Source organism: Protopterus annectens, chromosome 16.part0 (genome assembly GCF_019279795.1).
Source record: "Protopterus annectens isolate FY-2018-M chromosome 16.part0, PAN1.0, whole genome shotgun sequence".
NCBI classification, from domain to species: Eukaryota; Metazoa; Chordata; order Ceratodontiformes; family Protopteridae; genus Protopterus; species Protopterus annectens.
The window spans coordinates 788004176-788076264 of NC_056750.1; positions in this window are offsets into that span (position 1 = coordinate 788004176).

A 72089-nucleotide genomic window follows, 5' to 3' on the forward strand; every position below is an offset into this window, starting at 1 on the left:
CACTGCTGGCACCTTGGCACCTGCCTCAGACTCCTGCCCTGCTGTCACAGCAGGAGGGCCAGATTCTGCACCCACAGCTTCAAACCCTGAACCTTGCAGCCTGGCTAATTACCTAACCTCTCCTTTACCATCCCTCAGCAAGCAAGTGATTTATGTCATTCTGGAGGCAAGGAGGCCTAGTACTATAAAAGCCTATGCTAAAAAATGGAAAAGATTCTGTTCCTGGAGCCAAACTCAGGGGATGGGCACAGCAGTACCCGATTTACCCCATATTCTTCAATACTTAACTGAAATGCTTCACAAGGGCCTTTCCTTTTCTTCCATTAAAATTCATGCCTCAGCCATTTCAGCACATTACAATACAGAGCCAACCCTCTTCTCTCATCCACTGCTGAAGCAATTCCTCAGAGGGGCCAAAAACTTAAGACCACCCAGGAGAGCCTCTGCTCCAGCCTGGGACCTTTATCTTTGTATTGGAATAGCTCACTTTACCCCCCCCCCCTCCTTTGAGCCAGCTGCAAATGCAGAGTTGAAATTCCTTTCTTGAAAAACAGCCTTCCTTCTAGCCATCATTTCGCAAGAAGGGTGTCTGAATTACAGGCCCTCATGGCAGTGGAGCCTTTCATCATCTTTCATTCAGACAGGGTGTCCCTCAGGACCAATCCCTCATTTATGTCCAAGGTGGTATCCAGTGTGGCCCTTAATCAGTCAATTCATTTGCCAACCTTCGTTACTAATCCACAGAACAAAGGGGAACGAATACTGCACTCCTTGGATGTGCACAGACAACTTAGATTTTACTTGGACAAGACTAAGCCTCTCAGGAAATCTGAACAGCTGCTGGTGGCATTTGCTGCAGGGGCAGAAAGGAAGGCCATTTCAAAGCAAACCATTTCTAAGTGGATTGGCCATTGCATTAATTTCTGCTATAAGCACCATGGAAAACCTGTCCCACAGGGGATAAGACCACATTCAACCAGGGCTGCATCTACCTCTACAGCCTTTCTCAGAGATGTCCCTACCAGGGACATCCTAGAAGCTGCTACCTGGAGTTCTGTACATACCTTCACCAAGCATTACCACTTGCCAATTTTTTTTTAATCCAGAGCTGGCTTTGCCACTGCAGTCTTGCAGGGCCTTTTAGCTGGTCCTAATGCTATCTAATTGCCTCCTCTCATCCTTAGCTGTGGGAATCTACCCAAATGTGATGACTGCAACAGTGAAACATGAAGAACATAGTCCAGTTATGTACACTTATCATAAATGTAGATGTTCGAGTGTATTCACTGTTGCAGCCCTGGTTACCCTCCCTCCATCCTCCTTACTTCCATTCACTATACCTTTATTCTTGTTAACTATGCTTAAAGCTTTTTGGTGTATTTGTTTTTTTGTTGGAGGTGTAACCTTGTATATAATTGCTTCCCATTATGGGGGCACCTGACATCTGGGGCAAGAAAAAACTGATGTAATGGCATTGGCTGCATGCTTTATACCCCTGACTACCTGACATCATGGAAGATGAGACAGCAACCGACACAGGACCCAAGACTGATAATCAGGCCGACTGCGGGTAACCTGCAAGCAGATAACCCAAATATGATGATTACAACAGTGAATACACTCGAACATCTACATTTATGGTAAGTGTACACAACTGTACTTTACTTTTGTTCATACACAATTACTTTTGTCAGTGATGTGCCAGACGCAGTAAGCTTTCCTAGTGCTGTGCCCTTCAAGCTGACTGTACACAATTTCTTTTGTCTGTACAGTTACTTTTGTCAGTGGTGTGCCAGATGCAGTCAGCCTTCCCAGACCTATGCACTTCATCCTGACTGTACACGGTTACTTTTGTCAGTGGTGTGCCAGACGCAGCCAACCTTCCCAGTCCTGTGCACTTCAGCCAGACTGTTCATATTTACTTTTGTCAGTGGTGTGCCAGATGCAGTCAGCCTTCCCAGACCTTTGCACTTCAACCTGACTGTACACAGTTAATTTTGTCAGTGGTACCCAATGCAGTCAGCTGTACCAGACCTCCTCACTTAAGCCTGACTGTACACAGTTAGTTTTGTCAGTGGTTTGCCAGACGCACTCAGCGTTTCCCTTTTTTGTGCACTTCAGCCTGACCATACACAATTTCTTTTGTCAGTGGTGTGCCAAATGCATTTAGCCTTCCCAGTGCTATGCAATTCAGCCTGTCTGTAGACAGTTACTTTTGTCAGTGGTGTTCCAGACATAGTCAGCCTTCCCAGGCCCATGTACTTCACCGTGACTGTACACAGTTACTATTGTCAGTGGTGTGCCAGATGCTGTCAGCCTTTCCATTCCTGTGCACTTCATACTGACTGTACACTTTTCCTTTTGTTAGTGGTGTCCCACTCGCAGTCAGCCTTCCCAGTGCTTTGCACTTCAGCCTCTCTGTACACAGTTACTTTTGTCAGTGGTGTGCCAGTCGTAGTCAGCGTTTCCAGGTCTCTACACTTCAGCCTGACTCCACACAGTTACTTTTGTAAGTGGTGTGCCATACCCAGCCAGCCTTTCCAGTCCTGTGCACTTCACCCTGACTGTACACAGTTCCTTTTGTCAGTTGTGTGCCAGATGCAGTTAGCCTTCCCAGTCCTATGCACTTCAGCCTGACCCTACACCATGGTGTTCCAGTCACAATCAGCTCTCCCAGTCCTCCTCACTTCAGGCTGACTGTACACAGTTACTTTTGCCAGTGGTGTGCCAGACGCAGTCAGCCTTCCCAGTCCTTTGCACTTCAACCTGTCTATACACAGTTACTTTTGTCAGTGGTGTGCCAGATGCAGTCAGCCTTCCCAGTCCTTTGCACTTCAACCTGACTGTACACAGTTACATTTGTCAAAGGTGTGCCAGATGCATTTAGCCTTTGCAATCCTGTGCACTTCAGCCTGACTGTACACATTTACTTTTATCACTCATGAGCCAGACGCAGTCTGGCTTCCCAGTGCTGTGCATTTCACCCTGACTGTAGACAGTTACTTTTGTTAGTGGTGTGCCAGACGCTGTCAGCCTTCCCAGGCCTGTGCACTTCAGTGTGACTGTACACAGTTACTTTCATCAGTGGTATGCCAGAGACTGTCAGCCTTCCCAATACTATGCAAGTCATCCTGACTGTACACTGTTCCTTTTTTCAGTGGTGTGCCAGTCAGACACTGCCATCCCAGGTCTGTTCCCTTCACTCTGACTGTACACAGATGTTCTTCGTGTTTCTCTGTTGCAGTCATCACATTTAGGTTATCTGCTTTCAGTAGCCCTCAGTTGGCGTGATTATCAAAGTCTTTGGTTCTGTGTCGGTTGCTGTCTCATCTTCCATCAGGTAGTCAGGGGTAGGAAGCATGCAGCCAACACCATTACATCAGTCTTTCTTGCCGTGCAGTGCCCAAAGCAGAAGCAGTTCGCAGCTGCTGGTCAGCCTACTCCTGAAATTTTTGTTTTCAAGTTTCAGAACCGAAGTCTTCAACTAAAGCTAAGTACCCCGTTGGGGAAACTTTTTCTTGCTCTAAACTGATGTCAGTAAAAGTCAATAATTGTATTTCTTGTGGAAAGCAAATACCTCATAAAGATTTTCATTCGTACTGTATTCCTTGCCTAGGCCTTGACCACGATGTACCTCACTGTCAGTTTTGTGCCTTATTTAAACCACGAACTATTCATCGTCAGTACATTTTCATTAATAAATATTTTGGTACTCAGATATGTCTTCGGTAAGCCACCTGACTATCGACATTCTGAAAAAATGCAAAGATACAGAGACAGGCCGCCTAGGTCCAAAGCTGCCGATGGCACTTCCCCTAAGCTAGTCACCAGTTCGATGGTACTCAGTGAGGCGCTTTTGCAGCCCCTGATACCTGCTACTTCTGATTCGCAGGCCTCTACTGAGACCCATTCAGAGTCCCGTATGCTGCGAGATGCTTCAACTGTGGAACCTGCGGATGTCTCTACCTTGGATGAGTCTGGAGCTGCTGTGCAGGCACCGGCTTCTGAGAGTGTATTCAGGCCATCTATTCTTCTAGGCCTAAAACTCGAACCATGCCTAGGAAACCGATGCCCAGACTGCATGGTCAGGCCTCTATGCCTAAAAAACAAATGATAAGAATGGCTGAAGACCTTATTACTTTAATCAGGGGAAGCCAACCCTTCCCCTCTAAGAGACCTAGGATTGAATTTGCTTGTGATACTTCTGACCAGGATTCTGAAATTTCTGTCTCCTCTGATGACCAGGATTTACCCTTATCTACCTATGAAGATTCTGATGCAGAGGACTGTATTCCCTCTGCTTCTCCCCCAGAGGATTTTTCTTTTGGTGAAACCTTGCATACTCTTAGGGAGTATTTTCACTGGGAAAGCCAGGATTACTCTGATTCTAAAAAGAGGCTTAGAGATTTCTTACTCCTGCCCCAACACAGGCCTTTAGCTATCCCTCCTGTGCTGGACATTGTTGACGATGCCTTTTCGGAATCTAGCTTGGCCCCTGACTCTTTACCTCTTGCTCCCAGTAAACCTGATAGATATTACAGGGTTCTTGATTCTTACAAGTTCCTTTTTAAAAATCCTACTGCGGATCCTGCAACCATTTCACAGGGACCCAAGGGCATTAAGGCTACTACTGCCAAAAATCCTACCCCCTCTGATAGAGATTCCAGGGCCCTGGATAGATGGGGTAAAACGGTATACACCTCTGCAACCTTGGCCATCAGGGCCTTAAATTGCCAGTTTCATATGTTAAAGTATCAGCAGCATATTATTGGATTGCTTAAAACAGAGAATGATCTTGATTCCTGATTGTGCTGAAAATAAGGATTTACAGAATTTAATGCATTCTGCTGAACAGGTTGGAAAACATACTTTGCAATGTGGTTCTGATTCACTAGAGGCATCTTGCAGGGCTGCTGTCATCGGGTCTGTGCTTAGGAGGCATGCTTGGCTTAAGGAGCAGTCTTTGCCAGAACATGTTAAAACTAAATTGCTGGATGTTCCCTTAAATCAGGACCACCTGTTTGGTGACAAAGCAGAAGTTGTTCTTAAAAAGATGGAGGAAAAAGCTAAATCAATACAAACTGTTAAAGATTTCTTACAAGTGCAGCCTCCTAGATTTAGTAGGCATTGGCTCTCAAAAAATTGGTCCTTTCCTGCCTCTTCCAGGCCTTCTCAGTTCAAACCCAGAACCAGCAGAACACCCAGGCTTCAGTACCAGGGTACGCACAGGACTATGCAGTGAGGGGGCTCCCACATCCAAATCAGGGAGTAGTAAGACTCCCCCCTATGGTAAGCTGTCTCAATGACTTAACTTTAAAACTTACAAGCACTTCTCAACTGACTGCTCCTTTAGGGGGGAAAGATTGCTCTGCAAGCAAAAAATTGGGAAGTCATTACCCAGGACAAATGGATTTTAAACATCGTTTCCCAAGGATACAGATTTCACTTCCACACGTTACCAACCCCAAACGGTTGGCCAGATCTACCCCCAAATCAGTGGGCAGAAGCTCAAATGCAAGTACTTTCTCTCTTAAGATTAAAGGCTATTCAGACTGTACCAGAAGAGGAAAAGGGACAAGGTTTCTACTCAAGATTTTTCCTAGTACCCAGAAAAGACAACTCATGGTGTCCTATCCTGGACCTGTCTATCCTAAACACCTTTTTGGTGATTCCAAAATTCAAGATGCTAACTCTACACCAGTTGCTTCTCATGATAGGCAACGATGCCTGGTTGGTAACACTGGCTTTAAAGGAAGCCTACCTGCACATCTCAATTGGAATCTTGCAGAAAATACCTATGCTGCAAAGCAGGCTGTATGTATTATCAGTTCTCTGCACTGCCCTTTGGCTTATCTACTGCACCCAGGGTATTCACAAAGTGCCTAGCTCCAGTCCATGCATTTTGCAGGCAAAGAAATATTCAGATATACCCATACCTGGACGATACCCATGCCTCGATGATAGCCACGGTGGTGCAGCGGTAGCGTTGTCACCTCACAGCAAGAGGTTCTCCCGTTTGATTCCCGGCTGGAGCATCTTCTGTGTGGAGTCTACATGTCTTCCCCACGGTTGAGTGGCGTTCGAAAGGCATGCATGAATGAACATGCATTCATTGAAGGTTGGGCGTCGAGCTGGCCCCTCAGCACCGTAAAAACCTCCTGCAAGTCATTAGTGGACCGGAGTTCCGCTGTGGCGACCCCTAACTGGGAAAAGCCGAAAGAAAAACAACAAAACAAACCCATACCTGGACGATTGTCTAATTCAGGCAGAATGCCATGACATACTTCTGAATCATCTGGCATTTGTACAAAAGGTGTTAACTTGTCTGGGGTACACCATAAATGAAAAAAATTCACATCTGGTACCCTGTTGGCGAATTATATTCCTGGGAGCAAGCTTGAACACAACTTCCCAGATGGCTTTCCTAATGCCAGAGAAACAAATTCATTTGACAACTTACTTCAAACTAGTGGCCACAAAAACCCTGCTATCTGCAAGTCAAATACTGCAAGCCTTGGGGTTCATGGCCTCGTGCATTCTACTAATTCCACATGCAAGACTGCATATGAGGAAACTACAATGGTATCTAAAAAGCCTATGGTGTCAACATTCTCCGGATCTAGAAGCAATGATTCCCATCTTGGGTTGCCTCACCCTAGCATTCAAGCTCCCAAACTAACCACATGGTTTCTCTAATTCCAGTGATGGTTAAAAAGTCCAGGCTTTCTTCCCAAAGCGTGTACATTTGACCTCTTCTCAAAGACTTTCTGACAGACCTTTTATTCAGCCCTGGTTTCAACCATTTTGGGTTTTGTGACAGCATTTTTTCATGACAGAGAAAGCTTCTTCACTACTAAAATGAATCTAGCAGCTATCTCAAGTTTTCTTATTGGGGGAAACACTCTCCCTTTGCCTCCCTTTGACTGTCCACAGCTTTTCTTAGGATTTTTGGCTCTGGACAGTTTGGCTACAACATCTGCCTTGGAACCAGGCCAGGTGGAACCTTGAGATCACTCTTGCTTGTGAGACATGGCTTCATTGGTAGGGGGTCTCTGTCGCTGCTTTTGAGGGTGTGGATATACCTCGGGAGGTGGTCGATTCCAATAGCCCTAACTCTGCTGGACTTGATTGGGGAGGGAGCAATAATTTGATAAAGGGAAGAGACCAGCCCCCCATTTGATGAGGGGAAGAGACCAATCTCCCAGCTCATTCCTTCCTTCACCCTCCACTCAGGGATTCTGTACTCCTTTGGGACATTACCATTCTATTACATGTGATAACTAGTCCCACCTTTGAACCTGTAGCCTCCACTCAGGTGTCCTGTACTCATTTGAGACATTACCATTCTATTACATGTGTTAACTACTCCCACCTTTGAACTTGCAGCCTCCACTCAGGTTTTTTTGTGACAATACCATTCTAATACATGTGTTAACTAGTCCCACCTTTGAGCCTGCAGCCAAGTTTGATTTTAAATTCCTAGTGTGGAAAACCTTATTTCTGGTAGCCATTGTCTCTTCCAGGAGGATTTCAGAGTTAAATGGCCTGTCTACTAAACTTCCTTATTTGGTTTTCCACAAAGACATAGTAACTCTAAGAAATAATCCTTCTTTTCTTCATAAGGTAGCTTCTGAATTATCTGTCAATCAGTCAGTGTTCCTGTTTTTCCCCAAGTTTTTCCAGTAAATTTGAATACATGTAGCCTTTGCTGGATGTACACCTTCATATTCTTTTCTGCTTGCATTGCACTAAGAGGAATTGAAAGACTGATCAGTTATTTATTTTCTTTTCCTCAGCCAAGATGGGTAAAGGGGTATCTAAGGTGATGCTCTTTTGAAGGTTATCTGATTCTCTGTCTGATGTCTACAAAGAAAAATGTTTATCCTTACCTAAATCTCCTAAAGCTCAATCAACAAGATCTGTGGCTACCTCTACAGCTTTTTCAGAGTACTACTTGATGACATTTGTGCTGTCCATACCTTCATTTCTCCCTATACAATGGACCTACGGTCGAGAGCCTCCATTGGTTCAGCTGTGCTCTAGAATATCCTTTTTTAATTTCTCCAAATCTTTTGGGTTTTTAATACTGTGATGGGAATGGACCCCATTCCTAAGTCAAAGTACGATTAAAGTTCATGAAATAAGTATTGTTTCACTCTGTGATGTCAGCCAAAAGTTCCCTTAGCAGCACCCATAATGTGCCCAGTAATGACTCCTTCTGTAATTCATATGGCGTTACATGTATTGGTAGCGTATTTAAATAGGATTGTAGACTGTTCTTTAAAAGATCTCTTGCTCCTACTACTATTGGAACTATCTGGGTATCTTTCTTCCACATTGCTTTCGTTTCTGTCTGTGTATCCTGATATTTTATGACTTTGTGTCTTTCTGTATGCAGGACACTGTAGTCACTGGATGTGGCAGTTTCAGTGCTCAATGCTACTTTTGTCTTCTTTTCCTGGACCACTATAACCGGTTTTCTAACATCTACCTTTTGAACTGTTGGTAATGGGTGATCCCATGTGATGTAGACCTCATTATTTTCTATGATGCTTTGTGGCTCATGTTTCCTTCCATGAGACCTTCTAAGTGTTTCTAGTAACTGTGGACTCTGTCCCATCTGTTGGGGAACTGATGGACGAGACATCGGATATGAAAGTTATATATTCACCTTAATGATAGATCTCTGTTGTCGGCTTCCACCCGTCAACTTCCCTCCCTCCTTCCATCTTCCTTAAGTTCTTTTCCATGACCCATGGAGTGACCTTATGCAGCTACCTTGGCTTGAGGATGATCTCAAGTTCTAGGCCTGTCAGCAGATTTCTTTGTACTATGTGGTTTGTTAATTTTTACAAACCTGGAAGCATTTTCATTATTCTGGTATGAAGCAAGCTCATTCTGGGGTGTCTTTCTCCTTATGGGGGATTATGGGTAAGGGGAGAAGCCTGAGTACTGGATTCAAAGCTTGAGAGTGGCTGAAGTCAGATCTGAATAGGATCCGAGGACCCATCCATTGAGGAAGGATGGAAGTAGACAACACAGATCTATTGTTATGGTGAGTACATAACTTTCGGCTTTTGCACTTGTCTGACTGTGTTTTTATGATCAGTTTTCCTTGACACCAAAATAGTTAATTTGTTATATTGTTTAGTTGAACAGCGCTTTTATTTTATTTATTTATTTATTCATTACAGTTTGTTAACCTGGAAAGTCCATTGGGCCAAAGTAGCCCGTTTTCAGTGGAGGCCCGAGGAGAAATGCCCCAGACAGAAAGACAATATTATAAAAGCATTCAAAAGTAATAACTAAGTACAGCATTTTTAAGATATTTGCAAGAATAACAAATTAATGTTCAATTGGTACATCATAAATGGAGACAAAATAATTATTTATGCAATGTCTGTGTTTTGAATAGGATAGGATAAAGAGAGTTGTCAGGATTCAGGAAGGATGAGTGCAGGAGCATTCCCAGTGAGAGGAGAGATAAGAGTGGAGTAAGGTTTTAAAGGAAGGGAGATTCTGGGTAGTTCTAATGTAAGGGGGAAGAGAGTTCCATAATCTAACAAGGGAGAAGGATAGTAAGAGTTGCCCTGGAGAATGTAAACGTCTGTAGAGTTCCAGGAGGTTTTGATTTGTGGATCTTAGTGTTCTATGTGGCTGGTGGATTTTTAAGGTAGAGGGGAGAGGCGGACAGCTAGAGGGTTTAAAAATGAGCTTGTGTGCTGTTGTTAGTTGAATGAAAGTTAGGTAGTTTGGGAGTTCCAACCAGTTTAGGGCATGGAGGGAGTTGCAATGATGAGTGGAGGATTTGGATCCTGTGGCAAACCTAGAAATGTTATTATAGCATGAGGATAGTTTAGATTTCAGGGTAGATTGGAGATTAGTGAGTAGTGGGGTTCCATATATAAGGGAGGGGGTGAGGTAGGTGGTGGATAGGAGTTATTTGGATGAAAGAGAAAGGTAGCGTCTGTGACGATAAAGCATTCCCAGCTTTTGATTTTTTTTATATTGGTTTGTAGATGGATGTTGAATTTTAACTGGTCATCAATAAGGACGCCCAGAAGTTTTGCATGGGGAACCATTTCAATAGAGGTCTTGTTTTGACTGAGTATAGAGAAGGATGCTTTGTCAATAGCAGTGTATCTAGAAGGGGAAAATATCATTATTTTGGATTTGGAGGCATTAAGGGCTAGATGGTTGTCAAGCATCCAGGACTCGGTGGAGGAGAAGGCCTCTTGATTAAGGTTTACTAATTTGTGGAGAGTTTTGGTGGAGCAGATGATAGTAGAGTCATCTGCATATTGGATGTGTTTAGCATTGCGGATGTTTTGGTGGAAGTCATTTAATAAAAATATTAAATAGTAAGGGACCCAATATAGAGCCTTGAGGACACCTGTTGGGGTGTGACGGAAAGAAGAAGTACAGTTGTTCCATTTTACAGCTTTTCCCTGGCTGAAAGATAGCTGGTGAACCAGCTGATAGAAGAAGAGGAAAGGTTAAGATGAGAGAGTTTAGAAAGGAGGAGCTTATGAGAGACAGTATCAAAGGCCTTGGATAAGTTGAGGAGGAGGGTAGAAACTATGTCACCAGAGTGTCGAGCAGAGTTGATGATTTTGAGGAAGAAAAGGAGGGCAGTGGTGGTGCTATGTCCTGGTTTAAGCCCATGTTGTGTTGGAGTCAATAGTTGGGTGTCAAGTAGGTAGGGTAAAAGTTGCAGGTGGATACATTTTTCGAGAATCCTGGAGATAGGGGTCAGGATAGTTATTGGGCGAAAGTTGGAGATTGAAAAGTTGTTACCTCCTTTGTGGAGGGGGATGATGAAGGCTTTTTTCCAGAGGAGTGGTACATAGGACTCTTGGATGGAGCAATTAATTAGGATGCTGATGGGAAGGGCTATGCCATCAGCAGCTAGTTTGAGAAAGTTGGATGGAATGTTATCTTGGGCATTAGAACAAGGTTTTAATTTTAGCTGGAGTTTTTTTATAGTGTGGGTAGGAATGGACTTGAGAGTGAAAGGGGTGGACTAAGAGTTATTGGAGGTTAAAGCCATTGTTTTGGATATGTTGAATGAGATATTAGGGAAAGATGAGGTAAGTTTGGTTATGGAATCAATGAAAAAGGAGTTGAATTGGGTAGCTAGGAGAAGATCAGGAGAGTCTGGGTCAGGGCAGGGGTTTTCTTTCTTGCCTGGAGAGAGAACTGATGCGATGCTACCCCAGAATTTTTTTTGGGTTGGTTTTATGGTTGCTTTGACATTTAAGACAGTAGGATTTACGGTCGATGACTATCTTTTTTTTACTTGATTTGGTAGTTGCTTGTATTCAGCAAGAGAGTTAGGAGTTTTGAATTTTTGATAGTATTTCCAGGTTTTGGCTCAGAGATGCATAAGGATTTTTATCTCTTTGGTTAGCCGGTGGCTGTTTTGGATTTGAGTCTTCTGGTTCTGTAGGGGGCAAAGCAGTTAAGTAGATCAGAAAAAACTGTATTGAAGTGTGAGACAGCGGCGTCCAAAAGAAGGGACTTTAGTGGGTTCCATTTTATCTGTTTTAAGGCATTGGAGAAGATTTGGGGATTGAGGTTTTTTATGGTGCGGGTTGCAATATATTTATGCAGAAGGAGGTGGGGGTTAGGGGAATGGTGTGCAAAGGCAGGGAGATGGTCACTAAGGGAATCAAGGAGAGTGCCACTATCAGATATTCGGTTTGGATGGGAGACTAGTATCCAGTCGAGAATGCTACCTGTGGTATTATCTTTATTTGGTCTAGTAGGAGGTTTGATTAGCTGTGTGAATTGATATAGGTTAATGCTTTGAGAAGGGACTGATGAGTCAATGGAAGACCAGTTAATATTGACATCACCTGGGATTATTGTCTCATTGTTTATGTTGGTGGTGAACCAGGAGAGAATATCTTCCAGAATAGGGATATTGTTGCCAGGTGGCGTGTACAGGGTGGCAATGCATGCACTTTTCTTGTTGTTTATTTATTTTTTATTTTTATTTTACATTTGTTGACCGGGCTGGTCCAGCTGGATACATGTCCATTTTCAGCAGAGGCCCAGGAAGAAAAGCTCCTTGAAAACACAGTAAAATTTATATATAAAAAAATAACAATATTTAACAGGTACAGGTGCAATACAAAATTAAGCAATTTTATACATGATGGATTTTACAGATGTGGGTACATTAAATATATAAGCAAATATTTTCACTTCAAAACATGTTTGCTTACAGAATCATATGACTTGTAACATTTGTTAGTTATAGGAAGGTAATGTTGAAGACATTTTGGGGGTATTGATGAAGACATTTTAATAAAATATAAGGCCTGTTATCTTTATGGTTTTCAATTGGCAATTAGTATATACAGTTAATAAGATGGGTGTCTTTGTGAAAAAAGAATGTGTAGTTAGTCTGGGTTCACACAGGGACATAACCAATGGGATTTAATGTAGGTTCTCAGCTTGCTTTTAAATTGTGTTAGTGAAGAAAGGGAGGTCAGGTCACTGGGGAGAGAGTTCCAGGTTTTACCCACGGTATTAGAAAACAAAGAGTTACCTGCCATATTGTAGGTTTTATCTATTTGTAATAGTATTTTATTAGATGAGCGTAGGGTCTTAAGGTTGTTGTAGGGGGTGATAAGATTGGTGTGAATTGGAGTGTTAGTAGGCTGATACAGGAGTCAACAGTTAACATACAGTTATAATACAATTAATGAATTACAGTTAAAATACAGGTAACTTTGAGAAGGACCGGGGTTAGCTCAGCAGTGTCAAATATGAGTATGGGCTTAGTATAGGGTGTCACTGTTAAGGAGGCGGAGAAGAATAAGGCTACTCCTCCGAGTTTCTTTGGGTGCTTGGGTTTATGTCATTTATTTTGAAGATGATTTAAGTGAAATGGAAGTTTGATTATGATTTTATGTGTATGGATGTAGTTTTATCAAAGGATTTTAGATGAGTGACATGCAGAATGAATTGTTAGTAAAGAAAGCAGAATTGCAGAACACACTGGCTGTACAGTCCCACTGGGACTTGATTTACAAACTTGCAACTATGGAAAGTACATATGTTTTTATTTTTTAGGTGCAGCTCTTACATTAAGGGTTACCTTGTATAAAGTAGGCTGTGAAGTTCCTTGGTTCTTACTAAACTTATGTCCAAGAAGACCATCCAGCAGTTCTGCCTTGTCACTCAGTCCTGGTGGGAGATAAATAATGTCCCCCATTTAAGCAGAATTCCTCCTCATATCACAAGTGAATATTGCAGATCAGAAGCAATGTTAACTTTTGTCTGAGAAATATTTTAGTGGGTATAGTCCTGGTGGGTGGAAAAATTAAGGGAATGTTCAGAAGCCCCCACTTCCATTAAGACAGTTAATCCAATTCCATTTGTCAGAAGAAGCCACAGGCGTTCTCCCTGCCTGCTTTCACTTTTCATTTTGCATCATATGCTATGCAGGATGGATGAAAGCATATGGGTGCTGTAGCTGTGTTTTATGGGATAGCAATGACGTTGAAAACCACCAGAAAAATAATAGCAAATAGATTTAAAGACATGTATTTTTTTATAAAATGGACTGTAATGCAATTCATCTAGATCAACCTGTCAGTGCTTCTAATTACAACTTTTCCTGATAGTTCGAATAACTCATTCATGTCTGCAGTGTCTTTTTGTATTCTTCCAGATAACACCCATAACACCTTATGGCATTCAGATATTTTTTGGGTCTGTCATTCTTACTTAAGTGAGTCACAAATTTATAATAAGAGTCATAGAAAGTACAAGGTATAATTAATAAAATTATACTAACATTGTTAATGCTGGGTGTTCTGCCTTGGAGAAATGAATGACTGATTTGCCCTTATTATTCATATTTGTGTTTATATTTCCATGACTGACATAGTGTGAAATATCCTGGCTGGAGAAAGAGAGGAAGGTACATTGTCAGTGTGCAGTTACATTGCACTATACTAGATACACTGGTTATTTGCTAGTAATTACTAAAACATAAAATATTCCCATATTTACTTAATATTTCTAAAACTGAATGACTTGCATTCTATTGCATGGCATCATATGAAAGCTTAGATTATGTTGAAGAAAACTGTCCTTGATAATTGCATTCTAACCTGCACATCTTGAGAGATATTCAGGGTTATTAATATTATTAACTATACAAATAAATATTATCATCTTCTTTCGGCTGTTCCTGTTAGGGGTCGCCACAGTGGATCATCTGCTTCCATTTCTTCCTGTCCTCTGCATCTTGCTCTGTCACACCATCTACCTGCTTGCCCTCTCTCACCACATCCATAAACCTTATCTAAGGCCTTTCTCTTTTCGTCTTAGCTGGTAGCTTCATCCTTAGCATCTTTTTCCCAATATATTCAGCATCCCTCCTCAGCACATGTCCAAACCAACATAATCTTGCCTCTCTGGCTTTGTCTCCAAACCTTCCAACCTGGGCTGATGCTCTAATATACTTATTCCTAATCCTGTCCACCCTCATCACACCCAGTGCAAATCTTAACATCTTTAACTCTGCCACATCCAGCTCTAACTCCTGCCCTTTTGTCAATGCCACTGTCTCCAACCCATATAACATAGCTGGTCTCACTACCCTCTTGTAGACCTTCCCTTTCACTCTTACTGGTACTCGTCTGTCACAAATCACTCCTGACACTCTTCTCCACCCACTCCATCCTGCCTGTACTCTCTTCTTCACCTCTCTTCCACACTCACCATTACTCTGAACTATGGATCCCAAGTATTTAAACTCATCCACCTTCACCACCTCTATTCCTTGCATCCTCACCATTCCTCTATCCTCCCTCTCATTCACACACATATATTCTGTCTTCATCCTGCTGACCTTCATTCCTCTTCTCTCTAGAGGATATCTCCATCTCTCCAGGGTCTCATCCACCTGTTCCCTACTCTCACTACAGATCACAATGTCATCTGTAAATATCATAGTCCACGGGGACTCCTGTCTGATCTTGTCTGTCAACCTGTCCATCACCATTGCAAATAAGAAAGGGCTCAGAGCTGATCCTTGATTTAATCCCACCTCCACCTTAAACGCATCCGTCACTCCCACCGCAGACCTCACCGCTGTCATACTACCCTCGTACATATCCTGTAACACTCTTACATACTTCTCTGACACTCCCGTCTTCCTCATACAATACCACAACTCCTCTCTAGGCACCCTGTCATATGCTTTCTCTAAGTCTACAAAAACACATTGCAACTCCTTCTGACCTTCTCTGTACTTCTCCATCAACACTCTCAGAGCAAACATTGCATCTGTAGTGCTCTTTGCCTGCATGAAACCATACTGCTGATCACTAATCATCACACCCCCTTCTTAACCTAGCTTCCACTACTCTTTCCCATAACTTCATGCTGTGACTGATCAATTTAATATATTTAACTATACAAATAAATATAATTCTACATATTTCTGTAAATATCTTAGTAAGCATGCACATAGAAAGGAACTTTTGCTGTCTTGTGAAAGCTTATGTCTGGCTAACAAAATAAAGTTGACAAATTGCATCTAGGTGGAAAAGTTTCCAAATTTGATAATTTGTGAAACAGTAGATAAAATATTCTGGTTTTGTATTCATAATAATATAGCACTGATGTAAAGTCTGTGACTGTACCGACTGTTATCAATGTAACAAAGGCTCTTTACTAATAACATTGCTGTTTGTACTATTTTAGAAACTTTTATTGTTTACAAAATATTTGCATTTCTTTGTGTTAATGTGTTTAAGTTGATTTCCCAGAAAATGCTTTGGAATGTAACCGTGTGCACAGGTTAACAGATGTGTGACATTGCACATCACATAAGTGTTAATGAGTTAACTGTACACGTAGCCCTGCACAGTCGGACCTTTTTCCCTAAGATGTCTTCTAGTATTCCAGTGGGATATGTGGAGCCTTGTGGACTTCTAACATGTATCTGCTACAGTGTCTATAATACAGGAGATGTCTATGTCCCTGTCTCTTTTCAAATTTTTAAATGATGCATTGAGTAGAACAGGACTCTTTTTTTTTAAAGACAAACAGCTGCAGTAATGAAACTTTTTGGAGAGAAAGCAATCTGTCCTATCAGTGATTACTTAATGCCTTTTTTTCAACAGTAAACTAGAGTCAGCTGCGTGAGAAAAGGAAGCTGCAGGTAGAGTTTTGCACACTTGGGTTTCAGCCAGGAAAGTACAGTGCCTCAATACATTCTGTTGATGGAGTTTGCAGCTGAGTGTCAATCATAGCTGTGGGTGGGGCTGCAGGACTGTTGTCACCATGTAAATATGTCATAGAAGGTGTTGTGATGTCAAATATTCTAGACAACTGAGCTAAGAAAATTTGGCATTAGTTTTGGACAAGATGTCAGATCAGAAATACACAGACATCAGGTAACGTTATATTGGATGTTTATATGTTTAATAAATAAAATGTACTGATAGTGCTGAATATGAATGATTTTGTCATTCTGTAAATGTATTGAATCACTGTATATGTATTAAACATGTTTTGAAAGTGGTCCAGACTGCTTATGTGATGCTGTGACTGGTATATAAGGAACCATCTATTTTACACAGACTAGTGAACGTGGAAGTTGGAATTAAGGTTGTTTCACTATATTTTTGTGGAATTGTGATTTTCTACAACATACCAGATGAAGAAAAGCAGGAGAGAAAATGAACGGAATTAAGAGATGAAGATGTTAAGAGAAGGGAGAGAAGAGGCTATGAAGGTTAAAAAAATAAAAAATAAAGTAGTAGAGGATAAGACCAGCTCTGGTAAAAACTTTAGTTGCGTCTGAATCAGATACTGCTTTTAAGTAAGGGATAATTAGTGGGGCACATAACTATAAGAATCAATCACAGTATATTAGAAAAAATTGTGAAGAGAGACTGGAAACCAGTCTACAAAGGAAAAATGAGAGGCAGGGCTTGATTCAGCATTAGGTGACCTAGGTAGCTGCTTAGGGCCCCATGCTGTCAGGGAGACCTGGGAAAGGAACAGTGAGAGGCACGGCCGGATCCACAGTAGGTGACCTAGGTAGCTGCTTAGGGCCCCATGCTGTCAGGGAGGCCTGGGGTAAGAGCCTTAATCCAACTGCCAGACCAGTTTCTTAGGTAAAAACACAAAGTATGTGTTGATGCAAAACCTGTTAATCTGTTCACCTTTTAAGTGACTTAGAGTTGTAGGCTAATGGCAAAGACATAGGGAGGTCAAAAATGAGATGTGGGTGTCTTGTAAGCATGTAATCACCCCAAAACATAAAACAGTATGCTGTATGCAGTGGTATTTCTGATTTGTGTATGACTTGAAAGTTGTTAAACAAAAACTAGTGCTATAACATTATGTTATCTGTAATTGTTTTGCTTTATTCACTGCACTATAGTGAATTAATTAATTAATAGGTGTAGATTGTGTAATATAGTCTAAATATGTTGCATTTTAATAATATATATTTGCAGTACCTTTTTTAGACCCTCCAGCAGACACGGAGAATTTTCCATTTATCAGGTCATGTAGCCTCCATTATTTAGAGTGACGATCAGAGCCAGCTGATCTTCAGCATCCATTATGTAGTCATTATTGTATATTATTGTGGTACTGTCTTCTCTACAGGATCAGATTGTAAAGGATTTCTGCATTTAGTTTATTTGACATTGTTGCATATTATTGTGGTACAGTTTTCTCTACAAGATCCGACTGTAAAGGATTTCTGCATTTAGTTTATGTAGTCATTGTTGCATATTATTATAGTGGTACCGTCTGCTCTACAAGAACCAATTGTAAAGGATTTCTGCATTTAGTTTATGTAGTCATTGTTGCATATTATTGTGGTACAGTTTTCTCTACAAGAACCAATCGTAAAGGGTTTCTGCATTTAGTTTATGTAGTCATTGTTGTATATTATTGTGGTACTGTCTTCTCTACAAGATCCAATTGTAAAGGATTTCTGCATTTAGTTTATGTAGTCATTGTTGCATATTATTGTGGTACAGTTTTTTCTACAAGAACCGATTGTAAAGGATTTCTGCTTTTAGTTTATGTAGTCATCGTTGCATATTATTGTGGTACAGTTTTCTCTACAAGCACCAATTGTAAAGGATTTCTGAATTTAGTTTATGTAGTCATTGTTGCATATTGTTGTGGTACCATCTTCTCTACAAGATCCGGCTGTAAAGGATTTATGCATTTAGTTTATGTAGTCATTGTTGCATATTGTTGTGGTACCATCTTCTCTACAAGATCCGATTGTAAAGGATTTCTGCATTTAGTTTATTTAGACATTGTTGCATATTATTGTGGTACAGTTTTCTCTACAAGATCTGACTGTAAAGGATTTCTGCATTTAGTTTATGCAGTCATTGTTTTATATTATTATAGTGGTACCATCTTCCTTACAAGAACCAATTATAAAGGATTTCTGCATTTAGTTTATGTAGTCATTGTTGCATATTATTGTGGTACAGTTTTTTCTACAAGAACCAATTCTAAAGGATTTCTGCATTTAGTTTATGTAGTCATTGTTGTATATTATTGTGGTACTGTCTTCTCTACAAGATCCAATTGTAAAGGATTTCTGTGTTTAGTTTATGTAGTCATCATTGCATATTATTGTGGTACAGTTTTCTCTACAAGAACCAATTGTAAAGGATTTCTGCGTTTAGTTTATGTAGTGATTGTTGCATATTATTGTAGTGGTACCGTCTTCTTTACAAGAACCAATTGTAAAGGATTTCTGAATTTAGTTTATGTAGTCATTGCTGTATATTATTGTGGTACCGTCTTCTCTACAAGATCCAACTGTAAAGGATTTCTGTGTTTAGTTTATGTAGTCATCATTGCATATTATTGTGGTACAGTTTTCTCTACAAGAACCAATTCTAAAGGATTTCTGAATTTAGTTTATGTAGCCATTGTTGCATATTGTTGTGGTACCATCTTCTCTACAAGATCCGGTTGTAAGGGATTTATGCATTTAGTTTATGTAGTCATTGTTGCATATTGTTGTGGTACCATCTTCTCTACAAGATCCGATTGTAAAGGATTTCTGCATTTAGTTTAAAAGTGTTAGTATGCCAGTTAGTTTTAGTTTACTTTAAAACTGTTAGTCTGGGAGTTAGCACAGTGGACTAAAACTCCAACATATTAATGAGCTGCGTCCTGTGGCAGGGGTGCAGAGTTTGAATCTCTCCACCTTCATTTACCTCCAGTATGACATTTAAGTGAACCTTTTAACCAGACAGTGCTTTGGAGTAATTGGGAATTTGGACTGGGCTCCTTAACAGTCTCCAGGATTGCATGTCTAGTAACTATAAACCTCTTGTTGTTTGCCAGACATTCCCTATTGCATAGCTGATTTAGTTCAGGAAATGTTATGGCATTATCGCCAGAACATTATTTTTTAAGGTAGCACAGGCAATTTATTCTTCAAGGGCAACAGTCACTGCAGTTTTAAATTAAACACTTAAATGCAAAGGTGTTTGTCGGCAACAACCTTTGGATTAGTAATAGTTATGTTTAATGTGGAATTACTGAGATAACTTTTAATTCTGCAGAGATTGTTCATACTGACTTAGCACATGTTATCCCGTGCCAGTAGCAACCTTTGGCTTAGTAATAATTGTATTTAATGTGGAATTACAGAGATAACTTTTAATTCTGCAGAGATTGTTCTTACTGACTTAGCACATGTTATCCCGTGCCAGTAGCAACCTTTGGCTTAGTAATAATTGTATTTAATGTGGAATTACTGAGATTGTACATTCTGACTTTAGCATATGTTATCCCGTGGTTGATATTCCTTATAGGATCATAGGAAGTTACTAGGCTAATGGCCGTGAGGCCCTTTTAAGCCTAACCAAGAGTTTAGCCCATGTTTAGACAACTCAGCCACCAATGCTCCTGTCCAGCAGGGACATGGGTGGAATCCCAGGGATGTATTTTCTCTTTCCCATCCCGTTATCCAGGTTGCACTTAAAAAGGGTTAATGAGATACTCTGCTTGACTTGATACTCTGCTTGACTTGGAGAGGGAGTCTATTCCACAGATGAGGGGGTCTCTGGGAAACAAATTTGTCCCGCCAACAAGTTCTATTGAGGTGGCAGACCAGGTTGAGGCCGCGCATGCAGGTTACTCGAGTAGAGATTGACTTGCGGATATTCTGCAGTTCCACAAAAGTGGGGTCCCAGATCGCATTGTATGCCAGACAGATGTCACTTCGGAGGAGTCTGTAAGAAACTGAGTAGAGGGATATTGCTTTCAGCCTATCTGTGTAGGGTAGATTTTTGAGGCCCTGGATTCTCCTGATGAGGAACATCTGTAGTCTTTCCGGCTGCTGCATGTGCTTTGCGTGGTACATGCCAAATGAGGCTTTGTACTCAATAATGGGCCTTATAAGAGAAGAATACAGGGATGTTATGACCTCCTTGCCCCTGGATGAGATACCCTTACTTATGAGGTGGACCATGTAGAAAGGTTTACATACAGTGGATGCAACATGGTGGTCAAAAGTCAGGTTGCAATCAATCTGGGTGCCCAAATCCCTCTCAACTGATTGCATGCTTAGGACACTGTTTTCAATGTGATAATTTGTGAGGATGTCACTCTCCCCAAAGGGCATGATGATGTATTTTTTTTTTGTATTCAGCTTGAGGCCATGTTTCTGGCACCAGTCATTTGTTTGGGTGAAACCCTCTTGGAGGATGTCCACATCACTAGAGGAATTGATGACAACACCCAGCTTGCAGTCATCTGCAAACTTGGTCAACCATAGCCCATTGGTTTTGGCCTGCACCTCAGAAAAGTATATCCTCTTTGCCCAAGGGGATTAAATCTTGACATAAATTTGAATGTAGGGCAGGGATAGATACATTTAGTAATGTGCATGATTTCTCTGTGGGGGTCTTTGTTCAGTTTAAGTATGTTTAAATATGCACTGTTTAAAATGACACTTTTTGATATTGAAGTTTTCAGATAGTCATCATTTAAGATATGTTTATGATATACAATATTAGAGAGGTAGAGATATAGAAGTATATAATATTTATGTCATTAATAAGATAGAATGTAGTCCAGATATTTTAGAGCAGAGCACTTCAAATTAAATGTTGTAGTGTTTATTTTATTAAATGGGAAAAAGAACAGTAATTTATATGTAATTATATTCAATGTGGAATGATTATATGTAACTGAGTTCAATTATTCAATTATTTAAGTGTATCAGTATATAATGGTGAGCTGCATGTGTGATGGATATTCCTTGAAGGCATAAGCCGAGGTACCGGAAACACCAGTAAAGCTTTTTATTACAGTTTCCTGGTGTGGTGTGGTGTGTTTCTTGGGTTCTATCAGTGAGCCAGTTAGCTACCCATCTGGTAACATACAGATTGATGCCTAGTTGAGAGAGTTTATTTATTATGCCCAAGTGGAGAATAGTGTTGAAAGCTTTAGCCAGGTCAAGGTAGGCAGTGTGCACTGTCTTATCATCCATGGCTTTGGTGACTATCTCAAAAAAGTTGACCAAATTTAACAGACATGACCTCTCCTTGACAATGCCAAACTGTGTTGGAGCGAGTTTTTGGAGGCTGCCAATGTCCTTGTTAATGAGGTCCATGATAATCCATTCCATGTCCTTGCAGATCAGGCTAGTTAGGCTGATGGTTCTATAATTTCTTGGATTGGTGGATGCTACACCTTTGTATAAAGGCATAACAGTGACTGTCCTCCACTCAGGTGGGACAAAGCTGATTGCCAGGCTTTGGTTGAATAGGGCACCTAATGGTGCTGCAAGTTCCTGCCTGAGTTCATGTAGGATGCAGTCTGGGATGTTATCAGGTCCCATGGAAGCTGTATTTTTTGCCTTTGAGAGAGCAGTGATGACCTGATCCCTATATATTAACCCCTGCCTAGCACTGCCCAACATGCCAGTAGACACAAGACGTAGTGGCAAAAGCAGGCATGGGGAACTGACCTATGCCTGGATTCTGGCTGGAGCACTAAGTAAGGGATGCCTCACACTACCTGTCCCAATTCATGGTGTTCCCTCTCCTTATGTGTCACTTTCCTTTTCTAATTGTAGTCTAATCCTTCCCATAACCAGTATGTCAGTATATGTCAGTCCATTTTGTCGCAAAGCTTTGTGACAGCAACTCCCCTGTTGGTTTTTGTGTCATGTGTTTTCCTCTGCTTCCATCCCAATAGCCTCCTTACGTTCAACATTTCCCCCTTGTATACATCCCCATCTACCTTTCATGAAAAAAATAAAAAAGGTCATGTTCCTCCAAAAAAAGTAATACTTTTTCTTCCCCTCCCTATTCTCAGTCCTCTCTCTGTCCTTCCCTGTGTTCCCCTGCTTGGAGTTCCCCCATTGTGTGTTCCCACTATCTCCTTATTTATGTGACTTAAACTGATAGGACTTTGCTGACTGCTGCATATTATGACTCCCATCAGTTCTTGTAATGTCATAAACTTGCGCTTGTGCAGATGCGTACTCGCATGCATGCTATATCTACACTGCTGCTGGTTGAGAATTCTCTAACTGCATCTGTGATACACACCTGTATTTGTTGGCACTATCGTTTACTTGCACTTGTGTAGACACATACTCGCATGCATGCTATATGTACGCTGCTGCTGGTTGGGAATTCTGTAACTGCATCTGTGACACAAACCTGTATTTGTTGGCTCTATCTTTTATTTGTACTTGTCCAGATGTATACTCGCATGCGTGTGATATGTACGCTGCTGCTGGTTGGGAATTTCTAACTGCATCTGTGATACACACTTGTATTTGTTGGCACTATCGTTTACTTGCACTTGTGCAGACATGTACTCACATGCATACTATATGTACACTGCTCCTGGTTGGGAATTGTCTAACTGCATCTGTAATACACACCTGTATTTGTTGGCTCTATCATTTACTTGCACTTGTGCAGATGCATACTTGCATGCATGCGATATGTAACACTGCTGCTGGTTAGGAATTCTGTAACTGTATCTGAGATACATGCCTGTATTTGTTGGCTGTACTGTTTACTTGTGCAGATGCATACTCACATGCATGCTATATGTATGTTACTGCTGGTTGGAAATTTTGTAACTGCATTTGTGACACACACCTGTATTTGTTGGAACTATTGTTTACTTGTGCAGATGCATACTCACATGCATGCGATATGTACGCTGCTCCTGGTTGGGAATTCTGTAACTGCATGTATGATACACACCTGTATTTGTTGGCACTATCATTTACTTTCACTTGTGCAGACACATACTTGCATGCATGCGATATGTGTGCTGCTGCTGGTTGTGAATTTTGTAACTGTATCTGTGATGCACACCTGTATTTCTTGGCACTATCGTTTACTTGTGCAGATGCATACTTGCATGCATGCGATATGTATGCTACTGCTGGTTGGGAATTCTGTAACTGCATCTGTGATACACATCTGTATTTGTTGGCACTATCATTTACTTGCACTTGTGCAGATGCATACTCGCATGCATGCTATATGTATGCTACTGCTGGTTGGGAATTCTGTAACTGCATCTGTGATACACACCTATATTTGTTGGCACTATCGTTTACTTGTGCAGACACATACTCGCATGTATGCGATATGTATGCTGCCGCTGGATGGGAATTCTGTAACTGCATTTGTGACACACACCTGCATTTGTTGGCACTATCGTTTACCTGCACTTGTGCAGACGCATACTTGGATGCATGCTGTATGTATGCTGCTACTGGTTGGAAAGTCTGTAACTGCATCTGTCATACACACCTGTATTTGTTGGCAGTATCATTTACTTCCACTTGTGCAGACACATACTTGCATGCATGCGATATGTACGCTGCTGCTTGTTGTGAATTTTGTAGCTGTATCTGTGATGCTCAGCAATCGTTTACTTGCACTTGTACAGATGCATACTCGCATGCATGCTATATGTACTCTACTGCTGGTTGGGAATTCTCTAACTGCATCTGTGATACACACCTGTATTTGTTGGCACTATCGTTTACTTGCACTTGTGTAGACACATACTCGCATGCATGCTATATGTACGCTGCTGCTGGTTGGGAATTCTGTAACTGCATCTGTGACACAAACCTGTATTTGTTGGCTCTATCTTTTATTTGTACTTGTCCAGATGTATACTCGCATGCGTGTGATATGTACGCTGCTGCTGGTTGGGAATTTCTAACTGCATCTGTGATACACACTTGTATTTGTTGGCACTATCGTTTACTTGCACTTGTGCAGACATGTACTCACATGCATACTATATATACACTGCTCCTGGTTGGGAATTGTCTAACTGCATCTGTAATACACACCTGTATTTGTTGGCACTATCATTTACTTGCACTTGTGCAGATGCATACTTGCATGCATGCGATATGTACACTGCTGCTGGTTGGGAATTCTGTAACTGTATCTGAGATACATGCCTGTATTTGTTGGCTGTACTGTTTACTTGTGCAGATGCATACTCACATGCATGCTATATGTATGTTACTGCTGGTTGGAAATTTTGTAACTGCATTTGTGACACACGCCTGTATTTGTTGGAACTATTGTTTACTTGTGCAGATGCATACTCGCATGCATGCGATATGTACGCTGCTCCTGGTTGGGAATTCTGTAACTACATGTATGATACACACCTGTATTTGTTGGCACTATCATTTACTTTCACTTGTGCAGACACATACTTGCATGCATGCGATATGTGTGCTGCTGCTGGTTGTGAATTTTGTAACTGTATCTGTGATGCACACCTGTATTTCTTGGCACTATCGTTTACTTGTGCAGATGCATACTTGCATGCATGCGATATGTATGCTACTGCTGGTTGGGAATTCTGTAACTGCATCTGTGATACACATCTGTATTTGTTGGCACTATCATTTACTTGCACTTGTGCAGATGCATACTCGCATGCATGCTATATGTATGCTACTGCTGGTTGGGAATTCTGTAACTGCATCTGTGATACACACCTATATTTGTTGGCACTATCGTTTACTTGTGCAGACACATACTCGCATGTATGCGATATGTATGCTGCCGCTGGATGGGAATTCTATAACTGCATTTGTGACACACACCTGCATTTGTTGGCACTATCGTTTACCTGCACTTGTGCAGACGCATACTTGGATGCATGCTGTATGTATGCTGCTACTGGTTGGAAAGTCTGTAACTGCATCTGTCATACACACCTGTATTTGTTGGCAGTATCATTTACTTCCACTTGTGCAGACACATACTTGCATGCATGCGATATGTACGCTGCTGCTTGTTGTGAATTTTGTAGCTGTATCTGTGATGCTCAGCAATCGTTTACTTGCACTTGTACAGATGCATACTCGCATGCATGCTATATGTACTCTACTGCTGGTTGGGAATTCTGTAACTGCATCTGTGATACACACCTGTATTTGTTGGCACTATCATGTACTTGTGCAGACACATACTCGCATACATGCTATATGTACGCTGCTGCTGGTTGGGAATTCTGTAACTGCATCTGTGACACACACCTGTATTTGTTGGCACCGTCGTTTACTTGCACTTGTGCAGACGCATACTTGCATGCATGCAATATGTATGCTGCTGCTGGTTGGGAATTCTGTAACTGCATCTGTGACACTCACCTGTATTTGTTGGTACTGTCGTTTACTTGCGCTTGTGCAGAAACATACTCACATGCATGCGATATGTACACTGCTCCTGGTTGGGGATTCTGTAACTGCATCTGTGATGCACACCTATATTTGTTGGCACTATCATTTACTTGCACTTGTGCAGATGCATACTTGCATGCATGCTATATTTACGCTGTTGCTGGTTGGGAATTCTGTAACTGCATCTGTGACACACACCTGTATTTGTTGACACTATTGTTTACTTGAGCAGATTTCTTAATTTGTTGATTGTTATGACATTAAATGTGTCCTGTTTAATTGATAATTTACAGCTATGTCATGCTAATCGTCATCGTCACATTAGTCATTGTGCACCCACATTAGTCTTGTTTCTGAATTCCCAGGGCAGAGTTTGTCTTGCGTGTTGCACACTGGAAGACCATACTTCCAAGCTTTGACTGTTAAAAGTTTCAAGACCATAGTGATGGTATAAATATCAAAAAGTAGTTCCCCATCAGATTGGTTTACATTTCCTCATTTGTGAGTTTTGAATATATGTTATAAAAGGAATTTGAAGAGAACTGTATTGTGCAAGTCAAATTTGGTCCAATCATAATTTTAATTTTATGGGTATAATTGTTTGTTAAAGGTCTCTTCCATCCATTACTCAACAAAGGGGTTCTCGGATCACACTTAGACATAACTTCAGCCACTTTCAAGCTTTGTATCCCGTGCTCAGGCTTCTCCCCTTACCCATAATCCCCATAAGAAGAAATATACCACAGATTTTGTTTGATGCTCAGTTGCTACAGATCGGGTCTTCTGTGTTGAATTTCCTTACTTTCTGCCTTTAAAAGGAGTGTTTCTCACATTAAAGCTTTCCCTATCTTACAGAAAATAAGTTTATTTAAGTGTGTGTGTGTGTGTGTGTGTGTGTGTGTGTGTGTGTGTGTGTGTGTGTGTGTGTGTGTGTGTGTGTGTGTGTGTATTTACACTGCTCCTGGTTGGGAATTCTGTAACTGCATTTGTGATACACACCTATATTTGTTGGCACTATCGTTTACTTGCACTTGTGCAGATGCATGCTATATTTACACTGCTGCTGGTTGGGAATTTTGTAACTGCATCTGTGACACACACCTGTATTTGTTGACACTATTGTTTACTTGAGCAGATTTCTTAATTTGTTGATTGTTATGGAATTAAATGTGTCCTGTTTAATTGATAATTTATATCTATGTCATGCTAATCATCATCGTCACGTTCGTCATTGTGCACCCACATTAGTCTTGTTTCTGAATTCCCAGGGCAGAGTTTGACTTGTGTGTTGCACACTGGAAGACCGTACTTCCAAGCTTTGACTATTAAAAGTTTCATGACCATGGTGATGGTATAAATATCAAAAAGTAGTTCCACAAGCAATTGCCTACCCCATTAGCATTTTAATCAACCGCTCTATCCAAGAATGTATAGTACCCCAAATCTGGAAAAAGGCCTATATCATACCTTTATATAAAGGTGGCAACAATAACAATGTTACCAATTTCCACCCCATCGCTATCCTGTCTCCCCTTTCTAAACTCCTAGAAAAGTGTATCCAACTTCAACTCCTACCACATCTCTTAGATAATCACCTACTAACCCCCCACACAACATGGATTCAGACCAAATCATAGCACTATGACAGCCCTCCTCTCCTTCCTTGAAACTGTAAATAAAGCCCGTGACTCTGGCCTAATTGTTTCTACCCTACTACTTGACCTCTCTAAGGCCTTTGACACTATCTCAAACAGCCTGCTTTTAACTAAACTCTCAAAACCTAACCTATCTCCCTCCTCTTTGAACTGGTTCTCCAGCTACTTATCCAATAGATATCAAGCAGTAAAATGGAAAAAGGCCACCTCCTCTTTTCTTAATACCCCTACCAGAGTCCCTCAAGGCTCCATACTGGGTCCCCTTCTCTTTAATATATTTATAAATGATTTCTGCAACTCTATCCCATTTTCAAACATCATCCAATATGCAGATGATTCAACTATTATCTGCTCTGCCACATCTATCCCTACACTCCTAAAGCTTACTCAAGATGTTTTTTCAACCACTGAGCAATGGATGAAAAGAAATCACCTAGCACTCAATGCCTCTAAAACCAAATTAATGGTATTTACCCCCTCTAAAGTCACTTCTTTCGATATAAACACATTCTCTATTACCAGTCAAAATAATTCACCTCTGGAACTGGTGTCAGAGACCAAGTTACTTGGAGTCCAAATTGATAGCCAGCTTCCCCTATCTTACAGAAAAGAAGTTTATTTGTGTGTGTGTGTGTGTGTGTGTGTGTGTGTGTGTGTGTGTGTGTGTATATATAGATATATATATGTGTGTGTGTGTGTGTGTGTGTGTGTGTGTGTGTGTGTGTGTGTAGATAGAGAGGTTAGTTGCTGTACATCAGAAGTTAAGACTTTTTTGTCCTTCTTTCATCGGCTTAATGATTGGTGTTTATAATTATTGTGGTCACCTTTTAGTCTATGTATTTTACAGTAGTTGCTACTGTTGTTTGGTGTTATCAAAGAAATGTGCTTTGCTTTGAGATGCCCATGGAACCTGCAGGTTTTAAAAAGTATGTAACGTAATGCAACAAGATACCCAGTTTTGACATGCATATAAATGTGTTTACTGTTTGTGAGCTGCACATGTGGTTGACCAGTGCAGAATCTGTGAGACCTTTGAGCACAAGGTCCTTCTTGAGGGGAGAAAAAAGTTGGTTCTTAAGGGGCCCCTATCTGCCTCTGCTGGAGGAGGTCCTCCTACTCACTCCTCTACTTCTTCCTTTACTTCCACTGTGACCAGTAAACTAGCTGATTGTCCTAAGGCTGGAAAAAGCCATGAGAAGCCTGAGGAAAAAGAATAGGAAAAATCAAAGGAATCAAAAAAGTAGTCCTCAGATTGCTCTCCTTACTTGCCTCTGGCTCCCAAGATTTCTAAATCATTGGATCCAGCCCTCTCATTGAAGCTGTTTCTTACTGGATCTGGTACAGCTGTCTTACTGAGTCACATTTTTCTCCACAACTATCGTAGGATCAATGGATCATAGGAGGTTACTAGGCTAATGACCCTAGGGCCCTTCCAAGCCTAGCCAAGTTTTACCCTTATTTCCATGATCAGCAGCCATCATCCCTGTCCAGTAGGGACATAGGTAGGACCCCTGGGGTGAATTTACGGTTACACATCAAATCATCCAGATTGCGTTTGAAAAGGGCCAAAGAGGTGCTCTGCTTGACATGAAGCGGGAGTCTGTTCCAGAGGTGTGGCAACCTCTGGGAGACATATCTGTCCCTCCATCAGGTTCTATTAATGTCACATACCAGGTTAAGGCCATTAGAATGAGTAACCCATGTACCATTTGACTTATGGACATGCAGCATTTTCAATAAAGCAGGGTCAAATATTACCTTTTATGTAAGGCAAGATTGCCTCTAAGTAGTCTGTATGAAACAGAATAAGGTGACAGTGATTTCAGATGATCGTCATAGGAAAGATGCTGAAGACATTGTATTTTCTTTGTGAGGAACCTTTGTGGTTTCTCCACGTGCTGCAGGTGCTTGGAAAGGTACATACCAAATATCACCCATTATGAGATCCCCCATTCTTCAGAAGAGGTTTCTCCATTGCATCTCCAGATATTACTCCACAGCTTCCTCTCCCTGCTCGGTTAGGTCATCCATGAGTCTTTCAGAAGATAATGTGCATAAGGTGGTGAGACAATTCTTCAGAACCTATATCCAGTTCAGGGTCCTTCAGGCTCCAATCCCTGCCAGAGTTGGGGAATTGGTCTCGACAATTTGTTGTTTTACCGATTAGTCAGATGGAAAGGCTATTACATCCAAGCTCCTCCAGAGGTATGTCTACATCAAATCTAAAGACATGGTGTTCGACTTCACTGGTGTCTCTTATTTGGTCAGTGCTGAGTAGCTCAGTCCCAAGGGATCAGCATCGGACCCTGGGGAGAAGGCTCAACTCTTAGACCCTTGAAGCCATTCCTCCCTCTTGGAGCTTTGGTGATGGACAGTTCGGGTCCAACATCTGCCTCAGAACCAGGCCAGGTGGGACCTTGAGATCACTCTTGCTTGGGAGCCTTGGCTTCTATGGGAAGGGTCTCAAGTCTTGTCTCTGTCTCTACTTTTGAGGCTTTTGAAAGAGTACTCTTTCATTCTAGGATGCAGGTTTCCTATTGGATCTGTATCCATTCTTCCCCCACAGAATTTCCCCAGCAATTGATCCTACTCTTCTTATTCCGTCAAGATGGCCAGTCCCCAAAAGTCTTAAATCTGTCCAAGTTGAGAATTCCTGTTTGGCTCCAGAGTCTTCCGCAGAACATCCCACTGAGGAGGTTTGTCAGAAGTATAGATGCTAAAGGAAACACATTGATTTCCCTCAAGGGTCCCTGATTGAAGATATTGACCTTGATAAAGGGGTAGAGTTCTCAGGATGTCTCATTTGGAGAGATTTTAGAACTATTTAGAAAGGTGGGTAGTCCTCAGATGCCCCCTTCTTAAAAGAAACAACATTTTCAGGGCTTTTGGGGCTGGTCTATCTACTTTTTGGGTGATCCATCCTGCGGATGATATGGTTGACCTAATCTCAACATGGGCATGGAAGGAACCGGACATGGCCAAATCAATCCTGTGCAAGCCTGACAAATTTTTAGTATCATTAAAAGATCATTCTCATTCGAATATGGGTCCAGTGGTGGATTCCATGGTGGTGGTGGTGCCCACCAAGAAGGAACTGACTGAAAGAGACTTCCTCTGTCCATCCCCCTAAGAGAGAGTCTCAGAATCAGCAACCCTCAGTATCAGGTTGCTGAATTATCAGGCATACTTTACACTGTTTCAGGAGGATTTGACCAAAGAGCTTTTCAAGTCTGTTTCAGGATCCTTGTCTGCCTTGGAGGAAAACAATCAGGCTGCTGCAGGCTCTGGCATGACCATTAGAATGCATGCTTGGATGTGCCTGTGAGATTTTGTCTAATGCTTTTAACATGTCCTTCATCAACTCACTGTAAGATAGTTCAACATTGTTTGGTCCAGAAGTTAAAGATACACATTCCAGGAGTGAACAAGATGTTAAGACCCTGTCTGCCATAGGAATCCAGTTTTATGCCCCCAGAGGACCTTTTCTAAAAACCCAAAAGAGAGGGAAGAAACTTTGGTTCCGGAAATCTCAATCATATTTGACACTCCTGGGGAGAGACTCCCAGTGGCAGGGGGGGGGGGACTGTAATGGTGGATCTCACTCTTGAGGTAGAGGTGGTCCACAGAACCAGGGCTTTTGGGGTTCCTTTTTCAAGAGGTCCCACCAGCACTACTGGAGTTTTGCCCAACAGTCACCCTCTGGAGGCAGTTATGCGGTGCTTGTCCCTGCACCCTATTGCCTAGACACATATCACTCAAGATGCCTGGGTGCATAGGATAATAACCAGAGGCTGTTTCATCCCTTTCTGTCCCCTCCTCTGCACTTAAAGAAAATTCCTGATTTCCCACCCTCACAAAGAGAAGCAGCAGAGTCAGAAATGAAAAAGCTGCTGAGAAACCGAGTCATCTAGGAGGTCTCACCAAACCAACAAGGATCCAGAATTTACTCAAGATTCCTTTTATTGCCAAAAAAGAAAAAAAAAAACAGAGACCTCAGGCCAGGCTTGGACCTAAGCTGCTTAAACAAATTCATGAAATGAGCAAAATTCCACATGGTTACAGTACAGTCCACTCTTTCCCATTTTTAAGGCAGGATGACTGTATGTATGTATCGATCATCAACTGGGATGCATACCGCCACATAAAAATGGGCAGATACTCCAGGATGTTCCTTTGCTTCAGACTGTGGGCCAGTCATTTGCAGTTCAGAGACCTGCCCTTTAGTCTCACCCTATCCCCCCCCCCCCCCGAGTGTTCACCAAATTCATGGCAGTGGTTGCAACTTGTCTTACACTGCAGGGTTTCTAGGTATTCCTTTATTTGGATAACTGTCTCATCACTGCCCCCTCAAGGAATCTTTTGCATGCCAGGGACTCCTTGCTCCAACTTTGTTCAACACTACACATTACAGTGGATACAGCCAAGTCCAAGTACCAACTCGTACAGACCTTGATATTTATTGGAGCACTTGTGGACACAAGACTACAGATCACCAAGCTTACACAAACCAGGATCTACAGAATTCACAAACAGGCAATGATTTTCAAAATCTGAAGTCCCCAGCAAAATTGATCCTACTCCTACTTGGTTCAGTGGTAGTGGCAGTCATCTCAGATTCCTCTTTCCAGGCATCACACAATAATTCTGCTGTGGCCCTGTCAGCTCATTAGTTGATAGGACACAAGCCAATGAATTTCCAGGTTTCACTCACAAGGTTAGATTTACAGGTGTCACATCAAGTGGTGGTTGGAGTACTGTATAGTACTCCAAAGGTGCCCCTTAGAACTACCCTCACCACAAGCCACAGTGACCATAAATGCTACTTAGTGGGGGGAGGGGCATTTCTTGTGAAAGATGGTTCAAAGCCCTTGGTCATCTGTAGAGACCAACTTTCACATCAACATTTAGGAGGCAAAAGTGATTCTCATAGCGTTGCAGGCCTTCCATGATGCTCTCCCCACTGGTGTGATTTCACTACAGATGGACAGATCTCAGTAGTATGGTACATCAACAAACAGGGAGGAACAAGATCCTACCATTTGTGCATGGAGGCCATGAGAAAGTGGTAGTGGGCAGTGTCTTCTCTGGGAAAGTCCAGTGTTCTAGTGGACAGGTTGATCTGTCTTCTTTCCTTCACAAGTGGTCCCCTGAATCCAACATTGGTGGATCAGTTATTCAGCAAATGGGGCCAACCTTGCTGCATTCTGTCCACACCACCAAGTGCAGCAGGTACTTTGCCTTTTTTTCACAGGAGAGGGAGTCACTGAGGAATGCCCTGACCTACATGTGCCCCTACATGTGCCCCCCCAGTCTACAGTATGCGTTTCCTGTGCCCCTTTTATTCCAATATTTCTTCAGAATGCATTGGTGAGAAAGGCCACAGTGATCCTCCTTGCCCACTTCTGGACTTGACAGGTGTGGTTTCCCTTCCTTTGGTTTCATCTGGTTCACCTTCCCCGGGTGCTTAGTCAACCCTAGATCCTCTCCTTCACCCATCTTGGGTTGCCTCACCCTAGCATTCAAGCTCCCAAACTAACCACATGGTTTCTCTAATTCCAGTGATGGTTAAAAAGTCCAGGATTTCTTCCCAAAGGGTGTACATTTGACCTCTTCTCAAAGACTTTCTGACAGACCTTTTATTCAGCCCTGCTTTCAACCATTTTGGGTTTTTTCACATCATTTTTTTCATGACAGAAAAAGCTTCTTCACTATTAAAATGAATCTAGCAGCTATCTCCAGTTTTCTTATTGGGGAAACACTCTCCCTTTGCCTTCCTTTGACTGTCCAAAGCTTTTCTTAGGATCTTTGGTGCTGGACAGTTTAGCTCCAACATCTGCCTTGGAACCAGGCCAGGTGAATCCTTGAGATCACTCTTGCTTGTGAGACATGGCTTCATTGGTAGGGGGTCTGTGTCTCTGCTTTCGAGGGTGTGGATATACCTCGGGAGGTGGTCAATTCTGATAGCCCTAACTCTGCTGGGCTGATTGGGGAGTGAGCAATAGTTTGATAAAGGGAAGAGACCAGCCCCCCCCGCATTTCATGTGGGGAAGAGACCAATCTCCCAGCTCATTCCTTCCTTCACCCTCCACTCAGGGATTTGATACTCCTTTGGGACATTACCATTCTATTACATGTGTTAACTAGTCCCACCTTTGAACCTGTAGCCTCCACTCAGGTGTCCTGTACTCATCTGAGACATTACCATTCTATTACATGTGTTAACTAGTCCCACCTTTGAACTTGCAGCCTCCACTCAGGTTTTTTTGGGACATTACCATTCTAATACATGCATTAACTAGTCCCACCTTTGAGTCTGCAGCCAAGTTTGATTTTAAATTCCTAGTGTGGAAAACCTTATTTCTGGTAGCCATTGTCTCTTCCAGGAGGATTTCAGAGTTACATGGCCTGTCTACTAAACTTCCTTATTTGGTTTTCCACAAAGACATAGTAACTCTAAGAACTAATCCTTCTTTTCTTCATAAGGTAGCTTATGAATTATCTGTCAGTCAGTCAGTGTCCCAAGTTTTTCCAGTAAATTTGAATACATGTAGCCTTTGCTGGATGTACACCTTCATATTCTTTTCTGCTTGCATTGCACTAAAAGGAATTGAAAGACTGATCAGTTGTTTATTTTCTTTTCCTCAGCCAAGCTGGGTAAAGGGGTATCTAAGGTGATGCTCTTTTGAAGGTTATCTGATTCTCTGTCTCATGTCTACAAAGAGAAGAGTTTATCCTTACCCAAATCTCCTAAAGCTCAGTCAACAAGATCTGTGGCTACATCTACAGCTTTTTCAGAGTACTACTTGATGACATTTGTGCTGTCCATACCTTCATTTCTCCCTATACATTGGACCTACGGTCGAGAGCCTCCATTGGTTCAGCTGTGCTCTAGAATATCCTTTTTTAATTTCTCCAAATCTTTTGGGTTTTTAATACTGTGACGGGAATGGACCCCATTCCTAAGTCAAAGTACGATTAAAGTTCATGAAATAAGTATTGTTTCACTCTGTGATGTCAGCCAAAAGTTCCCTTAGCAGCACCCATAATGTGCCCAGTAATGACTCCTGTAATTCATATGGCGTTACATGTATTGGTAGCGTATTTAAATAGGATTGTAGACTGTTCTTTAAAAGATCTCTTGCTCCTACTACTATTGGAACTATCTGGGTATCTTTCTTCCACATTCCTTTTGTTTCTGCCTGCGTATCCTGATATTTTATGACTTTGTGTCTATCTGTACGCAGGACACTGTAGTCACTGGATGTGGCAATTTCAATGCTCAATGCTACTTTTGTCTTCTTTTCCTGGACCACTATAACCGGTTTTCTAACATCTACCTTTTGAACTGTTGGTAATGGGTGATCCCATATGATGTAGACCTCATTATTTTCAATGATGCTTTGTGGCTCATGTTTCCTTCCATGAGACCTTCTAAGTGTTTCTAGTAACTGGGGACTCGTCTCGTCCTGATGGACGAGACATCAGATATAAAAGTTATGTATTCACCTTAATGATAGATCTGTGTTGTCGGCTTCCACCCGTTAACCTCCCTCCATCCTTCCATCTTCCTTAAGTTCTTTTCCATGAACCATGGAGTGACCTTATGCAGCTACCTTGGCTTGATGATGATCTCAAGTTCTAGGCCTGTCAGCAGATTTCTTTGTACTATGTGGTTTGTTAATTTTTACAAACCTGGAAGCAGTTTCTTTTATTCTGGTATGAAGCAAGCCCATTCTTGGGTGTCTTTCTCCTTATGGGGGATTATGGGTAAGGGGAGAAGCCTAAGTACTGGATTCAAAGCTTGAGAGTGGCTGAAGTCAGATCTGAATAGGATCCGAGGACCCATCCATTTAGGAAGGGTGGAAGTAGACAACACAGATCTATTGTTATGGTGAGTACATAACTTTTGTCTTTTGCGCTTGTCTGACTGTTTTTATGATCAGTTTTCCTTGACAGCAAAATAGTTAATTTGTTATATTGTTTAGTTGAACAGTGCTTTTATTTAATTTATTTATTGCAGTTTGTTAAACTGGAAAGTCCATTGGGCCAAAGTAGCCTGTTTTCAGTGGAGGCCTGAGGAGAAATGCTCCAGACAGAAAGACAATATTATAAAAACATTCGAAAGTAATAACCAAGTACAGAATTTTTAAGATATTTGCAAGAATAACAAATTAATGTTCAATTAGTACATCATAAATGGAGACAAAATAATTATTTATGCAATGTCTGTGTTTTGAATAGGATAGGATAAAGAGAGTTGTCAGGATTCAGGAAGGATGAGTGCAGGAGCATTCCCAGTGAGAGGAGAGATAAGAGTGGAGTAAGGTTTTAAAGGAAGGGAGATTCTGGGTAGTTCTAATGTAAGGGGGAAGAGAGTTCCATAATCTAACAAGGGAGAAGGATAGTAAGAGTTGCCCTGGAGAATGTAAACGTTTGTAGAGTTCCAGGAGGTTTTGATTTGTGGATCTTAGTGTTCTATGTGGCTGGTGGATTTTTAAGGTAGAGGGGAGAGGCGGACAGCTAGAGGGTTTAAAAATGAGCTTGTGTGCTGTTGTTAGTTGAATGAAAGTTAGGTAGTTTGGGAGTTCCAACCAGTTTAGGGCATGGAGGGAGTTGCAATGATGAGTGGAGGATTTGGATCCTGTGGCAGACCTAGAGATTTTATTATAGCATGAGGATAGTTTAGATTTCAGGGTTGATTGGAGATTAGTGAGTAGTGGGGTTCTATATATAAGGGAGGGGATGAGGTAGGTGGTGGATAGGAGTTATTTGGATGAAAGAGAAAGGTAGCATCTGTGACGATAAAGCATTCCCAGCTTTTGATTTTTTTTATATTGGTTTATAGATGGATGTCGAATTTAAGCTGGTCATCAATAAGGACGCCCAGAAGTTTTGCATGGGGAACCATTTCAATAGAGGTCTTGTTTTGACTGAGTATAGAGAAGGATGTTTTGTCAATAGCAGTGTATCTAGAAGGGGAAAATATCATTATTTTGGATTTGGAGGCATTAAGGGCTAGATGGTTGTCAAGCATCCAGGTCTCGGTGGAGGAGAAGGCCTCTTGATTAAGGTTTACTAATTTGTGGAGAGTTTTGGTGGAGCAGATGATAGTAGAGTCATCTGCATATTGGATGTGTTTAGCATAGCGGATTTTTTGGTGGAAGTCATTTAATAAAAATATTAAATAGTAAGGGACCCAATATAGAGCCTTGAAGACACCTGTTGGGGTGTGAAGGAAAGAATAAGTACAGTTGTGTCATTTTACAGCTTGTTCCCTGGCTGAAAGATAGCTGGTGAACCAGTTGATAGAAGAATAGGAAAGGTTAAGATGAGAGAGTTTAGAAAGGAGGAGCTTATGAGAGACAGTATCGAAAGCCTTGGATAAGTCGAGGAGGAGGGTAGAAACTATGTCACCAGAGTCTCGAGCAGAGCTGATGATTTTGAGGAAGAAAAGGAGGGCAGTGGTGGTGCTATGTCCTGGTCTAAGCCCATGTGGTGTTGGAGTCAATAGTTGGGTGTCAAGTAGGTAGGGTAAAAGTTGCAGGTGGATACATTTTTTCGAGAATCTTGGCGATAGGGGTCAGGATAGTTATTGGGCGAAAGTTGGAGATTGAAAAGTTGTTACCTCCTTTGTGGAGGGGGATGATGAAGGCTTTTTTCCAGAGGAGTGGTACATAGGACTCTTGGATGGAGCAATTAATTAGGATGCTGATGGGAAGGGCTATGCCATCAGCAGCTAGTTTGAGAAAGTTGGATGGAATGTTATCTTGGGCATTAGAACAAGGTTTTAATTTTAGCTGGAGTGTTTTTATAGTGTGGGTAGGAATGGACTTGAGCGTGAAAGGGGTGGACTAAGAGTTATTGGAGGTTAAAGCCATTGTTTCAGATATGTTGAAGGAGTAATTATTAGGGAAAGATGAGGTAAGTTTGGCTATGGAATCAATGAAAAAGGAGTTGAATTGGGAAGCTAGGAGAAGATCAGGAGAGTCTGGGTCAGGGTAGGGGTTTTCTTTCTTGCCTGGAGAGAGAACTGATGCGATGCTACCCCAGAATTTTTTTGGGTTGGTTTTATGGTTGCTTTGACGTTTAAGACAGTAGGATTTATGGTCGATGGCTATTTGTTTTTTACTTGATTTGGTAGTTGCTTGTATTCAGCAAGAGAGTTAGGAGTTTTGAATTTTTGATAGTATTTCCAGGTTTTGTCTCAGAGATGCATAAGGATTTTTATCTCTTTGGTTAGCCGGTGGCTGTTTTGGATTTGAGTCTTCTGGTTCTGTAGGGGGCAAAGCAGTTAAGTAGATCAGAGAAAACTGTATTGAAGTGTGAGACAGCGGCTTCCAAAAGAAGGGACTTTAGTGGGTTCCATTTTATCTGTTTTAAGGCATTGGAGAAGATTTGGGGATTGAGGTTTTTTATGGTGCGGGTTGCAATATATTTATGCAGAAGGAGGTGGGGGTTAGGGGAATGGTGTGCAAAGGCAGGGAGATGGTCACTAAGGGAATCAAGGAGTGTGCCACTATCAGAAATTCGGTTTGGGTGGGAGACTAGTATCCAGTCGAGAATGCTACCTGTGGTATTATCTTTATTTGGTCTAGTAGGAGGTTTGATTAGCTGTGTGAATTGATATAGGTTAATGCTTTGAGAAGGGACTGATGAGTCAATGGAAGACCAGTTAATATTGACATCACCTGGGATTATTGTCTCATTGTTTATGTTGGTGGTGAACCAGGAGAGAATATCTTCCAGAATAGGGATATTGTTGCCAGGTGGCATGTACAGGATGGCAATGCATACACTTTTATTGTTGTTTATTTATTTTTTATTTTTATTTTACATTTGTTGACCGGGCTAGTCCAGCTGGATAGATGTCCATTTTCAGCAGAGGCCCGGGGAGAAAAGCTCCTCGAAAACACAGTAAAATTTATATATAAAAAATAACAATATTTAACAGGTACAGGTACAATACAAAATTAAGCAATTTTATACATGATGGATTTTACAGATGTGGGTACATTAAATATATAAGCAAATATTTTCACTTCAAAACATGTTTGCTTACAGAATCATATGACTTGTAACATTTGTTAGTTATAGGAAGGTAATGTTGAAGACATTTTGGGGGTATTGATGAAGACATTTTAATAAAATATCTATTTGTAATAGTATTTTATTAGATGAGGGTAGGGTCTTAAGGTTGTTGTAGGGGGTGATAAGATTGGTGAGAATTGGAGTGTTAGTAGGGTGATACAGGAGTCAACAGTTAACATACAGTTATAATACAATTAATGAATTACAGGTAAAATACAGTTAACTTTGAGAAGGACCGGGGTTAGCTCAGCAGTGTCAAATATGAGTATGGGCTTAGTATAGGGTGTCACTGTTAAGGAGGAGGAGAAGAATAAGGCTACTCCTCCGAGTTTCTGTGGGTGCTTGGGTTTATGTCATTTATTTTGAAGATGATTTAAGTGAAATGGAAGTTTGATTATGATTTTATGTGTATGGATGTAGTTTTATCAAAGGATTTTAGATGGGTGACATGCAGAATGAATTGTTAGTAAAGAAAGCAGAATTGCAGAACACACTGGCTGTACAGTCCCACTGGGACTTGATTAACAAACTTGCAGCTATGGAAAGGGCATATGTTTTTATTTTTTTAGGTGCAGCTCTGACATTAAGGGTCTCCTTGTATAAAGTAGGCTGTGAAGTTCCTTGGTTCCTACTAAACTTATGTCCAAGAAGACTCCCAGACGTTCTGCCATGTCACTCAGTCCTGGTGGGAGATAAGCAGTGTCCCCCATTTAAGCAGAATTCCTCCTCATATTGCAACTGAATAGTGCAGATCATAAGCAACATTAACTTTTATCTGAGAAATATTTTAGTGTGTGTATAGTCCTAGTGTGTGGAAAGATTAAGGGAATGTTCAGAAGCCCCCACTTCCTTTGATAAAACTACATCCATACACATAAAATCATAATCAAACTTCCATTTGACTTAAATCATCTTCACATTGCTTCTCCCAACCAACTGACCATAGGTCTCCATTAGTATCCCCAGCAACCTTGCCTCTTACTGTATGCAGTAAGCCCTGTAAGCAGCCACGGTTCCAGTACCTGCTGTTGCCTCTAGGTGGCGCCCTTCTCTTTAGATATTCCCCTTCAGAAGAAATTCCTCCCCAGTAATGTCTCTCTATCTTACCCTCTGGTAGTCCCTTTCACCCCTTCACCTTTATCTACTTTCCCTACTATTTCTAGCATCTGCTCACTCCTAACTTTTCCTTCTAACCTTCACATATCCCTTGGTTAACTCACCTGTATGAGCTGCTCTTCACTGATTGCTTTCACCTGAAACTGCTTGTTTCTGCCCCGCTTCGCTCCCCTCCCTACCCCCTTATCCCACCCACCCCACGCACCCTCACCCTTATACCTCACTTACCACTCCCCCTAAGCAATCCCACCTATCCATAACAGCGACCTCATTTGTAAAACTCCTCCCACTAATTACCACCATTCCTTTTCCTTCTCATCCCCCCCTCCATCCTACTCCTAGGCTAATACAGTGGCTCTTCCCATCTACTTTCTCTAACTTACACTTTAGTCGTAGCCCAACCTTTACTCTGACAGTTCCTTTCTCCACTCCTCACCATGTCTTTTAAAACCAAAAAAACACCATCCTTGGCCCCTATAATAAAACAAAACCCAGCCAACCTACTTCCCTTGTTCATTTTTACCCTAGTACTTACACTACCCTATCTCCTAACCTTCTATGAAATAAAATATAATTATGACCTTAAAACCTCTTCCAAACAAACTACCTCTAATTTAATAACCCCAAAGTTCACACATTCAAACATTACTTCTACCTCTTCCTACCTCCTAGCCAAATATCACAGACTATCCCATATCAAAACTAATAATCTCATGTTAAGGAAACTAAAATACTTAATGTTGATTACTTATAAGCCATACTTAAACTACAACCCCTCTACCCTGGTAGATGGTGATATACATCCAAACCCAGGTCCCTCTACTATTTCCTCTGAAGCCACACCTATTATCTCAAATTCCTTCCTTCTTTCACCAACCTCTAATGCTCATTCCTTACTCATAGGACACCTTAATATCAGAAGTGTTAACAACAAAGTCACCCATCTCCACTCTCTTCTTGAATATTACTCTTTTGACATCCTATGTTTAACGGAAACCTGGTTAAAACCCCTCACTAGGGATACAGAAATCATTCCACCAGGTTATAACATTATTAGACAAGACCGTAATACTCGCAAAGGAGGGGGAGTTGCACTCATATTTAAGACTGAACTAAATATATCCTTAGTACCCTATGCTCCCCTAGAGAACACCAAAACTGAGCTCCTTATATCAAAGCTGCAACTCAACCCAAACAAAGCCGTTTATATTATTGGTACTTATCTACCTCCTGGAAATAACTCCATAGTTATAGAAAATCTCCTTAGCTGGGCATCATCCACCTTCCCACAAGAAACTGTAATACTTGGAGACTTCAACCTTGACTGGTCATCAGTTAATACTAATAACCCAGTCTCTCATATTAATCTCCATGGCTTTACTCAGACAATAAATACCTCCACTAGAATTAATAAACCTAACAACAAAGAAAGTATATTAGATTGGATTCTTGTTAATAAACCACAGCTACAATATCAAACCGGCACTTTGCCAGAGGACATTAGCGACCACAACTTAACCTATATCATAAGAAAGAAGAACATTGCTACTAATGTCCCTACCATCCGAACCTCTCGTAGTAATAAAAACTTTAACCCCACCCTATTTAGCACTGAACTAAATGCCTGCAACTGGTTACCTCTAGAAACTCTTCCTCTAGAAGAAGCAGTTCAATATTTTAACACCACATTCTTATCAATCCTAGATAATCATGCACCAAAAAGAACTATCAGAGTCAAAACTAAACCCGCCCCCTGGCTATCTAAGGAAACAAGGCACAAAATGCTACTCAGAAACAAATCCTGGATAAAATGGAGAACTAGTAAATCTCCCTCTGATCAACAGACCTTCAGATACTTAAGAAATAGTACTAAAAAAGCTATTATTTCAGACAAAAAAAACTACTATAGTAACCTCCAACAAGTTAATCATAATAATCCCCAAAGATTCTGGTCAACCTTGAATAGACTTCTTCACCCCGGTCAAACTACCACCCCCTCTCCCTCTGGATCCGAAAACAATTCTTCCCATGAAACTGCAAATGCTTTCAACTCCTTCTTCACCAATACCATCAATTCTCTGGCCTCCCACCTTTCCTTTGACAATTCTAGCATCCCTGCTCAAGCAGCTTCTATTCAACCTACCTTCACTCTACAACCTATCTCCACCACCTTCATCCAAAAATGTATCCAAAAACTTAAACCATGTACCCCATCGGCCGACCAACTTCCATCTGAATACCTCCAAAAAGCAGCTAAGGTCATAGCCTATCCCATATCCATCCTTATTAATAGAACTATTAATGAAGGTACCATACCTGACATCTGGAAAATCTCACACATTATACCCCTACATAAAGGAGGTAACTCCAATGAATACTCTAATTACAGGCCTATAGCACTCCTGTCTCCCCTAGCAAAAATCATGGAAAAATGTGTTCGCTACCAACTAATGAACTACTTAACCAAAAATAACATTCTAACTCTCTGTCAACACGGCTTTAGGCCTTTTCACAGTACTACCACTGCTCTTCTTTCCTTTACTGACTTCATAAACACAAACCGCAATAATAACATTCTTTCTTCTGCACTCTTTATTGACCTGTCCAAAGCCTTTGACATGGTTAACCACCCCCTCCTCATAAAAATCCTAGAATCTCTTGCTTTAGAACCTAAGGCTATCCTCTGGTTTACTTCCTATCTCACTAACAGGAAACAGGCAGTCCTCTGGGATAACCAACTCTCCTCTCTCCTTCCAATTTCTCTTGGTGTCCCACAAGGCTCTATTCTTGGACCTCTCTTTTCTCCCTTTTATAAATGACCTACAAGCAGCTATTCCACAAGCTACATGCATACAATATGCCGATGACTCCACTCTTATTTGCTCAGCTAAAAACGTTTCAGAGCTACAAACTATTACTCAAAATGTATTCCACACAGTAGAAGCATGGTTCTTAAAACGCTGCCTACTTTTAAATGCTGAAAACAAAACTCCTCCTCTTTAAACCTACTACTAGGTCCCCCACTTTAGATTTCTCCATCTCTTCTATTAATGGCACCCTAATATCAGCTGACTCCACTACCAAACTGCTAGGAGTCATGATTGACAACAACCTTACCTATGATTGTCACATCAATAATACCATTAAAACTGTAAACAGAAAACTGGGCTCCCTCTACAGAATTAGAACATTCTTAACCCCGGTAGCCAAAGCTACTCTTGCCCACTCTCACCTTATTTCAACTCTTCTCTATGCCTCACCAATTTACACTAACCTGAAGAAAAACAATCTCTCAAAATTGGCTAACACATATAATAGTATTGCTAGATTTGTGACTGGCAATCAATTTAGAACCCACCACTGCCTGAACCTTCAGCAACTTCACTGGCTAGAATTATAAAATATGTTGCTTCTCTCCCAACTTTCCTTTGTCCATAGAGCTTTCTATCAACCTAATAACACTCCTGCACTTTCCAAACTTCTGACCCCCTACTCTAACCTGAACTCACTTCGTTCCTACAGTAAACTACTAGTAACTTTAACTAAATCCAACAACCTTGCTGGTGACTCCCTTTTCTCTAATGCCCTTGGTAAACACTGGAATCAACTTCCTACTGAACTTACTTCTATTCCAACTCCTGTTCTGTTCAAACAAAAACTCAGAACTTACCTGAAAAAGCAATGGTTATGTCCCTGCTGTAACCCCGACTAGAACTCCCTACTATCCCCTCCACTCCTCCCTCTCCCTCTCCTTCGTCCTTTTTCTTCTACAAGCCTTACTTCCATCACTTTATAAGTGCTAACTCTCTAATATCCTTCTCCTCCTCTAGGTCTATTTTCTTTTTACTGAAAGCATAGATCTTTCGAATCTACTCACTTTGTTTTGTTCATTTTGTATATCTCTCTTTTCTCTCTTACTCTCCTTCTATAACCTTCCTATAAAATAATGTGAAATAAGTGTCATTTTTTAATTTTATTGTGTGAGAATGATGAATCCTTTTATGTTATGTTAGTACTGAATCCTATGATGTGTTTCTGCATATTTGTATATCCCCACCTCCTTTCTCCTTTTTACCACAGCTAAATTTTTGTATATCATGTAACTGTGTTTTTATCTCTATGTGGAGCTTTTCTCCCCGGGCCTCTACTGAAAATGGAAATACTTCCAGTTGGACTAGCCCGGTTAACAAATGTAAAATAAAAATAAAAAAATAAAAGACAGTTAATCCAATTCCATTTGTCAAAAGAAGGCACAGGTGTTTTCCCTGTCTGCTTTCACATTTCATTTTGCATCATACGCTATGCGGGGTGGATGAAAGCATATGGCTGCTGTAGCTGTGTTTTGTGGGATAGCAGTTACGTTTAAAACCACAAGAAAAAAACTAGGAAATAGATTTACAGACATTTTATTTTGTATAAAATGGACTGTAATGCAATACATCTAGATCCTCCTGTCAGTGCTTCTAATTACAAATTTTCCCTGATAGTTCAAATAACTCAATCAAGACTGCAGTGTCTTTTGTATTCCTCCAGATAACACCCATAGCGCCTTATGGCGTTCAGATATTTTTTGGGTCTGTCATTCTTACTTAAGTGAGTCACAAATTTATAATAAGAGTCATAGAAAGTACAAAGTATAATTAATAAAATTATACTAACATTGGTAATGCTGGGTGTTCTGCCTTGGAGAAATGAATGACTGATTTGCCCTTATTATTTTATTTTTTTTATTTAACATTTGTTGACCGGGAATGTCCGACTAGGTTCCATAGAGCCTGTTTTCAGCGGAGGCCCGGGGAGAAATGCTTATTCATATTTGTGTTTATATTTTCATGACTGAGAGACCTACGTATTGTTGAGGGACATAGTGTGAAATATCCTGGCTGGAGAAAGATAGGAAGGTGCATTGTCGGTGTGCAGTTACATTGCACTATACTAGATACACTGGTTATTTGCTAGTAATTACTAAAACATAAAATATTCCTATATTTACTTCTTATTTCTAGAACTGGGCGACTTGCATTCTATTGCATGGCATCATATGAAACCTTAGATTATGTTGAAGAAAACTGTCCTTGATAATTGCATTCTAACCTGCACATCTTGAGAGATATTCAGGGTTATTTATATTATTAACTATACAAATAAATATTATCATCTTATTTCGGCTCTTCCCGTTAGGGGTCGCCACAGCAGATCATCTGTTTCCATTTCTTCCTGTCCTCTGCATCTTGCTCTGTCAAACCAACCACCTGCATGTCCTCTCACACCACATCCATAAACCTTATCTAAGGCCTTTCTCTTTTCCTGTTACCTCGTAGCTTCATCCTTAGCATCTTTTTCCCAGTATATTCAGCATCCCTCCTCAGCACATGTCCAAACCAGCATAATCTTGCCTCTCTGGCTTTGTCTCCAAACCTTCCAACCTGGGCTGACCCTCTAATATACTTATTCCTAATCCTGTCTACCTTTATCATACCCAGTGCAAATCTTAACATCTTTAAGTCTGCCACATCCAGCTCTAACTCCTGCCTTTTTGTCAGTGCCACTGTCTCCACCCCATATAACATAGCTGGTCTCACTACCCTCTTGTAGACCTTCCCTTTCACTCTTACTGGTACTCATCTGTCACAAATCACTCCTGACACTCTTCTCCACCAACTCTATCCTGCCTGCACTCTCTTCTTCACCTCTCTTCCACACTCACCATTACTCTGAACTATTGATCCCAAGTATTTAAACTCATCCACTTTCACCACCTCTACTCCTTGCATCCTCACCATTCCTCTATCCTCCCTCTCATTCACACACATATATTCTGTCTTAGTCCTGCTGACCTTCATTCCTCTTCTCTCTAGAGCATACCTCCATCTCTCCAGGGTCTCTTCCACCTGTTCCCTACTCTCACTACAGATCACAATGTCATTTGCAAATATCATAGTCCACAGGGACTCCTGTCTGATCTTGTCTGTCATCCTGTCCATCACCATTGTAAATAAGAAAGGGCTCAGAGCTGATCCTTGATGTAATACCACCTCCACCTTAAACGCATCCGTCACTCCCACCGCAAACCTCACCGCTGTCATACTACTCTCGTACATATCCTGTATCAGTCTTACATACTTCTCTGACACTCCCGACTTCCTCATACAATACCACGACTCCTCTCTAGGCACCCTGTCATATGCTTTCTCTAATTCTACAAAAACACAATGTAACTCCTTCTGACCTTCTCTGTACTTCTCCATCAACACTCTCAGAGCAAACATTGCATCTGGAGTGCTCTTTCCTGGCATGAAACCATACAGCTGATCACTAATCATCACGTCCCTTCTTAACCTAGCTTCCACTACTCTTTCCCATAACTTCTTGCTGTGACTGATCAATTTAATATATTTAACTATACAAATAAATATAATTCTACATATTTCTGTAAATATCTTAGTAAGCATGCACATAGAAAGGAACTTTTTTCTGTCTTGTGAAAGCTTATGTTTGGCTAACAAAATAAAGCTGACAAATTACATCTGGGTGGAAAAGTTTCCAGATATGATAATTTGTGAAACATTAGATAAAATATTCTGATTTTGTATTCATAATAATAGAGCACTGATGTAAATTCTGTGACTGTACTGACTGTTATCAATATAGCAAAGGCTCTTTACTAATAACATTGCTGTTTGTACTATTTTAGTAGCTTTTATTGTTCACAAAATATTTGCATTTCTTTGTGTTAATGTGTTTAAGTTGATTTCCCAGAAAATGCTTTAGAATGTAACCGTGTGCACAGGTTAACAGATGTGTGACATTGCACATCACATAAGTGTTAATGAGTTAACTGTACACTTAGCTCTGCACATTCAGTCCTTTTTCCCTAAGATGTCTTCTAGTATTCCAGTGGGATATGTGGAGCCTTGTGGACTTCTAACATTTATCTGCTACAGTGTCTATAATACAGTAGAAGTCTATGTCCCTGTCTCTTTTCAAATTTTAAAATGATGCATTGAGTAGAATAGGACTCTGTTTTAAAGAGAAACAGCTGCAGTAATGAAACTTTTTGGAGAGAAAACAATCTGTCCTATCGGTGATTACTTAATGCCTTTTTTCAACAGTAAGCTAGAGTCAGCTGCATGAGAAAAGGAAGCTGCAAGTAGAGTTTTGCACACTTGGGTTTCAGCCAGGAAAGTACAGTGCCTCAATACATTCTGTTGATGGTGTTTGCAGCTGAGTGTCAATCATAGTTGTTGGTGGGGCTGCAGGACTGTTGTCACCATGTAAATATGTCATAGAAGGTGTTGTGATGTCAAATATTCTAGACAACTGAGCTAAGAAAATTTGGCATTAGTTTTGGACAAGATGTCAGATCAGAAATACACAGACATCAGGTAACGTTATATTGGATGTTTATATGTTTAATAAATAAAATGTACTGATAGTGCTGAATATGAATGATTTTGTCATTCTGTAAATGTATTGAATCACTGTATATGTATTAAACATGTTTTGAAAGTGGTCCAGACTGCTTATGTGATGCTGTGACTGGTATATAAGGAACCATTTATTTTACACAGACTAGTGAACGTGGAAGTTAGAATTAAGGTTGTTTCACTATATTTTTGTGGAATTGTGGATTTCTACAATATACCACATGAAGAAAAGCAGGAGAGAAAATGAACAGAATTAAGAAATGAAGATGTTAAGAGAAGGGAGAGAAGAGGCTATGAAGGTTAAAAAAATAAAAAAATAAAGTAGTAGAGGATAAGACCAGCTCTGGTAAAAACTTTATTTGCATCTGAATCAGATACTGCTTTTAAGTAAGGGATAATTAGTGGGGCACATAACTATAAGAATCAATCACAGTATATTAGAAAAAATTGGGAAGAGAGACTGGAAACCAGTCTACAAAGGAAAAATGAGAGGCAGGGCTGGATTCAGCATTAGGTGACCTAGGTAGCTGCTTAGGGCCCCATGCTGTCAGGGAGGCCTGGGAAAGGAACAGTGAGAGGCACGGCCGGATCCAGCAGTAGGTGACCTAGGTAGCTGCTTAGGGCCCCATGCTGTCAGGGAGGCCTGGGGTAAGAGCCTTAATCCAAATGCTAGACCAGTTTCTTAGATAAAAGCACAAAGTATGTGTTGATGCAAAACCTGTTAATCTGTTCACCTTTTAAGTGACTTAGAGTTGTAGGCTAATGGCAAAGACATAGGGAGGTCAAAAATGAAATGTGGGTGTCTTGTAAGCATGTAATCACCCCAAAAATATAAAACAGCATGCTGTATGCAGTGGTATTTCTGATTTGTGTATGACTTGAAAGTTGTTAAACAAAAACTAGTGCTATAACATTATGTTATCTGTAATTGTTTTGCTTTATTCACTGCACTATAGTGAATTAATTAATTAATAGGTGTAGATTGTGTAATATAGTCTAAACATGTTGCATTTTAATAATATATATTTGCAGTACCTTTTTTAGACCCTCCAGCAGACACGGAGGATTTTCCATTTGTCAGGTCATGTAGCCTCCATTATTTAGAGTGACGATCAGAACCAGCTGATCTTCAGCATCCATTATGTAGTCATTATTGTATATTATTGTGGTACTATCTTCTCTACAAGATCCGACTGTAAAGGATTTCTGCATTTAGTTTATGTAGTCATCATTGCATATTATTGTGGTACAGTTTTCTCTACAAGCACCAATTGTAAAGGATTTCTGAATTTAATTTATGTAGCCATTGTTGCATATTGTTGTGGTACCATCTTCTCTACAAGATCCTGTTGTAAAGGATTTATGCGTTTAGTTTATGTAGTCATTGTTGCATATTGTTGTGGTACCGTCTTCTCTGCAAGATCCGATTGTAAAGGATTTCTGCATTTAGTTTATTTAGACATTGTTGCATATTATTGTGGTACAGTTTTCTCTACAAGATCTGACTGTAAAGGATTTCTGCATTTAGTTTATGTAGTCATTGTTGCATATTATTATAGTGGTACTGTCTTCTCTACAAGAACCAATTGTAAAGGATTTCTGCATTTAGTTTATGTAGTCATTGTTGCATATTATTGCGGTACCGTTTTCTCTACAAGAACCAATTGTAAAGGATTTCTGCATTTAGTTTATGTAGTCATTGTTGCATATTGTTGTGGTACCATCTTCTCTACAAGATCCGATTGTAAAGGATTTCTGCATTTAGTTTATGTAGTCATCGTTGCATATTATTGTGGTACAGTTTTCTCTACAAGAACCAATTGTAAAGGATTTCTGAATTTAGTTTATTTGGACATTGTTGCATATTATTGTGGTACAGTTTTCTCTATAAGATCTGATTGTAAAGGATTTCTGCATTTAGTTTATGTAGTCATTGTTGCATATTATTATAGTGGCACTGTCTTCTCTACAAGAACCAATTGTAAAGGATTTCTGAATTTAGTTTATGCAGTCATTGTTGCATATTGTTGTGGTACCGTCTTCTCTACAAGATCCGGTTGTAAAGGATTTATGCATTTAGTTTATGTAGTCATTGTTGCATATTGTTGTGGTACCATCTTCTCTACAAGATCTGATTGTAAAGGATTTCTGCATTTAGTTTATGTAGTCATCGTTGCATATTATTGTGGTACAGTTTTCTCTACAAGAACCAATTGTAAAGGATTTCTGAATTTAGTTTATGTAGTCATTGTTGTATATTATTGTGGTACCGTCTTCTCTACAAGATCCAATTGTAAAGGATTTCTGTGTTTAGTTTATGTAGTCATCATTGCATATTATTGTGGTACAGTTTTCTCTACAAGAACCAATTGTAAAGGATTTCTGAATTTAGTTTATGTAGCCATTGTTGCATATTGTTGTGGTACCATCTTCTCTACAAGATCCGGTTGTAAGGGATTTATGCATTTAGTTTATGTAGTCATTGTTGCATATTGTTGTGGTACCGTCTTCTCTACAAGATCCGATTGTAAAGGATTTCTGCATTTAGTTTAAAAGTGTTAGTATGCCAGTTAGTTTTAGTCTACTTTAAAACTGTTAGTCTGGGAGTTAGCACAGTGGACTAAAACTCCAACATATTAATGAGCTGCGTCCTGTGGCAGGGGTGCAGAGTTTGAATCTCTCCACCTTCATTTACCTCCAGTATGACATTTAAGTGAACCTTTTAACCAGACAGTGCTTTGGAGTAATTGGGAATTTGGACTGGACTCCTTAACAATCTCCAGGACTGCACGTCTAGTAACTATAAACCTCTTGTTGTTTGCCAGACATTCCCTATTGCATAGCTGATTTAGTTCAGGAAATGTTATGGCATTATCACCAGGACATTATTTTGTAAGGTAGCACAGGCAATTTATTCTTCAAGGGCAGCAGTCACTGCATTTTTAAATTAAACACTTAAATGCAAAGGTGTTTGTCGGCAACAACCTTTGGATTAGTAATAGTTATGTTTAATGTGGAATTACTGAGATAACTTTTACTTCTGCAGAGATTGTTCATACTGACTTAGCACATGTTATCCCGTGCCAGTAGCAACCTTTGGCTAAGTAATAATTGTATTTAATGTGGAATTACAGAGATAACTTTTTTTTTACTTCTGCAGAGATTGTGCATACTGACTTTAGCATTTGTTATCCCGTGGTTGATATTCCTTATAGGATCATAGGAAGTTACTAGGCTATTGGCCGTGAGGTCCTTATAAGCCTAACCAAGAGTTTAGCCCATGTTTAGACAAATCAGCAGCCGATGCTACTGTCCAGCAGGGACATGGGTGGAATCCCAGGGATGTATTTTCTCTTTCCCTTCCAGTTATCCAGGTTGCACTTAAAAAGGGTTAATGAGATACTCTGCTTGACTTGGAGAGGGAGTCTATTCCACAGATGGGGAGTCTCTGGGACACAAATTTGTCCCGCCAACAAGTCCTATTGATGTGACAGACCAGGTTGAGGCCACGCATGCAGGTTACTCGAGTAGAGATTGACTTGCGGATATACAGCAGTTCCACCAAAGTGGGGTCCGAGATAGCACTGTATGCCAGACAGAGGTCACCTCGGAGGAGTGTGTATGAAACTGAGTAGAAGGATATTGCTTTCAGCCTATCTGTGTAGGGTAGATTTTGAGGCCCTGGATTCTCCTGATGAGGAACTTCTGTAGTCTCTCCGGCTGCTGCATGTGCTTTGCGAGGTACATGCCAAATGAGGCATTGTACTCAATAATGGGCCTTATAAGAGAAGAATATGTTATGACCTCCTTGTCCCTGGATGAGATACCCTTACTTATGAGGTGGACCATGTAGAAAGCTTTACATGCAGTGGAAGCAACATGGTGGTCAAAAGTCAGGTTGCAATCAATCTGGGTGCCCAAATCCCTCTCAACTGATTGCATGCTTAGGGCACTGTTTTCAATGTGATAATTTGTGAGGATGTCACTGTCCCCAAAGGGGATGATGTATTTTTTTTTTGTATTCAGCTTGAGACCATGTTTCTGGCACCAGTCATTTGTTTGGGTGAAACCCTCTTGGAGGATGTCCACATCACTAGAGGAATTGATGACAACGCCCAGCTTGCAGTCATCTGCAAACTTAGTCAACGATAGCCCATTGGTTTTTGGCCTGCACCTCAGAAAAGTATATCCTCTTTGCCCAAGGGGATTAAATCTTGACATAAATTTGAATGTAGGGCAGGGATAGATAAATTTAGTAATGTGCATGATTTCTCTGTGGGGGTATTTGTTCAGTTTAAGTATGTTTAAATATGCACTGCTTAAAATGACACTTTCTGATATTGAAGTTTTCAGATAGTCATCATTTAAGATATGTTTATGATATACAATATTAGAGAGGTAGAGATATAGAAGTATATAATATTTATGTCATTAATAAGATAGAATGTAGTCCAGATATTTTAGAGCAGAGCACTTCAAATTAAATGTTGTAGTGTTTATTTTATTAAATGGGAAAAAGAACGGTAATTTATATGTAATTATATTCAATGTGGAATGATTATATGTAACTGAGTTCAATTATTCAATTATTTAAGTGTATCAGTATATAATGGTGAGCTGCATGTGTGATGAATATTCCTTGAAGGCATAAGCCGAGGTACCGGAAACACCAGTAAAGCTTTTTATTACATTTTCCTGGTGTGGTGTGGTCTGTTCCTTGGGTTCTATCAGTGAGCCAGTTAGCTACACATCTGGTAACATACAGATTGATGCCTAGTTGAGAGAGTTTATTTATTATGCCCAAGTGGAGAATAGTGTTGAAAGCTTTAGCCAGGTCAAGGTAGGCAGTGTGCACTGTCTTATCATCCATGGCTTTGGTGACTATCTCAAAAAAGTCAACCAAATTTAACAGACATGACCTCTCCTTGACAAAAACAAACTATGTTGGAGCGAGTTTTTGGAGGTTGCCAATGTCCTTGTTAATGAGGTCCATGATAATCCATTCCATGGCCTTGCAGATCAGGCTAGTTAGGCTGATGGTTCTATAAATTCTTGGATTGGTGGATGCTACACCGTTGTATAAAGGCATAACAGTGACTGTCCTCCACTCAGGTGGGACAAAGCTGATTGCCAGGCTTTGGTTGAATAGGGCACCTAATGGTGCTGCAAGTTCCTGCCTGAGTTCATGTAGGATGCAGTCTGGGATGTTATCAGGTCCCATGGAGGCTGTATTTTTTGCCTTTGAGAGAGCAGTGATGACCTGATCCCTATATATAAGGTGAAGGGGGCAGGTACTGGGAATGTCCTGATTTACTGATGGGGGGGGGGGGCAGAGGGGTGAAATTTTCGCTGAATCTATCAGCCAGCAAATTTACTATAACTACAGCATTTGTATATGTGATGTCCTTGACCACCAGTTTTGAACAGATCTTGGTGCTACCTTTGAGATTACGGACATATGTGAAGAAGTCCTTATGATTGTCTCCAGTAGATGTTGCCAATTTGGACTTGAAGTTTGCTTTGGAGGATTTCACTAGTGCTCTTATTTGGTTGTTCAGGCTAAGGAGAGAGTGCTTCCAATTGGTCACCTGCTCCTTCTTGGTCCTGGACAGCAAATTTTTTCTTTTGTTATAGAGTTTATTTATTGCAGATGTCCACCAGATAGGTTTACTCTGCCTTGTGGAGGATGATTTAGTCCGGTCAGGTATTCCTGATTCCATGCATCTATATAGATTTCCATATAGTAATTTGGTATAGTTTTGGATATTGATGCCAGTTCCTAGAGAGGGGGAGGGGGCTGTGAAGCTGTTTATACCATCCTTCTAGAGGCTGTAATTAGCTTTGAAGAAGTTTTTTTGTTTGACCCTAGTTAGAGGAGGGTTGGGGGAGATTGTGACTTCGAATGTGACCGATTTATGGTCAGATCTTTCAAGGGAGTATGATACTGCAGGGATGCTGCAGTGGTTACTCATGTTGGTTAATACTAAGTCCAAGATATTATCACCTCTTGTGGGGGTATCAGCTAGCTGTTCTAAAGCATTTGCATTGACAAAATTGCGGCATCTCTGGGCATTTGTGTTCTGGCATGAGTAGTTCTTCCAGTCTATGTTTGGGTAGTTAATGTCACCCAGGATCAGGGTAATGGGTTGAAGCTTGATAGATTCGAAGAGGTCTAGATAGGCAGATTGGGCATCTTGAGTCAGAATTGTGGGCCAGTATCTAGCTATGATTTATGTAGGGGTGTTGTCAATGGTTAACTACACCTGGAGTGTCTCCTGTGCGTCATACTGTTTGACCAGTCTGGAGGTGTGTATGCGTTTAATATATATTGAAACTTCACCTCCTTTGGCTTTACTACCCACAGTTTGGGGTCTGAGTGCATGATAGGATGAGTAACCAGGTATGGCTGGGGTGCTCTCTGCAGTTTTGAACCATCTAGAATATCCTGAGGATTGCCTTCTATTTTTGTTTGCCTTAAAACTCAGTAGTTTCCTCTTCATTGACGCTGCAGTTTCAGTTTTTATCATTCAGAAAATGCATGCTAATAGAAGACCTGTTTAGCAACGTTCAAAACTATGAACATTTTTGAAAATCTGTCCTTGAATTTGACCTTTGTGTTTTGAGTTCATTAGGCCTACTGGTCACTTACTGTTGTGTCACAGGCAGAATAAACTGAAGAGTAACTGATGTCAAAGAAACAGAAGTGCATTATGGGTGTATATCATTGTGTAACCCTCCTCAGGCTTGTCTGTTGTACAGTTTGTCCTTATTATCAGTGTTTTTGGTATTGGTAACCCATTCATTTGTGCCTGCAGTCATAGTAACTAACATGACTCTTTGGAGTTAACCCATTTTTTTCTGGTAATCTATTTGCCTGCATTACTGTTCTTTTAGCCTGCTTATCAGTGTCACTCTTTAGTTTTTCCTGCCTGCAGTACAGTGGTAACTGATGTCAGTCAGACAAATGTTATGCATTATTGGGGGGAATCATTTTGTAGTACTTTTCGGTTGTACAGCTTTGAGTCTAGAATGTTTATCTCAGTCGGTCTGTCAAGTAAATCTGATGGGTAACAGTCCATTATTGTCTCACGGGACTTTATTGTTATGGATGCAATCTGGCAAATGTAATCACCCTCAGAATAAGTGTTCAGAACGTTACTCTGTTAACATTTCCTATCTGACAGACCTTGAGTAGGTATGATGTGGCAAGGATAGAACAGAGAAAGGAATGTTGGAACCAGTCCCCAAGGTGTGGTACTTTTTTACTTAGATGACCGAAGGACCTGATGCCTGAATGTGTACTAATTCTGCTTTACTTCCATTCCCAGTTAGAAATGAAGCACATTTATTTTGTCAGGAGCAGTGAGGATGCAAAGAAGCAGCAGAAAATATTTCTGTTCATAGGTTCATAGTGATATGCTAGGCTAAAGACCACCAGGGCCTTTATAAGCCTAGCCATGCACTCCGGCCCAGTCGTGTCTCCGTGTGTAATGGGCATCTGTTAGGAGGTGAATGTCAGGAGGTTTCCAGCGGTTGTGTGGGTTTTGTCACTTTGCACATTACTGACTGCTTTAGAGGCATGGGGGACAGACCTGGGGTGAGTTTCCAGTTTCTAATCCATTGATCAAGGTTACGATAAAATAGGGTTAGGAATGGATTCTGCTTCACATGGGTGGGGATCCTTTGAGACACATATTTGTATTGCCAACATGTCTTATTTATGTCACAAGCAAAACTGAAATCCTTGGATCTAGTGGTTCTGATGCTGTTCATTTTGTAGATATGAAAAATGTCCATCAGAGTTAGATCTGAGAATGCATGTATACCCACTATAGATCACCTGTCAACAACCTGTAGGAGACAGAATATAGAGCTAGGGCTTTAAGGCAATCCATATCGGACAATATGTTTATACCCTGGATTGTCCTGATAAGGAACCTTTGTGGACGTTCCAACACTTGCATATCTTTGGTCAGGTTCATGCCAAAGGGGGCATTATACTCAGTGATGGGTCTGGTCTGATACAGGTCAAATAAATTAGCACTATGACTTCCTTGGACCTGGATGCCATGGCCTTACTTATAAGATGGGCAACAGAATGGTTTTCTTACTACCTTGTTGGTCAAAAGCTACATTACTGTTTGCATATGTTCCCAGATCACTGATTACTGGGTCAGATTCTAGGGGTGTCTTATCGGAGAGGTATCCTGCTGGTGACTAGTCTTTTAGTAGGTGTGGTCTCATCAATCCTGACTTCCTGGGTCCATTTGTTCTATGGCTTTGCATATTAGACTGGTCAGATTAATATGTCTGTAGTCTCCAGGGTCAGTTGATGGTCTACTTTGTGAAGTGAGATGACAATTGCAGTCCTCAATTCTTGTAGTACAAACCCTGTTTTGAGGCTGTAGTTGAAAAGTTAATGTTTTCAGCTATTTAGAAGGTATCCTGGGATACTTTCAGGGCCCACTGAGGCTGTGTTTTTAGCCTTAGCTGGTGTCACCATGACCTGCTCCCTGTTAATAGATGGGGGGTTATGTTAGTATGTATTTTATAGAGGTAGGCAGGTGAGGATTGGAGGGGGTGAAGTTTGAGCTGAATTTGTCAGCCAGCAGATTTGCTCAGTGAAAGTGGCACTGTTGGCCGCCATCTCGGCACACTGATGTGTGCTGCCTTTGAGGTTTAGGACATAGCTGTACAGTTTTGGCACACTGATGTGTGCTGCCTTTGAGGTTTAGGACATAGCTGTACCATTTTGGTACACTGATGTGTGCTGCCTTTGAGGTTTAGGACATAGCTGTACCATTTCGGTACACTGATGTGTGCTGCCTTTGAAGTTTAGGACATAGCTGCACCATTTTGGCACACTGATGTGTGCTGCCTTTGAGATTTAGGACACAACTTTACCATTTCGGCACATTGATGTATGCTGCCTTTGAGGTTTAGGACATAGCTGCATCATTTCAGCATACTGATGTGTGCTGCCTTTGAGGTTTAGGACATAGCTGTACCATTTTGGCACACTGATGTGTGCTGCCTTTGAGGTTTAGGACATAGCTGTACCATTTCAGCATACTCATGTATGCTGCCTTTGCGGTTTAGGACATAGCTGTACCATTTCAGCACACTCATGTATGCTGCCTTTGAGGTTTAGGACATAGCTGTACCATTTTGGCACACTCATGTATGCTGCCTTTGAGGTTTAGGACATAGCTGTACCATTTTGGCACACTCATGTATGCTGCCTTTGAGGTTCAGGACATAGCTGTACCATTTCAGCATACTGATGTATGCTGCCTTTGAGGTTCAGGACATAGTTGTACCATTTCGGCACACTCATGCATGCTGCCTTTGAGGTTTAGGAGATAGCTGTAGGTTATCTGTAACTTGTGAGGCTGTCATGACCTTGTAATTGACCTTGTTGGACTCAGTTTCCTGTTTAGTTTAATTAGAGAGCTCATATCATTGGACGTGCTCTTCTTGATTTTAGTCATATTTTTTTTCTTTTGTTATATATCCTGTTAAGGTTAGGATTCCACTAGAGTAGTTTGTTTTTAGAGTTTGTGTTTGGCTTTTTTAAAGTACAGCAGCCTCTATGCAGCCAGCTACATAGTTGTTAGGGTCTCTGTGAACAATTCCACACAGTTGTTCTGAACTTGGGGTTGGGAGGGGCATTACATTTTGATGAAGTACAGCTTAATAGGGTGTAGCTTGCTTTGGTATAGTTTCTGTTACAGGGTTTGCTGGGGTTACTGAGTTGATTTTTATTTTAAAGTAAACAGCTGCATGATTTGACCTCACCTTTGAGGACATGATACTGGGAGGAGGGTGTAGCACTCTCCCATACTGGTTAGTACCAGGTCCTGTATGTTTGAATCTATGGTAGGTGTGCTCACTATCTGGTCGGATGTGGGGGGCCTATATCTTGCAGGGATATGGTATGGGACTCCTGTCTGTGGTGATTTGTATGTCGATAAATTCCAGCTCATCATCTTGTTTAACCCAAGTAGAATTATGCTTTTTGCTAATATAGCTTATGATTCCTCCACTTTTTGTCCCTTTATATGCAGCTGATGATCTAAATGTATGGAAGGTGCCAAAACCTTGCACTGTTGAGTACTTTCTGCAGATTTAAACCATGTCTCATTAATGGTACAAATATCTATGTCTGTCTGTAGGTTTGTCAATTTGGCATTTCCTGAAAAAGACTTAAGGGATGGATAAAGTTTTAGCCAATATTTGTAAGCGTAGGGGAAGACAGATGCAGTCCATCCTTTGCAAGGCAAAATGGTCTGTTAACCATGTCCTCCCTTTCTGATAAATATTTACTTCTCCTGGAAAGATGCCAGAAACTAAGCTAGTTATTGAAGCCATTCAACTTGTGTTTGTACTGTGGCATCATCCTTGGTGAAGGTAGAGTGCTGCTCAGTTGAAGTCATAAACTGCCTGAGGCAAATATTCAGAGACATCAACAATGTCTCTGTTTAGATGGTCCAGAGAAGTACTTCTCGGGACATTATTGCAAATATAGACTATAATAGAATCATACTGGTACCTGTGGTGTGGTGACTTGAGTGCATGCGTAACTTGGCTGATACTGGCACCTGATAACTAACTGTTATCTTCTACTTGTTCAGTCTGGTGAGTATGGTATCTGTGTCATACAATGGCGCCCTGGAGATTGTGTTGGCTTGCCTTATGGGCTGTGCTCTTGGGGGTCCACTGGGTGTAAGAGTATGTGTGGCTTTTGTTGAGTGCCTTAGAGATTGGTGAGGATAGGTGTTACTATTGATAGGCTTAGGAGGTCTTTGAGGTTTGGAAGGAATGCTTTTTCTTACCTCAGCATAGGTTGGTCTTTGTGTATAGTGGTTGTAGTGTGTATGTTCTTGATAAGGTTGTTTGTGAGATTTTTGCCTCCACTGAAATTGTGTATGTGTATATGTCATATACTGTGTTGTGTATCTGTGGTATACTGTGTTTGTGACTTTGTCGTATACTGTGTTGTGTATCTGTCGTATATGGTGTTTGTTTTTTTAAGTATTAAATGGTTATCTGTGAGCATGAGACAGCTGCTACTTTGTCTGTGGGTGCCCATATCTACCTAACTGGCTACGGAGACATTTGGAAATTGCATATCCATGTTGTCCAGACCTGTATTTAGGGGGCTACTGTAAGTCGTGGACTGGGCTATGTAGAGGTCCCCTTGGGTGGTCTCTCAGGTTTGGCACTACACTAGGTTACACTGTGCTAAAATTTGTGAGTGGGACTGAGTTATGCAGGAGGTCCCCTTGGGTGATCTCTCAGGTTTGGCACTGCACTAGGTTAGACTGTGCTAATATTTGCCAGTGGGAATGGGTTATGTAGAGGTGTCCTTGGCTGGTTTCTCATGTTTGGCACTACATTAGCTTAGACTGTGCTAAGATTTGCAAGTGGGACTGGGTTATGTAGAGGTCCACTTGGGTGGTCTCTCAGGTTTGGCACTACACTAGGTTAGACTGTGCTAAGATTTAGTAGTGGGGCTGGGTTATGTAGAGGTCTCCTTGGCTGGTCTCTCACATTTGGCACTACACTAGGTTAGACTGTGCTATGATTTGCTAGTGTGACTGGGTTATGTAGAGGTCCTCTTGGGTGATCTCTCAGGTTTGGCACTACACTAAGTTAGACTGTGCTAGGATTACTAGTGGGACTGGGTTATGTATAGGTCTCCTTGGCTGGACTCTCATGTTTGGCACTACACTAGGTTAGACTTTGCTAAGATCTGCTAGTGGGACTGGGTTATGTAGTGGTCCCCTTGGGTGGTCTCTCACGTTTGACACTACACTAGGTTAGACTGTGCTATGATTTGCTAGTGGGAATTGGTTAAGTAGAGGTCTTCTTGGCTGGTCTCTCACATTTGGCACTACACTAGGTTAGACTGTGCTAAGATTTGCTAGTGGGACTGGGTTATGTAGAGGTCCCCTTGGGTGGTCTCTCAGGGTTGTCACTACACTAGGTTAGACTGTGCTACAATTTGCTTGTGTGACTGGCTTATGTATAGGTCCCCATGGTGGGGGGTCTCTCAGGTTTGGCCCTACACTAGGTTAGACTGTGCTACAGTTTGCTAGTGGGACTTGGTTATGTAGAGGTCCCCTTGGGTGGTCTCTCAGATTTTGCCTACACTAAGTTAGAGTGTGCTAAGATTAGCTAGTGGGACTGGGTTATGTAGAAGTCTCCTTGAGTGGTCTGTCAGATTTGGCCTAGACTAGGTTAGACTGTGGTAAGATTTGCTAGTGGGACTGGGTTATGTAGAGATCCCCTTGGGTGGTCTCTCAGGTTTGCACTACACTAGGTTAGACTGTGCTAAGATTAGCTTGCGGTGCTGTTTAAAGTGCAGACCAGCTGCTCTAAGCTTGTCTCCACACAGCAGCTTTATTTTAGCCACACTTAAGTTACAGGTTTCAGCTCAAAGGAAGTTTTAATAGATGACATTTACATTCTGGGTTTTTGTGTCTGTACAGGCTCTGTTAAGCTCTTGATGTAATAACACCAAGAAAGATTGCTTCAAGTGCAGTGCTACAACTAACTACACTGACAAGGCAATTGCAAGTATTAGAGACCTTCTGAATGATTTAAAGGGAAAATCAACAAATAAAACAAAAAAAATAAAGCAGTAGCACTCTAGTTAACTAAATAGATGTCAAGTGGAGCACCTCACTGGCACTCTTCAAGAGAAATCTTGATGAGTGGATGAGAAATAGAAAATTCACCCCGGGGATCACTCCAGTGACTCTACTCGACAGAGGCACTGGGAGCTAAGGTCAGGTGGCATGATGCCAGGATAATCCTATGGGTTAGGCTTGTAAAGGCTCCAGGGGCATTAGCCTAGTACACACCTATGAATCTATGAACCTATGGAGCAGAATTAACTCAGGACATTCTTAGAGTGTGACAAGGTTGCCAAGCAAATGAGAGTTGTGGAAAAATGAGCAACAGACAATCTGTAGTAAGTGAGGTTTACTCAAGTGTCATACTGGTGTGCTGGGTGGGTGCTTAGTATTATGGATATATGGAGAACAGTAGGTGGGAATGTACTTAAACAGGTTACACAACAGACAATCTGTAGTATTGGAGGTTTACTCAAGTGTCACACTGGTTTTCTAGGTGTGCTTTTAGTATTATGGATATATTGAGAACAGTAGGTAGGAACATACTTAAACAGGTTACACAATAGACAATCTGTAGTATGGGACATTTACTCAGGTGTCAAACTGGTTTGCTGGTTGAGCACTTACTACTATAGACATATGGAGAATAGTGGGTGGGAGCATACTTAAACAGGTTACAAAACAGACATTCTGTAGTACGGTGGGCTTACTCAGGCATCATACTGGTTTACTGAGCAGTTAGTATTATGGATATATGGAGAACAGTGGGTGGCAATGTACTTAAATAGGTTACACAACAGACAGTCTGTAGTAAGGGAGGTTTACTCAGGTGTCGTACTGGTGTGCTGAGTGGGCACTTAGTATTATGGATATATGGTGAACAGTGGGTGGGAACGTACTTAAATTACACAACAGACAATCAATAGTGAGGGAGGTATACCCAGGTGTCATACTGGTTTGCTGGGTGGGCACTTAGCATTATGGATATATGGAGAACAGTGGGTGGAAATGCACTTAAACAGGTTACACAACAGACACTCTGTAGTACGAGAGGTTTACTCAGGTGTCATACTGGTGTGCTGGGTGGGCACTTAGTGTTATGCATATATGGAGAACAGTGGGTGGGAACGTACTTAAACAGTTTACACAACAGACAATCTGTAGTACGGGAGGTTTACTCAGGTGTCATACTGGTGTGGTGGGTGGGCACTTAGTGTTATGGATATATGGAGAACAGTGGGTGGGAACATAATTAAACAGGTTACACAACAGACACTCTGTAGTATGGGAGGTTTTTTCAGGTGTCATACTGGTTGGCTGGGTGGGCACTTAGTATTGTGGATATATGGAGAACAGTGGATGGGAATGTACTTAAACAGGTTACACAACAGACAGTCTGTAGTATGGGAGGTTTACTCAGGTGTCATACTGGTTTACTGGGCTCTTAGTAGTATGGACATATGGAGAACAGTGGGTGGGAACATACTTAAGCAGGTTACACAACAGGCAGTCTGCAGTAGAGGAGGTTTCCTCAGGTGTCATACTGGTTTGATGGGTGGGCACTTAGTGTTATGGACATATGGAGAACAATGGGTGGGAACATATGTAGGTTACACAACAGACAGTCTGTAGTATGGGGGGATACTGAGGTGTCATACTGGTTTACTGGGCACTTAGTAGTATGGACATATGGAGAACAGTGGGTGGAAATGTACTTAAACAGGTTGCACAACAGACAATCTGTAGTATGGGAGGTTTACTCAGGTATCATACTGGTTTGCTGGGTGGGCACTTAGTATTATGGATATATGAAGAACAGTGGGTGGGAATGTACTTAGGTTACACAACAGACAATATGCAGTACAGGAGGTTTACTCAGGTGTCATACTGCTTAGCTGGGGGGGCACGTAGTGTTATGTATATATATGGAAAACAGTGGGTGGGAATGCACTTAAAGAGGTTACACAACAGACAGTCTGTAGTACAGGAGGTTTACTGAGGTATCTCACTGGGTTGCTGGGTGGGCACTTAGTATTATGGATATATGGTGAACAGGGGGTGGGAACGTGCTTAAATTACACAGCAGACAATCTGCAGTGAGGGAGTTTTACGCAGGTGTCATACTGGTTTGTTGGGTGGGCACTTAGTATTATGGATATATGAAGAACAGTGGGTGGGAATGTACTTAAACAGGTTACACAACAGACACTCTGTAGTATGGGAGGTTTACTCAGGTAGCCGTTTCCACAAAAACACGTTTATTGACGGGTATTAAGCACAGCACAGCACACACTAACTCTGACCACAACAGTAAGCAGTAGGTTTTCATCCACAACTTCTTCAGATGTACACAAGCATTACCACTTCCACTCTGTCCTCCTCATGATTTCCCCGAGGCACCCACACCTTCAGTTCTCACAGGAAAGGATCCCCTTTCTCTAGTCTCAGCACATGGATGCGTTCGTATGTTCAGGTTACACAACAGACAATCTGTAGTACGGGAGGTTTACTCAGGTGTCATACTGGTTTACTGGGCTCTTAGTAGTATGGACATATGGATAACAGTGGGTGGGAACATACTTAAACAGGTTACACAACAGGCAGTCTGTAGTACGGGAGGTTTACTCAGGTGTCATACTGGTTTACTGGGCTCTTAGTAGTATGGACATATGGATAACAGTGGGTGGGAACATACTTAAACAGGTTACACAACAGGCAGTCTGTAGTACGGGAGGTTTACTCAGGTGTCATACTGGTTTGCTGGGTGGGCCCTTAGTATTATGGACATATGGAGAACAGTGGGTGGGAATGTACTTAAACAGGTTACTCAACAGACAGTCTGTAGTACAGGAGGTTTACTTAGGTGTCATACTGGTTTGCTGGGTGGGCCCTTAGTATGGATATATGGAGAGCAGTGGATGGGCCACATACTTAAACAGGTTACACAACAGACACATGGGACTTTAAGAGCCTTCTTACGTTACATTTATCCGACTCATGGACTTGCTGCTGTACTAGCCCTGGGTAAAAGCTACCACACTTTTACGCACACCTCCTCTCTCTCATGTAAACTGTCTCTTTCAGTTCTTCTAGAGCCTAAAAGCAGACAAAATGCACATCACCTTATGTAGTGCTGCATACTCATAGTTTACTATGCATCATTTTGTGCCTTCTGATGCAGCCATCATATATATTCACTACTGAACACAGACATTTGACTATATTTACCAAAAATATAAACTAATCGAGGATCTATAGACTATTTTTACTAGATGTACTACCTTAATTATTTGCATAAATCCATGTAACTACAAAATGTGTGCAAGTGATGCAGCTGTAAATCTCAAATTGTCTGTTTTACCCTATTCACTATAACTGTGTACTAGTGTGTATGAGTGATGCAATTGTTGTAAATCTTATATTGTCTGTATTACTCTGTTTATTGTGATGCCCCTGCACTGGCTCAGTAATCAAGGAGCCTCAATCCTGACCACTGGCAACAGCTAGGGGACATACACATTAGGAGATGACAAGTCATACACATACAGTAAAATGTAATTTCCCTTAAGAGCACACATAGATCACAATCAGTCTGGGGCTAGTTTCTCCCTCTTTTTCCATATCCCCAGTAAGACTCACCACTGGCACAGCAATAGGGTTGAGATCTCAGCCGAATGACCAAGCTAAGACATCCAGCACCCTCTCTGTCCAACCAGTGCTTTGTGTCCTTGCCCAAGTAGCTGATAGACACACACTTTGAGATTTGATTTATATACAAGCACACACACACACACACACGGAAGGCTGGCACAGGTTAACTAGCTAAGGTCCCTTTTGCCCAGACTATAAGGTAGTTCCAGCTGCAACCAGACAACTTTTACTTATCAGCTACTATAAGGCCCTTACAAAGGGTGTCCAATCCTACTGTGTAATGTTACTATTATCCAAATGGTAGTCTGACCAAGAACTTGCAAGGCTATTTAGAAGTGGCCTGTACAGTGTCACCAAACACATATGCAAGTATTTTAAGAGCTTAAATGTGTCTCACAAATACCAGACACAAAAATAGGGTTACATTTATTTAATAATAAATAATAAAAGAACAAGACAATATTCAGTAGCTCAACACTAACTTCAAAGTACAAAATCACAGGAAATATTTTGTAACAACATTTCAGGACAGTCTCAATTAAAACAGAAAACATCTAAACTAATATTTACTATATTCCTATCTATATCTAAGAGAGATACTATGTCCTGAATCTTACTTACAGACAGGCAAGTGCAGATGATGATGATGAGTGGATGTTCTTGCTAGTTCCAAGACACAATACAAAATGCACAGTCTCCCTCCGAGAGAGTTCTTAAATTAATATCACATTTTCTGCTGGATTTGCCTGGGTGACATCACTTTTTATCACCTGACTTCAGTAACCAGTCTAAAACAAAAACTAATAGAATTTTAACATCTCTTTGTTAAAAATACATATCTCTCAGATGTTTGCCAGATTTTGAAAGTCGTAAAACAATAAAACTTTACATTTTAAACCTAGTAATTACTTTTGTTTCAAGATAATAGAAAAACTTTTAGCTCTAAACATTGTGTCTGCTATTGAAATGAAACTGAGAGATAACATATTTTGTTTATGACCTCAACTAATCTTAAGTTTTGCAGGTTACTCTTCTATGTTCCAGCAGGGTATGCTGTGGTTACATTCTTGAAGCTCAATAGATAACATACAGTTCTGAATAAATCATATCAATATTCACAAATGACATAGAATTATGTACAAAATTCCAGATAGCTGGGCTGGCAGTGTGACCCCCCCCCCCAAAAAAAAAAAAACCTCAAGTTAGCTTTTCAAGTGGCCCTTAAGAAACATTGCTTGAGAGGGTTGAGCCTATCTGGGAATACCTTACCCCATTCCCTGTCTTGAGAGTCAAGCTGCGTTGGCATTGCTAACCCCACTGTGGAGCTGCACTGTCATATCATATGCTTGCAACCCTAGGCTCCACCTTAGTAACTTGACATTTTGCTTACTGGTTCGATGTAGCCATGTTAAGGGATTGTATTCTGTAACTACAGTTAATTTCTTTCCATAGAGGTAAGGCTGGAGTTTCTGCAATGCTCACACTATGGCTAGGCATTCCTTTTCTACAACTGCATAGCATTTCTTTTTAGATGTGGAGCTTTCAAAGGATAGGAAAAATAAATTATACAAATCTAATATATACAGGAAGGAGAATTTTTCTAATACCTATCTACATTATGATAGTGACCATTCTTATCAGCTTAAGAGAAATATAGTAAAGGGACAGATGATAAGAATGGCACGAATGATTTCTGATAACAATGAATTTTTGAAAGAAATTGATTATGTGGGTGGTTTATTTGAAGAAAGGGGATATCCAATGGATTTAATCACATCAGTCAAAAAATATGTGGCAATGGGTAGGGGGACTAGATATATTCCGCTCCTGAAACAAGAGGCAAAAAGTGATGATGAACAAGTAACTAATATGAAACAGAGTGATGAGATTACAAATACAGGGACAAAGGGTGAATTTGAAGTTACACCATACCTCACGACCACACATTTTTATGGGATAAAATGGTTGAGGAAAAGTATACATGAAGTGTGGGATATGTTTAGAGGTATAGCATCCAAAACGGAGGTATTTAAGAATGACTTAAGATTTAGTTTTAGAAGGAATCCAAACATAAAGAATATAATGGAAAAGAAGAAAGCACTGAATAATGGAACTAAAAAGAAACATGGAACCTACAAATGTGGGAGATGTGGGCAATGTCCCTATATTTTGGAAAGTAAGAAAATAAAACTACCCAGTATACAATTAACTATTTCAACAAAAAATATAGTAGCTGTTACTCTAAGGGTGTGGTCTATCTGGTGATATGTAAGGCCTGTGATAGTTACTATGTGGGGAAGACAGAAAGGTGTCTAAAAAATAGAATTTACGAACATGTTAGGGACATAAACAGACACAATGAAAATAATGCACTTTATAGACATGTACTTAATTGTTCCAATGCTGATTTTAGATTCTGGGTACTGGAAGAGGTAGAATACCCAGAGAGGAGTGGTGACTGGGAGACCAAAATTGAATATAGAGAGATGATATGGCAAATGAGATTAGATTCAAGTTGTGGTAAAGGTCTCAATAATCATATATCCATTACGCCAGCTCTCAAGATTTTAGCAATGGACCCAAAAATAATCAAGGGTTAACAGGGTTATTAATTAATTAATTTATGTAATTAATTTATGTACTGTATAAAATAGACATGCATTTTCTAAGTGGTTGCTTCTAAGACATTTTTAAAGTCATTTTTTAAAGTCATTTCTTAAAAGTTAGTGAACATTCATGTCTTGTAATAGTTTTTATATATGTATTTATTTAATACATTTTTATACAATTTTAACATATTTGTATGTGTATTTACATGTATTTTTAATATTTGCATTTAATATATTTGTATGAATATTTATTGATATATGTTTTATTATACAGTATTTATGTATTGTTAAGCATACAATATATTAATGTATAAAACAAACTATACAAGCAGTATAAATTAGCACATATTCATGTGTTATATTAATGGAATTCTTATATCATGAATCTTATTATTAAGCTTTATAATAGTTGAGGATTTGATACCTGGTTTCTTTGATGTGAATAGGCACTTGCACTTTTAAAATATGAAGTATGTGTTTCTTTTTTAAAACATGGAAGTATGTGTTTCTTTTTATTTATATTTTTTCAACACTGCTGTATTTCAGCAGGTTATACATACTGACTATTTAACCTGTGACTTTAAAAGTAAATAGTCAATTAGTCCAAAAGGGCTTTCATTTGTTGATTCAAAAAGGAGAATATATATAAGAATCATTAATGTGGAAAATCGTTATTTTGATGAAGTCTCCGGTGGCAGGAGACGAAAGCGCTTAATGGACAATCTATGAATTATTGAATTTGAGTTTTGTTCTTGGTTTTGTTATTTACAATAAATATTCATTAATTTCGTTGGTCGTACTGTTCCTTTGAGAATTTAGGACAACCTTCATGGTGCCGGATTACGTTTTTCATTGAGGTTCGTTTTCTGTTTGCTGTTTGGTTGCATAGCATTTCTCCCAGGATTGTTGCCTACGACTGAGATATACCACTGGGTGCTCTTCCCCCTCTGCGGAGACCTGGCTAAGTACAGCCCCTACCCCGTGGTTTGAAGCATCCACCTGTACAACAAATTCTTTGCTGTAATCTTGACTGGCTAACACAGGGGGTCCCTGAAGCTCTTTTAAGCTTCTGGAATGCCTGCTCATATGCTGGGGTCCACAATAACATATCTGGCTTGCTTTACCTTGTCAAGTCTGTGAGAGGATCAGCTATGTTACTATAATTGGGGACAAACTTTCTGTAGTACCCCACTGTCCCTAAGAATACCCTCACCTGCTTTTTGGTAACATGGGCAGGCCATTCCTGAATGGCTTCCACTTTGGCAGGTTGTGGCCTGATCTTACCACTCCCCATTCTGTCTTACCCACCTGACATTAGCTGGGCTTAATAGTCAACCTTGCCCTCTGTAGTCTGCTCAGCACCTCGCTGACATGCTGAAGGTGCTCTTGCCAAGAATGGCTATAGATGGCAATATCATCCAGGTAAGCAACAGCGAAATCTCCTGCTCCTCCCTAGATATGATCTACCAACCTCTGGAAAGTCAGTGGGGCACTTTTCATCCCAACAGGCATCTTCATGAATTCATACAAGCCAAAAGGATTCACAAAGGCTGACCTCTCTCTAGCAGTGGGAGTCAAGGCACATGCCAGTAACTCTTGGTAAGATCAATAGTGGTAAGATATGTAGTCCCACCCAACTGCTCTAGGGCTTCATCTGTCCTAGGCATGAGGTAAGCATCTTATTCTGTGTGACTATTTAATTTCCTGTAGTCCACACAGAACCTTGTGCTGCCATCCTTCCTTCGTACCAGCACCACTGGGGAGGCCCAGGGACTGCTGGACTCCTGGATTACTCCTAGTTCCAACATTTCCTGTATCTGCTCCCTCAGAGTCTGTTTGACTCTTTCAGGGACCCTATAAGGGGCCTGCTTAATAGGCATTTGGGGTCCTGTATCCACATGGTGCAGCACCAGGTGGGTGCACCCTGATTTCCCAGTGAATATGTCCCCATACTCCTGTAACACTGCATGGATTTCTTGAATCTGGGTTGGGAATAGTTGCTGGGACATTGCTACCCCTTCCTCTGAGGTGTCAGTTCAAGCCTCATTGAGGAGATCAATCACCGTATCCTCCTCAGACTCCTCCTGCCATCCACTGCAATTACTCAGCACAAGGGCCTCCCTGTCATGGTAAGGTTTCATCATGTTAACATGGTGCAGTTTGTGCCCCTGTCTCCTGCCTAGCAGTTCTACCATGTAGTTAACATCACTGACCTTCCTTATCACCTTGTAGGGTCCCTCCCAAGCTGCCTGCAGCTTGTTGTGTCTGACAGAAATGAGGACCATTACCTGCTGCCCTACAGCATACTCTCTAGCTTGAGCATTCCTGTCATAACAGACCTTTTCTGCTGTTGGGCTTCTGCCAGGTTCTCCTGGGCCAAGCCCATGAGTTCCCTGAGCCTTGTCCTGAGGCTTAGGACATATGCCACAACAGACTCCTTGTGGGATTCACAGTCAGCCTCCTACTCATCTTGAATAAAATCTAGAGGTCCCCTCACCCCATGCCCATACAACAACTCAAAGGGTGAAACACCTGTGGATTCCTGGGGCACCACTTTGTAAGCAAACAACAGATGGGGCAAATATTTGTCCCACTCAATTTTAAACTGGTCTCTAAATACTAGTAGCATCCTCTTGAGTGGAGAGTTTAGCTTCTCAACAAGACCATTAGTCTGGGGATGGTAGGGGTGGTCTTTAGATGCTTCACCCCACAGTGCTTCCATAGACAAGCCAGTAGGTCTAACGTGAAATTGGCACCTCTGTCAGTCAGTATTTCTTTTGGAAAACCTACCCTGCTGAAAATTTCTAACAAAGCACTTGCCACCTTTTCTACCTCAGTAGAGGACAGAGCAACTGCCTCAGGGTATCTGGTAGCATAATCTCCTACCACTAGGATATACTTTTCCTTGTTGAACTTGGGGTACTCAGAGGCCATACAGTATTCAGAGCTATCCTCTGAAATGGCTCCTCAATCACAGGTGAAGGCATCAAAGGAGCTTTCATGTTGTCTCCTAGCATGCTTACCTTTTGGCACTGCTCACAGGTCCTGCAATACCCTATTACATCTCTTGAAATCCCAGGCCAATAAATGTTATGCATAATACGTCTCTTTATACATTTTATGCCCATATGACCTGCAAAGGGAATATCATGGGCTATGGCTAGAGGTTCCAGATGGTAGGCTGTGGGCGCTATCAACTGCTGTATTCTTTCACCCTCTAGCCCTCCCTCAGGAGTCCACTGTCTATACTGTAACCCTTTGTCCCACTATACAGATCCCCCCTTCCCTTGAGAATTGGGTGTGTCAGTAGCTACCTCCCTCAGGCCTTGTAATGTAGGATCTGAGAGCTGAGCCTGTCTCAACTCTCTCTTTATAACCCTTCCCAGCTTCCCTTCCACAGGAAGTCTGGTATTGTCTGACAGTGGTGCCTCACTGACAGCCCGGGTACTACTACTCACCTCTTTCCTTGCAGTCACTCTGTCCAAGGTGACATCAGTACCCACAAGCAGCTGTGGCTCACCTTCAGTCTCACTGCTACAGGGTACCTCCCTTCCTGAAGTAAGCACCTTACCAGTCCTGGCTGCAAGTTTGTGGTCTGTCTGGGTCTCCCCCAGGCTACCAGAGCCACATGCTTGTCTCCAAGCCTGACTGCATGTACCTGCATGTACACCCGGTACTGCATTATCAAAATCATTCCTTATCAGGAGATATGCAGGGATATCCTCAAACACACCTACTTAATTCCCTTTTTCACCCTCCCAGTCAAGGTGAACCCTAGCCAAATGTATTTGGAATGGGATCCCTCCTAAAGCTCTGTCTAGAGTAGACTGCCCAAGCAAGTAGTGCTCCTCTTTAACCATTGCAGGCTTCATAATGGTTAGGTCAGAGGCCATGTATCTCTTAGTAATGGCCTCTTTCCCATTTACTAAGATAGAGTATAACCCCTTGTGGTAGTTTGGTGCCCTTGTTTTCTCCAGACAGCTTACTGCTGGCATTTTATCATTCCCATGTACTGGCTCTCTCACCTTTTGTTCCCCACCTTGCCTCCATGGACATTTGTATGCCACATGGCCCCACTGGTTGCATTTAAAACATTTAACCCTTGGTCCTGGACATGTACCTAATATCTACGAATTTCATATTTGAACATTTGTAATGTACTTTTCTTATCCGGTCTGTCAGTATGAATGTAAGGCTTTTACTGTGTAAAATATTTCACTGGCATGATGTACCTGACCTTTTATATTCATGTTCGATCCTAATCTGGTACCTCTTGAGATTATCCTATTACGTACACATATTCTGTCCCCTGAAAACTTTAGTCCTAGTCATGTAAGTACGAACCAGACATACGTAATCAGCTGTTGCTCACTCTGACTGCATAAGAGAGTCGAATGTAGCCCAAGCGAGAAATGAGACTAGCAGAAGTTTCTACGTTTTGCCTTACTCTGGACAGGTTTGTATCTGCACAGTGCCCAATAGAGTAAAACACAGAGTTCCATACCTTAGTTATTCTTGCCGACATGTTCCTGAGCAACAGGTTGTTTCGTATGCCTCTTGTGGGTTGCTCCCCTTTCTGGACCTTCATTATCCGGGTGGAGTTTTTTTTCTTCTTTTCTATTATTATGCTGTTTTTCTTAGCAATTCTTGTAATATTTACTCATATATTCAACTCTTATTTTCTCTTTAGTATAATGTGGAAGCATTATCTCATAGCTGTTCTGCACCCTGGAAACCTGAGTCTTAATAATATAACTATCAAGAAGACATACATTGCAATGTTTAGCCCAAAGTGCTTGCCCCTCTCAGCTGTTGGCTCCTCAAGGGAAGAATGAGATTGACGGAAACTTGTACATTCCCCCTTACTGAGGGCAGGGTTGTATCTACACAAGGGCTAGTATTTCGAAATGTGTCTTGTTTTTTTTTATATACTCCAAAGCTTTTCGGCCATTATTTTGCATTGATCATGTGTGTCATCACTTCTTATGCCGTTCAGTTTCTGGGCACAACCAATATCAGCACTTGGGTAACAAAGTTGTAATATTCTGTTTGTTATCTAACATTTATTCTGTTCAGTGTCTGGGCACAATTAATATTTGCCCTTGATCAACAGAGTAGTAATATTCTGTTCGTTATGTAACATTTATTTATTTATTTATTTTATTTTATTTATTTATTTATTTAAATTTGTTGACTGGGAGTGTCCGACTGGACGTGGGTCCATTTTCAGTGGAGGCCCGGGGAGAAAAGCTCCACAGTAAAATAAACAGACAGTAGTTACATTGGGTTACATAGCGAGTAACAATTTACTTACAACATATTTACAGATGAAGAACATAGTACATCAGTAGACAACTAGAATCTTTATCTGTGAAGTACATAACAGGCATTAACAAATGTAACAATGAGAAGTTCCTGCTGTATAATAAGTACTAGGCTTATGAGCATCTGAGCTTGCTATCATCAAGGTAGTTAGTGGAGGTGAAAGAAAGGTAGTAGTTGGATGGGGTGGATGATATTAGAGTGGGAGTTGCAAGGGCATAGCCAGCATGTTTTTAGGTGCGCTTTTAATAAAGTTTTGAAGTTGGTGCATGATGGTACGGAGGTAATTGTGGGTGGGAGTGAGTTCCATAATTTGGCTATGGCAAGAGAATAGTGCTTCACCAGCAGAGTTATTGGCTTTAGTGATCTGCAAGTGATTTTTGTTGCTGGATCTTAGTGGTCTGGTGGTGCGATAGGGTTGGAGTAGATTCTGGAGGGATGGGATATTTAGTGGATGGTTTACTAGTTTGTGGGCAAGTGAGAGTTGATACCACTGAAGGAGGTGAGGGAGTTCAAGCCAGCCCAGTTCAGCAAGTGAGAGACAGTGGTGACTACGGTAGGATGCCCCTGTGGCGAATTTGGTGATTTTGTTGTAGCAGGTCTCTAGCTTGTTTAGATCACATTGCCTTAGGTTGGTATATACTGGAGAGGCATAAAGTAGGGTGGAGATAAGGTGGGAATTTGCTATTGAAATCTTTGCTGCTTTGGTGAGAAATTGTTTATTTCTGTATAATGCTCCTAGTTTTTATGGACTTTTTTTATGGTCATGGATATGTGAATGTCAAATTTTAGTTTATTGTCTATTTCCACTCCTAGCAATTTGGTGTGTTCAGTTGGGTATATAGTGGTGTTGT